The following is a 72,089-nucleotide window of genomic DNA, read 5'->3' on the forward strand; positions in this document are numbered from 1 at the left end:
TTTTTTTTTAAGGGATCACACGAAAATATATTTAGCTTCAAATATGCTTACTTCTAAAGTATATTTTATAATAAGACTTGTTATTTATGATGATCATTGTACTTCTATATTTTTCGCCTACCACATCAGCGAATTGTGATTTTTTCCATTGGTTATTTATTTAAGATTTCAACCTTGTAATTATTTGGTGATTTGACACTTTGACACATTGCGTTGACTTTTTTAAATTATTTTTATTCCACATGACTTTATTTATTAATTAACACTTTAAAAAATAAAACAGAAAATGAAATTAAAAGTGTTCCAAACCGGGTCAAGGCCCAAATCTTTTGGACCTAAAGTCCACTATTCAGCTAAGGCCCAATAAGACGTCCACTTATAGTTGAAGAATACTTGCACCGGTGAAGAGCTGCATCGCACCAAATGCTACACTCAGAGCACCTATGAAATATCCACTTGATACAACGGTAGCCCGAGCGAAGCGCTGCAAGGGCAAAACTATCATATCCACGCATAAGGGTCTATAAATAGGGTATGCGTCACCGAAAAGCAAGGTACGCATTCTAAGAAATATCGTAAAATCTCATTGAAACCTCGCTGACTTGAGCGTTGAAGTGTCTTTTATTGATACACCTTCTGCATTAGGGAAGGATTTACTTCAACCATTGTGAACCACCGCGGCAGTTGATTCGCACCACCACCGGGCACCAGCCAACTCTTCTATTCCTTGATAAGAACAGTGGCTATGTCTGTGGGGAGGAATTTCTAAGAACCTCGTTCCCCGAAACCTCTTTACCTTTTGACTACTACAACAATGGGGAGGAATCGACACCAAGAATAAAGCAACCACTCGTTCACAAACCCTAACCAACATTGCGGTACGAGAATCTCCTCCACTGTGCAACATGTCGCCCACAATTATTTCCACTCCACCGATGATCGTCATCGTGAGGGCTCCAACACCTTCCAAACTTGTGAAAGAGTGCATGCCTCCTCATATACATTTAACGATCGTTCCAAATGAAGATGTTAAGGGCTTTGTATGAGTTCATGACAACGACCATTTGGAAGACCTATACAAGCTAATTTGACAACAATCACAGATGCTCGAGGATCAAAATCAAAGATTGGCTTGACTGGAAAACATGCAACTCCAACCAGTCATCGTCACACCTCGAGTCCCTCTATGATGCATCATCATGAGCACACTCCACATTAAGCGGCATATCAATTTGTCCATGGAAAAAGTGTCTCATGAGACTAGAGGCTATGAACACGGTTACCAAATAACAAAAGAGAAGAGAATCAAACATGACCTAATCACTCTTTTATCATTGTCACCTCGTTACTTCTAAACCAAATATTGCCAAGTGAAATCCTCCAATTTACACATCCTAATTATAATTGTAGTTGTTAAGTGGAAATTTCACAATCATTGTAGAGACGAACTTATAAATATTATTGCTCGATGAAAGTCTAGTACACTTGCTAAATTTTTTATTTTTTTTTAACAATACTTGCTAAATATTATTGATCTAACAGTAAGTAATTATCGACATAATTATAGATGGATTTCCCTCTTTTGTGGCTAAAATTTTATCACTATTTCATTTTTTTTTTCTTCTAGTAGTTGATATAATTAACCTTTCTTTTCTAACGTTATGCTTTAGATAAAACTAAGACGATTTGTACTCTTTGCATTGGAAATAAAGAATTTATAAAATAATTAATGATAAAACTAAATATATTTTGATACAAATATACATTAATTAAACGACTTTTAAATTTACCAAGCATTGGAGCAGGTGGAGTAGGCGAGTGAGACTTTTTTCTACAAATTAGATATTCATATTTCATGCAAGTTAATATATTACATAAAAAACAACAAAAATGTAATGTCATGAAAATCACACGAGTACTCATGCCTCCGGTTGTTGATGGTGAAGTCATCATTAGTTAAATCTAAAATTAGTCGTAGTTGATCTCTCGATATGAACGAACAAACATGACAAGAAGAGATACAAAACAACAATACCGAACTTAAACGACGAAACCACAAGATAAAAGGAAAAAAGTGATGTAAATGAGTGATTCCGAATAAAAAAAATATCCAAAACCACCCTCAAAGAAAAAGAAATTAGAAAAAAATATAAAGTTTCTTTCATTAAAAAAACTAGAGGCGGCTCTATTAGAAATGTACGTACAGGTAATATGAATGAGACATTACTTTTTTTTAAGGGAATGTGAATGAGACGTTATTAGCATATGTTTATAGTGTGTCAATGTTTAGTGCTTCCATAAATGGGATGACCGTGCAACCAGGACCACATATATGTTTCCATCAAGAGAAGGTGTTACTTGGTTAAATGACACTGCAAATCTTAGCCATAGATTTGGAGGTTCAAAGTTCATTAAGTGTATGTTTGGTTTCAATTTTCAAAGTGTTAAAATTAATTTATGAGAAGTAGAATTGATTTTACTAGTAGAAAGCTAGAATTTCTAGCTTTTAGCTTCTACTGCAATTGATTTTAATCTTAAATTTCTTGTTAACTCACTTTTATCTAAATATATCAAATCAAAACATAAAAAATTTATATTCAATTCATTTTCAGTTAGAATCAATTTTACAAAATCAATCAACTGAACAATGTGTCAGATGTACATCTTTGTCTTCTGTGTCTTTAACGGGAGCAAACTTATATTAGTTCGCCTCTAAGGATGACCCTGGTTGGATTCATTGCTTGAACAACCTCCATGGTTGTTTATCAACATTGTTTTTAGAGCAGAAGAACTTAGCAAAGCTCTGAATAGCTTTAATAATCTTTGATAATTTTTCATTTTATTCTTATTTCAAACCAATCTGTATTTTAGAAATTCAACATATGATAAGGAAGTATCGCTTATTATGTGACTGAGACATTATTTACTAAGAGCAACTTACCTCTAGTTTATAATTGTAAAACATCACTTACAGCACATAACATGATCTATTTTCTTTGGATTGCTCATAAAGCATGTAGGATCAAGTATGAGATTATTTGACAGAAGGATCAAGTAATTTTGGTAAATCAAAGTATTTTTCAACATATTTTAATATTTATCAATGCATCACACTATTTTGGCACACAAAATGATCAAGATTAAGATAGATAAGTAAAACCGGCATAGGAATATCCCTTAAAACTCTCTTGTCTAAGAATCTCTATGAAAATTATTTTGGAAATACCGACATCCAAAGTATTTGGACAAAGTGCCAACCACCAAAAGACAAGAATTGAAGAGATAGAAAAAAGTAGTGTATAGTGATGGCCAACCAGAGACTATTATTAACAACTCTACATCAAAATACTCCACACACAGACACACTAAAATAACAAATTTTTGAGGCAATAACTTTCGACAAGAGAAATGACACAATACAGAATAAATTAAAACAAAATAAAATAAAAAGAATCAAACTAATGCCAAAGGTTTAGCCACTTGTTTTCTCCATCTTCTGATTCAACACTTCTGTACAATCTCATAAAAGACAATGCCTCCCACATGGACTAAGGTGTTGAATACCACTAGATGCAACCTTTTCTATTTTTTTGTTCTTACCACATGCTCTTGTTGAGCTCAAAAAGATGCTGATCATCATTTTTTTATTCACCCCATGGCCACCACCAACAGTCCTTTTGAAAACCAACTATACGATCTTTTTGGTCGTTTTTTTGTCCTTATGAGAGGCATTGGTCCCTTCTACAAGTTTATTGTTGTGTTGTGTGAGGCCAGCTCACGAGACGATTTTGGACATATCCCTGCTAGATCTGTTATATTTCATGTGACTCTTAACTAGTTGTCCAGCTGCAATTGCAGACATGAGTGATAGCTCGCCGGCAAGTACCGAACCAGCTACGATGGTGGCCAATAGCCTAGCATTTGCACCTGGAGATTCTGTGTTGGCGCCCTTAACACCAAGTAAATTAAGACAAGCTGACTGAGATGCAAGTTGTGTTCCCCCTCCCACAGTACCAACCTAAATTATTAAACAAAATCTAGCTAAGGATATAATAAAATGGAAGAGAATTTAAAAATAAAAGACCCTTATAAATACGCATTAACAATTTTTTTTAAAAAGAAAATCATGCTCGGTGGTTGGTTGTAGTAGTAAACTAAAAATCAAGTTTCCTACTACATGTATGTTTGGCTAAAAATGGAAAAAGTTTAACATTTGCACCAAAGTGTAAATTTCAGATTATGTTTATTTAATTCCAAAGGGACCACTAATTTATGTACCTCAATGGAAGGCATGGTGACAGAAATGTGAAGGTCCTTGCCATCATTCACAGCTTCCATCATGGTAATACAATGAGAACTCTCCACATTCTGAGCAGGATCTTGACCAGTGGCTATGTAGACAGCAGAGACAATGTTGCTAGCATGAGCATTGAACCCACCAAGAGCACCAGCAAGGGCTGATCCAGTTAGGTTCTTAAGCATGTTAAGCTCAACCAGTGCCTCCACACTAGTCTTCAACACTTTCTTCACAACCTCTTCCTTAATAACAGCCTCACACACCACAGACTTACCACGCCCTTCAATCCAGTTTACAGCCGCCGCTTTCTTGTCGGAACAGAAATTTCCTGCCATAACCAAACCAACAGTGTGCATGAAAACATTAGCAACTATTTTCAATTCAACCATAACAAGGAACAGTTTTAGGATTAATGGTATGAAGAAAAAATTATACAAACAAGCTCATGATTTACCTGAGATTCCAATGACATCCATGTCAGGAAAGTCACTCTGAAGAAAATCAAGGACATTTTGAACACCTTTTGACACCATGTTCATCCCCATGGCATCACCAGTACTACAACGGAAACGAATGTACAAATTCTTGCCAGCAATTGTCGGCTGAAGGCTCTGCAATCTAGCAAATCTGCTTGATCTGCACAAACCCATTAAATTGTTAATGAATGAATCAACAATAACACATACCCATTTTAATTGAACAACCCCAGTAATTCTTAAAAACAGAAAGTGATCATAGTTCAAGAAATTGAATTCTATATGACCTCATCCCTCCATAAATTGGATCCTATTGACCTCTCCATCCGCAACAACTCCAACGGCTAAAACCATTCTGTAAACCTTTAGGTTAATCTAAGAACTAAGATTTTACGTGACAAAACAACTGTTTGTCGAAGAGGATTAACAACTAATTATAGATCCTCTCCACATTGGCCCTTGTTATCCCCTCTCTAAGTTTGGACTGGCAGTAAGACTAACAATATCACGCTGAGTCGTCATGATTTTAACAAAAGTTAGACTTTGGAGCTTCACAAAATCATGGAGTCTTCGTGACTTAGCCAAACTCACGATCAATCCAAACATATTTTCTCTTTTCTTCACATGCTATGATCCCTTGCAACATTACTGGACGTTGGATCAAAGACATAAATTTTAAAATTTGAACCAACGGCCCTGCAACCCTTGCAAGGGATCCAATCAATCAACAAATCCCTCAACCTAAAATCCAAAAGTCCCTAAATCACTGCATATCAATTGCATCAAAATTAACATTCATTTTTCACCAAATAACAACTCATAACCCAAAGAAAATACTACTAAAAACAAAGTAAAATGAACAAAAAAAAAGAAAAAAATCCATACTTGTTGAAAGTGACAGCAAGTGTATCAAAATTAAGCGGATCTTCCAAGAAAAACTTCAACTCAGCAGCTCTTTTGGCCGACGAAAACCTAACAACAGGTGCTCTGGTCATTCCATCTCTAAGCAAAACAGAAGAAGCTCCACCAGAAACATGAATAGCTTTACACCCTCTATTAGTACTTGCAACAAGACACCCTTCAGTGGTAGCCATGGGCACAGTGTACTCAACTCCATCTAACAACAGTGGACCCGCAACACCAACCGGAATTTGAACAAACCCTATCGGCATCTCACAACACTGTCCCAATATCGAATCGTAATCAAAACCTTCCAACGGTAAACCTTCTAGAGATTTTCCAGTTATCGTTTGCACCGCTGAACGACGTATCGCCGCCGCTTTACGACAGTCTGCTAGTCTGGATTCTAAGGAATACGACGGAATTGAACCGGTGACAACTGATTTTGCAATTTCTTCGTCTTCCGGTGTGAGATTCACGGGTGCAACAACTTCATAGATCTTCACTGGAGCTACAATTGGAGTTAATGTTGCTGGTGGTGGTTTTACGTCGGTGTCGACAAGTGCTGCTGGACACGGTCCTGGTTTTCGTGAGTCTTCTTTAGCGAGAATCTCTTCATCGGAGAGATCGTCCGGGAAGGAAGTACGTGATCCGATACCGAAGAAACCTAGAAGGTAAACGGCGGAGGCTATGAGAGAAACGATGGCGGCGGTTTCTGAGACTGTGACGACATGAAGAGGAGTTTCCGTACGGATCTTCTCACGCCAACGGTGGAGGAGGAAATACGCGACGGAGAAGAAAACACCGAAGAAAACAGCGTTAGTGACACAGAGAAAAACAGTCTGTGAATTGAGGTTTTCTCCGGTGGTGGTGGTAGGAAGAGATTTAAGCTTCTGGGTTTTGAGGTTTTCGCCGCCGGCGGGAGAACGTGGAGGAAGAGATTTAAGTCTCCGGCGAGCGTCCATATTTTTTCCGACGAGTTTTGAATCTACGAAAATGCAGAAACAAAAAACGAAGGAGAAAAATGGAAAGAAAACCCAGAAGCGAAAAACGAGGGAAAGGGTTTTGAAAGTTTTTGTTTGATTGGTTGGAAAATGAGAGGGAGGGAGGAAAAGATGGAGAATGAACGAAAGAATGAGAGAAAATTAAAAGTGTAACTTGCTTATAATGGAAAGAGAATAATAAAAAAGATTGAATTAAAAAGTTGTTGGCGCGTTCTTTCTTTGCCCACGCGTAAAGCGTGTGTCACCTCGTTTCTCGCGCTTATTTCCTTTTTTTTATTCTTTGAATTTTTTGTCTATGCTTGAGAATTGGAAGTTTATGAGAGTAGCAGAGTGGGTGAGTAAGGTAGCAGACTAACGGTTGAATCAAATGCATCTACGGATGGATCACTATTTTTTTTTAGAACGGATCGATCATTATTATAAACAAAAATTAATTAATTAAATGATTTATGCTGTCTATGTTAAAGATAATATACATCTTTAGTTAAATTAGGTTTAAATATGTATTTGATCTTTGCAATTAGAGGTTGTTTAAAATTGGTTCATGTATTCGCTAATTTTTGCAAACTAACCTTGCAATCATTAATCATTTAAAATTTCGTCCCTGAGCCCAGTTAATTACTGTCACGTCACTGATTAGTTGACGTGGCACAAAATATGACTTGAAAGGACAAAAATACCCCTGAGACTATCAAACAAACAGGAAATTACGAAATTGCCCTTTCAATCATCCATCTTCCTCCTCCTCCAACCTTCCTCCTTCGAAGCTTTATTCTTCTCATCCAACATTCGGCTCCATGAAAACTATTGCAGATATGGAAAGTATGACTTTTGTTCATTTTGATGATTTTAGAGAGAATGGAAAGTATGATTTTTGTTCCTGCATTCATAAACAAACCAATTCATACATAGCCTTAAACCATTTCCCAGATTATGAATTATGTGGTATAGTGCCAACTTAGTCGCACCTCTGTGATCCTCTACGAAGCGGCGAACTTCATCCAACCATTTCCCAGAAAAACCCTTTGATTTTGCATTCGGAGATAGAATATGCCACCTTTCCAACTGGGTATTGACGATAACGATTTGATTCGCCGGCGCCGCCGTGGTAGGTGGTAGGTTTTGTGGCTCCGAATTGAAGGTGGAGCTACGTGATGCGTGTTTAACAACATTTTTGAGGAATTTATTGGAATTGAAGAAACCCTAGAAATTGAATTTGGGGAAAAACGATGAATGAAGATGAAGCATGGAAACGAAAATGCGGAAACTGAGTTGCGTTATGTTTTGTTCTGATTGTTCCTTCTTCCTTTCTTCAGTAACTACATCAATTATCAATTATTAAATTAAAATAAAAATTGATAAATAAGAAAGTGGAAAATTATGAAAAGGGAAAGGGAAACAATTAGATGTTTAGCTGTTTGTATTGTTGTTATAATTGATCAAAAATGATCTTTAGCTGTGTTGGGATGTAAGCAAAGCCTTTGACAGATGGAAAATTAACCATAGATGAATTGTTGGATTGTGGTAGAGATGAAGATGTAAGGGTAAAGGTGTCATTTTGCGTTTGGCTAAGGCCTCAGGGGTATTTTCGTCTGTTCAAGCCAAAATATGTTGAGTCAGACTGCCACGTCAGCTAATCAGTGATGTGGCAGTAATTAACTGGGTTCAGGGACGAAATTTTAAATGATTAATGATTGCAAGGCTAGTTTGCAAGGATTAGCAAATACAGGACCAATTTTTAAACGGCCCCTAATCGCAAGGATCAAATACATATTTAAGCTATTAAATTAATATATCCATTTTCAACTTGTGGTAAGTGTGTACCGGCTGAACTAATGAACTGGTTCTGAGTTTCATTTTGAAGGTACATGTTGAGATTGAACTCACTCTCCACGTGCAATAATCATGTTCAAGTTCAACGGTGTATTCTTTGCTTACGTGTTCGCACTTTCCACGTGATTCATTTTGCATGGTGATTCATGATGATACTAATAATTCATGCACAGTACGTTATTTGAAAATTATTATTGTTACGAACTCGTATTCCATGCAGCTGCTAGAAAAATCATTAAATAATATGTACCAAACAAAAATCATTAAATATAACTCAGGCTGTCTATTTTAGACGTTTGATGAAATATGATTAATTAGGGATGACAATGAAGTGTGTTTACGCCTAATCTTTTTTTTTTTTTTTTTTTTAAGTTGTTAGTCGAGTTCTTGCAGTAGCCAACTAAAAACTATTGGATACGAGTGCAGCATATCTTTCTCGTGTCTATTAAGTCTCACGAAGATCGTAGGAGTGTTAGAATCCGTCATAGATACATTTGTAATTGATAATTTAGCTACAAAGTCTCGTGTTTTATTTAATTGAACTAATGGATAATGATTATTTTTTCCGAATATGATCAAAGATTGAAAAAATGTATCGATCATGAAAGTGGAATGCCCGAAATAGGGAAAAGCCAAATCAAATGTGGGGCGCAATATACACCCATCAACACACACCGACACACATACCATCCACAAGAATAGCTTAAAACGATATTCATCGCAAGATTTCGTAGGCAACGATGTTTGGCTAGTAGAATACAAGCTCTGCCTATAAATATTCATTGTAAACATCATTTTTCACATACACAATCAAATCAATAATTTTTCTCTCAATTTATTTTTTTCTTTATGCTTTACAAATCGATAGATATAGTTTCTTCCTTAGCGTTATTGTTTGAAGAAAAATGAATCATAGATGAGAGTTATTAGTTGAATCATCGACTAACTTTTAAGTTTGATAATAGAGTAAATTATTAATTTTGTTCTTGAAATTATAATCGTTGATCATTTTTGTTTCTGAAATTTGCGAGATAACAAAAGCATCTCTCAAATTGAAGAATGTTCATTAAAATTCAATATTAAATTTTGTCAATACAAAGTATATGAGGTGATGCGTTAACTGTAATGTGATACTCTATGGATGTCATATTAATGCCGCATTCTTTCTTTCTAATAAAAGATCAATTTTAAAATAAGGTAAAATATATTTATGCATGAGTGTACTTCTCTGCCGTTGATGTTCAAAACATGTTTCAATGAGAGAACATCTAAACATTAATCATTTTTATGCCTTCACTTGAAAATATTTCTCAAGAACTAAGGATTAAAGTGAGAAGTATTATATCTCATCAAATCAAAATGAATCTTAAGACTAAACGAGAGATTGGGAATCAACGGTAGTCAAAGTGAAACTACATAGGTGTCTTAAGTTGATTATGAAACAACAGAACTATTCAACTCATATAATAGACATGACAATTTCAAACACTAATCAATGTATCAAAGGTGGTGGAGAAATCGATAAAAGATAGTGGACTAGAGAGCATATGCAAACGAGAAACAACTATGAACATATAATTTCATCGTGTTTTGAGAGTCTACTTCAACAAACAAACAAAGATCACAAACTCCCCAACAAAGTTGAGGTAAATAATAATCCCCAAAGTTTTCAGCAATAACGATAACTAGATTAAATTTTGCAACAGTAAAATAGTAAATGGTCAAATGAATGTGATGTTCGTGATATATATCTTAAAGGTGAAGATAGTTTTCCTCTGGGAATATTAGAGCATCCACAATGGAGACATTCCTTTTTGAGTATTTAAATGAGTTTCATACTTATTTATAATATTTTAATAGTAGTACATAATAAGCACTTAATATTTCCAATCCAACATCTCACACAAATTTTGTAAATGGGACTCACTAATCAACTATCAATAACTTTATATCATTACATTTGTTATGAATACAAGTAAATAGAGATGGTAATAATAGAGAGAATGAGAAGAAGAGAGAATAGGAGCAGTATTCTTATTCACTGATGTGTATATCAATGTTACAAATGAGCTCTATTTATAGGGAAATAGAGTAGCTTATGAATTAAGCCCAATAACCTAGTAGTATGGCCCACTAACACAATTGCTATTTGGACATCCACTATTAATATTTATAACACTCCCCCTTGGATGTCCATTGAGGATATGCCTCATTAAAACCTTACTATAGAGAAAACCTAATAGGAGAAAAATTCTAGTGAAGGAAAAAGAGTACAATATCCCTTTTGTGTATGATAATCTGCCTCGTTAAAAACCTTACCAGAAAAACCCAATGGGACAAAACCATGGTTAAGGGAAAAAGAGTGCATAACACATTTATGTCTCCCCCTCATAAAGACAATCATATATGAGACGAAGAAAGTCAAATAATATTTGTTCTAGTTACTCAAAAGTTTACTTGCAGCGACTTTGTTGAAATATCGGGTTTATCTTCATAGTCTTCTTCAAATTAGTAGTGCTTGAGAAGTTTCTTCATATTGAGTTGTTGCAAGAACCCCTTTAATAAATCCACAATTTTCTTGTATTTGTAAAATCATTATCCTTAATAAAAGAGCATTCTCCACTTTCTTGATTATGTTGTTTCTTTAAGATACAAAACATATGCTTGACTTTGTTCTGATACCTGTATTTACTAATATTGACAAAAACAAAATACCACAATACATATAATTAACAAAATACATTAATGTTCTCGTTTGAACTAAGATATGATACTTTGAGACCAATTCAAGTTGTTTATCGTTTTCTTGAGGACATTTTCTATACTAACATCAAGTGACATCACAATCATTCTAGTACACAATAAACTAGATGTGTTCATATCAAATACATTTGTTATATAAGTTTCTTGATCCACAAAATCTCATTTAAATGATAAATCAGCAAATCCAAACAAACTACGTGCATGCAGCATATTTAATTTCAAATATTTCTATAATTAATAGATGTTAGAATCTCTTCAGGAGTTCAATAATATTTATACCATCATCATTAAGATGATTATAACAAATTCATTTTCAAATATTTAGAATGGACATATGATGTCATTTATTCAATATCTCACGAAAATTAACTCTATCGGAGAGTTTCATATACTCGTCACTATCACGTGAGTCATACAACTATATTGCAACACATCTTTCATATAAATTGAGCCTTTCATGTAATACTAAACTTAATCAAGCAAGAAAAAGTTCTTGAAATCACTTCAGGTGAATATGTCTCTTAAACATAAACGTTAGACATATATCAGCTCACTTCCGGTGAACATATCAAACTCTTTACATATGTATTTTATCAATATAATTCTCTTTCGCGCGAAAAATCTTATATATCTAATTAACTTCACATCTTCAAGTATGCGGACTACAAGTCCAAAAAGTTCGACTTTACAAAGTGAGTTTGATTTCATTTTTTAATTCATGATCCTCATTAACACTCATTACATATAGCGCTATGTTATAAGCAAAAAGATCGTCAACGTTGACTTTTAATTTTGTTCCACCTCATTCCATTCATGACACAATTTATCGAGATCTCTTTATTTTTCATACATCTCAGGTACCTGGTCGGTTCTTCTGGAACTTAAAATCAAATATGTCAGATGACTCTTTTAGAGTTTACACATCCTTATTTGGGTTATCTTTATTTTTAGCTCCTTTTATTGTTTGAGGACTTTGTATGTGGAACTGATTGGTCTACCACGCTTCATGCGCAGTTGAGACTCATTTGCAATAATCGACACGGACATCTATTTCGTTTGGAGCATTAGCAGCTGCTTATTTTATTTGTTTAACTTTGCAAACGAGTTATATTTTGAGGATCAAGATGAGACAATAATATTTTCCCCTAATATTGGGAAAACTAATCAGCCTACTAGGCTGTAAACAAGTTGGCTCAATACAATTTATAATAGATGAAGATTCATATCAAATAGATTTTTCCAATATTCTATCATATTCAATCTAAGTGCATTATATTGGAGCAATTGTGATAGACACAACACATCCAAAAATTTACTTAGATGAGAAATATTAAGTTCTTAACCAAAATATAAATTATAAAATAAGGTGAGGACTTAACAATGGTAACTTGTTGGCTTGATGCGAATCAATATTTCAACATATTGGTTATTCCCAAAGTAGAGTTTTGAAGGTATGGTCTCATAAGTATAAATCATACAATTAACTTTAGACGTCTAAAGAATGGATCTTCAAGTCCATTTTATGAGCATATGCTACAAGTTGTTTAATATCAATTTCAATTGATAATACTCATCAAATGTTTTTTTAAAAAGTTCAGAAAATAAACTCTTTGTCAAATTTGTTGACAAGATAATCACACAAACTTCTGGTTTGTGGGTTAATAATAACCATACATGTCATTTAGTTCATCTACACTTTCGATGTATTGATTCACAAATATCAACTTATACGCATTTACATATATTGAGAGACCAAAATTCTCAAATTTTCTACTTTGAAAAAATAGTTAAGACACAAAAAGTATTTTATTGAAAAATCTTCTGGCTCTTCAATACAAATTCATTAAAATTTATTTATTTTTCGCATCATAACGAATCCGGGTAACCCAACCGGTATTGCCAACTACAAACTTAATATAATTTGTAAACTTCTGGTTTACAATAATATGTGCTTCCGTTGCACTAATATAAGTGTAGTACAGATCAGAGGAAAATAACTTTTCCACAACACTTATTTTCTTCAGAGTATATTTCACCGAATAACAAAAGAAAAAAAATCATGCTCTTCAGAAGCCTTCATTAATCATGTAGTTCTTGAGGAACTACAAGATAAATCATTATTTGAGCAATCCTTCAGGGATTGTTTAATACACTCAAAATGAGCATTCTAAACATGATTTGTAAACTTCTGGTTTACAATATTACGTGTTTCATTTGTTCTTATCTATTTGAAACAATAATAAACAAAAAAAATATATCCGAGTGAAACAATATAATAAATATTCTAAATTTATCTTTTGCATTACCATAGATAGAAATATAGATAAACGCAAAATTTCTCCAATAAACAAGACTTTATAAATCATACCCATTTCTCAGGTGAGTAATAAAGCAACACAAACTGTCAATAAGATATATTTTCAAAGTTTGACATAAGAGAATATGGATATCTCTCATGTAATATTTACAAGATAAAAATCTTGTGGAATAAGGAAGAAGAAAATCTTAATCAAATATATTTGTTCATAGAATAAGATAACAATCTTGCAAGTTTATGAAAGAAAACAAAGCATAGAAGTTTAAAATACTACCTCAAACAAAAATTCTTTGATACTAATTTTCAACTCATCTAAGTTCATACTAGTGGAATTTTATGACTTTGACATGTATCATATCAATAGTAATATGTACTAAATGAACTTCAATAACCACAGTGTTGGATATATAAAACAAATAGCATGAATCATTCACTTCTGGAAATGACGTTCAATGTATGATGTGACATTTCACTATTTTAATCAATAACCACTTATAAATTTAACTAATATTTCAAAAATATTTTTTGAAGATGTTTTCTTAATTGTGCTACTTCAGGAGCATATTTGAGTGGTGTATAAATTAACATATTGTCTTTTTTTTTTCTCTCTCTTTTCCTTTTTTTTTTTTTTTTCCGCATCAATGCGAAGATCAAATAGATCTTTTAAACTTTATCATGATCTAAATGTATAGTTCTTCGAGAACTCATATATTCATAGATGTATATGTGTAGTTCTTCAGAAACTTACAATCAAATTTATACATCAATATAAAAATATCAGATTTGTTATGCAAAAGAATTAGCTACCAAGATTAAGAAAACAACCACTTTTTAGATATGCACTGACGTGCCAAACTGAATCCATAATTTTAGCGAAAAATAACTTAAGTTTTCAAAATAAAACAAAATTCTCTAACAAATCCTTTCAAAATTCTTTTAACACATTAAAAAGACTTAAGATACAATCAAAATATAGCATTACTTGTAATCATAGTTATTCTAAAATAACAGATTTTCCTTAGCAAAATGTATTTCCTTTTGTATTTATCTTCGGCCAATCATGTCATTTAATCAAATTAAACTCTTGGTAATTGAAGGCAATAATGAATCATAAATCGTAACTGAACTGGTTCCATCAAAGTCGCTTATTTTGTTATAAGAACTTGATTGCATCATTATTAGTTTGTTAATAGAAAAGCAAATGGTGCTATTTATGCTATTTAAATGCAAGAAGAAACACATGTATGATGTCATGTCCTTTTAATTTAAAAAATAAAGAGTATAATTAATTATAAGATAATTACTACAAAATAAGTGATGCTATTTCTTAGGTGATAAGTGTAACACATGATGACTAATGACTACATGTTCTTCAATTTAAAAAAAATAGAAGTATACTTCTCATAATTAGTTGAGAAAAATGCTACACGTTAAGGTTATAGTTCCATATTTATCGGATAAAAAAAAACAAGTCTATTACTTATATTAATATTATACGATGAGGATTTTAGTACCTCCATACGATGAGGATTCAATTACTCATGCAACCATAACTTTTAAAATGGTAGCTATTCAAATTTCACGATAAATGCACAAACGTACGATAATAATAATAATAAAAATTGTAGTACTTTTGCGATCCTTCAGGGACGTATATTCATTAAATATTTGAGTTCTACAAGAACTATGTACTAAGTTTGATAAATCATTTATTCAATCCTTCAAGGATGCATCACGATTGAATTCATCAAGAATACATTAATAAAAATTGATTTTTAAGCGATCATTCGGGGATGCACTAGTATTGAATTCTTCATGAATTCATTAAAAAATTAATTTGTATGTGCAATTCTTCAAGGATGCATTAGTATAGTGTTGAATTCTTCAGGAATTCATGAAGAAAATTTTGCATTAGTACTACCGTTGAATTCTTCAGGAATTCATTAAGAAAATTTTATTTGTGCAATCCTTCCGGGATGCATTAGTATTGAATTCTTCAAGAATTCATTAGTCTTTATTTATTTACTTTTAAGCGGTCCTTCAAGGATGCATGCATGTTGAATAAAAATAAACAAACATTATATAATTTGCAAAATAACAATGATGTGTATCTATTAAGTCCTGATTCCAATTGATGGAATTGTAATAGTGACTGAAAATCATCGAGACAAAATTACAATTATTTGATGATAGAATACAAAAAAAATCATGTACGTTCTTAACAAATTAAAGCAACCGATTCAAAAACACAAACGAATATCACCAAGAGTCATGATGTTATATGAATTTATAACAACAATTAAACAGGCACATAGATTTCATAACTATCATGGTCGATTACCAAAAGAAAACCAAAAACCAATTTCTAATGATCATATTTGTATGCAATCACGTATATACACAAGTAAATTATATGCAAGCGAAAAACTATGAATTAGTGAATATATTATATGAATACCTTTTCAGTGATTAGAGCGTGCTGATAACGTGTTATGAATACAAGTAAATAGAGATGGTAATAATAGAGAGAATGAGAAGAAGAGAGAATAGGAGCAGTATTCTTATTCACTGATGTGTATATCAATGTTACAAATGAGCTCTATTTTTAGGAAAATATAGTAGCTTATGAATTAAGCCCAATAACCTAGTAGTATGGCCCACTAACACATTTGCTATTTGGACATCCACTATTAATATTTATAACAACATTTTAATTTTTTAATATTAAAAAAGTGTAGGTCCCACTTAAGTGAGACCTCGGGTCTTATAAGACCTGAACAACTTTTCTCCCCAATAGAATTACCTAATAAATACCAAGTCTTAAAAGTTTAAGACACTCTCATTGAAAATGGCCATATACTTTTTTTACAATTTTTATTTTGAATCTAGCTTCTTAAAAAAAAAAAAAAAAAAAAGAGTTTTTTCATATCAAGAATCAATTACAGATTCATGAATTATGAATCAATATACATTTTTTTGAGGGGTTGAATCAGGACACTTAATACAACAATATCTTATCGAGTAATTAGTCAATTTCCTCCCTGAAATTGTAAGTTTCGTCAATTATTTCCCTGAAATTAACAAAACTTCAATTACCCCCCCCCCCCCCTGAAATTGCATAACGTTAATCAATTTACCCCTCTGTCAAATTTTTCTGTTAACAGTTTACGGTTATGATCAGATATCCCCCCTGAAATTTTACACTTATGTGCAAAATGCCCCTTAAACTTAAAAATTTAGATTTTTTTTCTTACCAAAAATCATACATTTAGTTCTTCAAGTAGTATATTGTACCTATTGTCATAAAAATTCTATTCACAATAAAATGGATGAATATATGCCAAAGAAATCATGGTTTTGTCATGTGCAGCCTTTTCATTCATATTTCATATTTATCAACAAGGAGCAAGATAATTTTTTACAAAGAAAGTAAAACTAAAAACCAAATATTAAAAAGATATCAAGTTGATGAAATAAACCAAGACAATAATGCCATAGCAGCAGAAAATTGATATCTATCACATAACTTTGTAGTACAATGTGATCTACCGGCTTCATGCAGAAGGTCTATGACACAATCTATTTAACATGCTGCAGCTAATAGATACGACATTTCTTGCATTATAAAAATTATATCTTTAATTAAGTTGCAAATTCACAAACCTAAGCCTTGTTTCTTCTTCCTTCTGCAGATATTAACCTATGAATTTTCTTTATGGACACACAATTTTCAAAGACTTGTGTACTTTATGACTGCATTCTCTAACATAATTACCAACTTGCGTAAGAAAAAGTCTTCTATATATGTATATATTTCAAACACATGAGAGTAACATACCTTCCATAAAGATTTATATGACCAATAGCTACATAAACATACATTCCATAAAGATTTATATGATCAATAATTGTTAATTGTTTGCCTTTAATATCTTTTGAATCTAGGATAAAAAAAATATAAATTTTCAAGTTTAGTGGGCATTTTGCACATAAGTGCAAAATTTCATGGGGGTATTTGATCATAACCGTAAACAGTTAACAGAAAAATTTGACGGAGGGGGTAAATTGATTAACGTTATGCAATTTCAGGGGAGTAATTGAAGTTTTGTTAATTTCAGAGGGATAATTGACAAAACCTACAATTTCATGGGGGGAAATTGACTATTTACTCATATCTTATCTTATCTTATCATATTTCATTAAGGAAGGTTATTGTGGGACATATTTTGGTGAATTTACCGTGGGACATATATATGATTGTTTTTCTGAGGGAACATATTTATGATTGTTGTCTTCCATATGTATATCATTCATCTACTTTTATGCTGACCAACAAAACAACAACATGAAAAATTCAGTTTTGGCCCTGCTTCTCGTGTTATCTTCACCATTGAAATTTAAAATCAATATACAAGTTGTAGGGCAAAGATGGGTGTTACCAAAAAAACTGCACTATTTTCACTTCCAATATAATATAAAGGAGTTTGTTGCTCTAGTTGGTGTGCCACTACACATACTTGCATTGCTATCTTTTGTCACAATACAAAAGTTACTACTCAAACTACAACATACCTTGTATATTTATGTAATCATATAGTAGTTTCATAACGGTTCTTAATATTGAAATCATTGAAATTTATCTTCATCTAAAGTTTGGAAAAAAAAAAAAATATTATACACTTATTCACATAGAGAGATTGCAATGTGCAAGCCAATTGATATATTGAAGGATTGTGAACACTAAATTAAAGTTGTTAGTCGAGTAGCCGAATCAGATTTATCTGATTAAAAAATATGTTAACGAAAGATTAGTCAACTAAGAACAATCAGATATGAGTGTAAGATATCTTTCTCGTGTCCATTAAGTATCGCGAAGATTGTGGGAGTGTTAGAATCAGTCAAAAATACACGTGGGATTGATAATTTAGCTATAAAGTCCATCGTTTAGCTGAACTTATGAAGAATGATTTTTTTTTAGCATGATTAGAGACTAAAAGAGTGTATGGATCATGAAAGTTGAATGCCCAACACATGAGAAAGCCAAATTAAATGTGTGGCGTCACGTACATCCATCAACAGACACCGACACACATACCATCTGTAAGAATAGCTTAAAACGACATTCATGGCAAGATTTTGTCACGATGTTTGGCCAGTAGAATACAAGCTTTAAGTATCCATTGTAAACATCACTTTACACATACACAATCAATCAAATTGATAATTTTTCTCTCAATTTATTTTTATATTTATGCTTTACAAATCGATGGATATAGTTTCTTTCTTAGCGTAATCGTTTGAAGAAAAAAATGAATCATACATGAGAGTTATTAGTTGAATCATCGAATGACTTTTAAGTTTGACAATAGAGTAAATTATGAATTTTGTTCTTGGAATTATAATGGTTGATCATTTTTGTTTCTAAAATTTGCGAGATAACAAAAGCATCTCTCAAATTGAAGAATAATCATTAAAATTTAATATTAAATTTTGTCGATACAAGGTATATGAGGTGTTGCGTTAACTGTATATGTGATATTCTATGGATGTCGTATTAATGTTGCGTTCGTTCTTTCTAATAAAAGATAAATTTTAAAATAAGGTAAAATATATTTATTCGTGAGTATACTTCTCTGTCGTTGATATTAAAAACATGTTTGGATGAGGGGACATCTAAATATAAATCATTTTTATGCTTTCACTTGAAAATGTTTCTCAGGAACTAAGGATTAAAGTGAGAAGTATTATTATACCTCATCAAATCAAAATGAATCTTAAGACTAACGAGGGAATGGGGATCAACGATAGTCAAAGTGAAACTACATAGGTGTGTTAAGTTGATTATGAAACAACATAACTATTTGACTCATATAATAGACGTGACAATTTCAAACGCTAATCAATGTATCAAAGGTGATGGAGAAATCGATAAAAGAGAGTGGGTTAGAGATCATATGTAGATGAGAAACAACTATGAATATATAATTTCATCGTGGTTTGAGAGTCTACTTCAACAAACAAAGGTGAAGAGGAGATTTATAATATTGCCTAAAGTTTTCAACAATAATGATAGTGGGGGTTTATAAGTTATTGTGAAAGTCTTGGCGGAGGCTACGATGAGAGGCCAAAACATGTCTTTCACGGTGCAAATTGATTTTTCGCCATTAGATATATTAATAAATTATTGTGTGGTTAGGATGAGAGACCTGCAACTTGTTTCCACCCTTTTCAACCGTAAGTATTATTTTTTAGGCAAATTCTAATATGGAAGAGTGCAACAAATGGTCAATGATAGACAATAACTTTTTCACCATCAGATCAAGTAAGGCAATCTCCCGTACTCTTCCTCTCTTAATTCTGGAAATCCCTTTCTTCCTCACACAGCAATACATAATTTGTTTTTCTACTTTTCTTTTTGTTCTTCCCTCCTCCTCCTCCTCCTCCTCCTGCTGCTGCTGCTTCTTCTTCTTCTTCTTCTTATTCTTCTTCTTCTTCTTCATATTAATATCATATTCATAAACCTTTAAAGAAACCCAGGAAAAAAAATAGCTCCTCTAAAAACCCAATCACATAATTGGTCCAAACAAACAATAAATATTTTGAAACCAGTAGAAGTCTTTAAACTCTAACCCATTAAAATTCATCAATATTTGTTCCTTCCGTCTTTTGTAATTGTGTTTTTTTCTTTCATTAGCAGGAAATTCATTATGTGGGTGTCAATTTATGGCAGTGGCGGAGCCAAGAAATTTATAGAGCCTGGACAAAATAAAATAATGATAAGTTTTACATATCGAAAAAACCGTAGGTAAAGGTGGAAAACATATCGTGATAGCCATTTGGCAATGACAGACGAATTTAGCTACATAAATTTTTCCTATATTGACGGATTTTGGCCGTCACAAAAATTCAAATTTGTTGTAAATTTCTTGTAGCGAACAAAGAAAGTATGGGCAGTGGCGGATCTTGATTAAATCTGTTGGGGGTGCCAAAATTGTATGTAATATATATAGAACCGTTTCAATATGTAATAAGAAGTGGTAAGTAGATAAAATGGTTTGTTTATATTGATTTTAGTGTGGGGGAGCCGGTTCAACTCCCTACGGAGATGCTTTTTTGAATAAACTATTAATATTAAAAATACAGGAGAAATACTAAAAAGCAAAGGTGATATGACTCAAACCAGAGACTTCATTCTAAAAGTATTCTCGCCTTACCACTGCAACTAAGAAACATTTATTGACTATATATGCCCAATGTGATATATATAGCAACCTTGGAGGATGGTATGGCTTCCATAGATCCCCAAAGAGATCCGCCCTGAGTATGGGTTGAGCCCGGACGCGTGCCCAGGCTAGCTGGGTGGTGAATCCGCCCATGATTTATGGTGCCAATATTGTTGAAGTAAAATTGCTTTTGAGTCATGCATTTCTTCTCTAAATATTGCTGAAGTAAATTTATAAACGATTGAGTCATACTTTTGAATCTCACTGTTCTTTTGTGTTGGTTCTAAATCTACTTATTTCATCACTTATGAACAACATGAGATCTTTATCTTGAGATATTAATCACTTATTTTAGGGGTTTGAAAAATAGATTGGTGATTAAAGCTTAAAAAATAACATGGTTTGGGGATTAGAGGGATCTGTGAGTTCGGCATAAATTCAAGTAAAGACATCAATTTTTGGTAAAAATAAGCTCTCCTCCTTTTTCATTTTGCAGAGATCCATGGGATTGAATCGTACCATATGAAATCCTTTAATTATAGAGATAATGTTATTATATAGTTTAATTTTATTTCATTTTAATATAAATAAAAATACAATCTAAAAGCTCTAAAAAAAAACACAATCTGCAAATAAAAGTAAGGATTGAGGTTTGACATTGCACCAAGCGTGAACTAATAAATGGGTGGCCAACTCATTTTCTCTAAGTAAAGCCATCATTTCCAGAGCTAGTTAAAACTTTTATGCACCATCATTTCCAGAGCTAGTTAAAAAAAGAAGAAAAAAACAAAGAGAAATCACTGTTTCAATTTGTTTCTCCACAACTATCCACCAAAATTTAGATTTGTGAAATCCATAACGATTAGAGTATCATCTTCATTGTTATATACAAAAACATTTAAAATTCATTGGAAAATAGAGTAGTGATTGATTTCAGATCTGGATGTTTAGAAATAACATGTTGGTGGAGATGAATGAATTTTTGAAAAAACATTCATTATTTTTCAAGATCTAGATTTAAAAATTCAAGTAGTTGTTACAATGATTTTCTAAAAAAAACAGCAGTTGTTACAATCTGTCAATGACAAACTCGTGTAAGCAAGAAAAGCTTCATCACATATAATGTTGGTTGACTCAAGTAGTTGAATAATAATAATAATTTTTTTATTAAAACTCAAATTTTTGAGAGGTTGAAGATGAAGGTGCAAAGAGAAAAAGATGAAGGTATTTAACGCCAGGACTTTTATTTATTTATTAAAATCAATGTTTTTTATAACAAAAAAAGTAAAGAGAACTTATAACTAAAAAACTAGTTGATTTTTCCACGTCAAAAAGTTCAAACTAAAATACAGGAATTTCTGTTTGGAATGTTTGGTATAAGTCAATTCCACAAACTATCTTTGCAGAAACTTAGTCAACATGGAAGGATGTTCCTCCGACGACTAAAATGGACTCAACTGACTAACGATATCAAATATATCAATTCTGATTGTTGGATATGACCAAATTAGAATAAGGATGAAGTAGGAACTGAAATTTCGGTGATCATAATCTTCTGTATAAGTCAATTTGACAAAGCATCCCTTTAGTCATGGAAGGACATTCCTCCTATGACAAAAAATGACCCAATCGACTAACGATATGAAATATAATCAATCAGATCGTTAAATATAACCTAATTAAACTAATAACGGAGTAGAAACTGGAATTTTGTTGATCAGAATCTTTGATATAAGTAAATCCGACAAATTATCCCTTCAGAAACAAAGTCAATACAAAAGGACGTTCCTCCAAGGACCAAAACATACCTAACCGACTAACAATATCAAATAAAACAATTGTGATCGTTGGATATGACCTAATTGAACTAAGAACAAAGTAGGAATTGGAATTTCGGCGATCATAATCTTCGTAATAAGTCAATCGAAAAAACTATCTCTTTAAAACCTAGTCAACTCGAAAGGACGTTCCTCCGATGAAAACAAACCCAACCAATTAACAGTATCAAATAAAACGATTTCGACCGTTGGATATTACCTGATGGAACTAATAACGAAGTAGGAACTGAAATTTTGGCGATCAGAATCTTTGGTATAAGTCAATCCGACAAACTATACATTTAAAATCTTCGGTATTAATTTTTAATATCACATATATAATTTCAAGTATTTAATGATGATATAATGTATTAATGAATCAAACTTTTATTGTTTTTTTTTAAATACTTGTATTGTTTAATACTCCCTTCGGTCCTTATTATAAGAAACAAATTATTTTTTAGATTCATTGTGTAATTGATGTATCTTGTATACTACATATGTCCCTAATTATAGGGCCATTTTGAAAAAATAATGGGATTTAAGAAAATTGTGTTTTGAACATAGTATTTAATGTTTTTTGAAGAAAAAAATATAAAATAAATAGGGGTGTATTGATAAAGAGTTAATTACTGTACTTGAAAATATCAAATGAGTCTTATAAAAAGTGACAAAAAAAATTATTTCAAAAGAGTCTTATATACTAATGAATTAATATAGAGACCCATCATAAAATGAAGGGTCTTGTTAACATGTGCCATTAAGCCCTAAGGACACAAGTTAAGGAGCTATAAAAGGAAATAAACAATTAATTATGTATTGAAAGTATAAATGTTTAAACTTTTGTGAAGTTGAATACACAATTTCCAAAAAATTATTCTATCTTCAGCTTCTTAACTTATGCCTTAAAGGCACAAATTAAGATTTCCCTAAAATTAAGGGTTAAATATGTTTTTTTGTCCCTATAATACTAACTTTTCATTTAAGTCGATTTAAAAAAAAAATCAACTTAATCCCCAACAAAAAATTCATGAGAAATTATTTATCATCAATATTAATGTTGGGAGTGAATTAGATTTTTGTGAATTAGAATTAATATTGGGAGCGTTGAGACAAATATTGTAAGACACAAATATTGTAAGTTACAAGTGTATGAAGAGTCATAAGACTAAATTTAAATGGTAATGACTAAAGCCATTTACTCATAGGAGTTAGGGAATATAGAAAGCTTAGGAACAATGGACATCCACATCATGCTAATATTATTATTCATAACACCGCAAATATTGATTATTTTTTTTTTTTGATAAAATGTAAAAAAAATTATGGTTCTTATAAACAATAAAATATTTTTTTTAGTATTAAATGATATTTTTTGAAATATAATAATAGAAAAATAACTTTATATTTTATAAAAGTGATCGATAAATTATTGATTTAAGAATGTAATGTGAATTTAATATCTCAAAGTACCTAACTAAGTTTTGAATTTAAAATCGTAAAGCGGAATACATTAAACAAGTAGCTGGAATAGCTCAGATGGTTAGAGCGTGTGGCTGTTAACCACAAGGTCGGAGGTTCGACCCCTCCTTCTAGCGAACTTTTATTTTTATATTTTTTCATAAAATAGTTTAAAACGACAGGCTCACTTGCGGCAAGTGAAGCAAGAAACGGCAACACCAGAATCGCAAGCAGGAAGAGAAGTAAGTAATTGATTTGTGTAAAAAAGATAAGATTCAGATTCCTTCTTCTCCTGTTGTTGTATTCTTGTATTCCTTCTTCTCCTGTTCAAATTTCTGAATTTTCAAGTCTGTAACTGAGTCCGTACCGTCGATTTTCCTGTGATTTTTGTTCTCGACGTGAAAAGGTCCAAAAACGGTCACGGTGGCTGCTGATACCGTTTTGTAACGGCCTCAATCCCGGCACCGGTCCGTTTTTTGAAACCTTGCTATTAAGTATGCTTACCCCTTTAGTCATACGTATTTTGCTACTTTTTGAGTATTTATGTCTCTTGTTGGGATTTATGTTGGCTTGTTTAATTTGCAATAGCACCTATATTAACACATTTTGCCCTTCTTATTTCATGTCTGTATGGTGTTTGATATAAGTTCTGAAATATGATTCACTTGTATAAGAGGTAGATAGTGGATATCAATAGAGTTAATCGTTAGATTGTCTATCCTTAACTTGTATGCCTGTATTGGTTATCTTTATCTTTATTGCTTCAAGTCATGCTGTCTAAGTTCATACATTCCCCCCTTTTAATTCTGCTAAAAGACACTTCTTTGTGCAACGTAAAGGCAACTATATTTGAATCATAAGAACTTGTATCTCACTTTGTTATTGAAGTTATATTGGTCAAAGCCAGAAATACTTTTTCTTATACTTTTATTTCTTCTGGATCTTAGCACTCTAACAGGGTTTAGGACCAATGTTCTATCTCAGTAAGATTGAGCATAAATTTGCCTTGCCTCCTCATCTTCTTGCTCGTCCCATTCGGGAAGCCATACAGTCAGAGCTTGAGAGGCTTTTCTTGGATAAGGTTTTCTGTTGCTAACATTTTCATTTCCTTTACGACCCGTTATATGTAATTTATTTAACTTATTTCGGCTGGCTTCGTTTTGTGTTTCTGTAATCATGCTAGGTTATTCAAAAATTGGGACTTTGCATATCTGTTTATGATATCACATCCATTGAGGGAGGGTCTATCTTCCCCGGTGCTGGTGCTCCGACTTACCAGGTATGAGTTTATGGGTTGGTTTTGTACCTTTTGTCCTATCATTGGACTTGGGTTCTACATAATGGGTATATGAGGATGACTGTTGGCATCTAGGTCTAGTGAACTATTTTGATACTCTTAACTGATTTGTTTAGTGATCTGAAGTGTTCAGAAGAACGGCATCCGGTGAGCTGAAGTGTGGTGTTGAAATGGCGGGGGTACCTACAAAAGGCACTCTGACGCTCAAGTGAGTATGAGAGCAAGACGAGGGAGTTTAGGGTGAATAGAATTGTACCTTGGATTGGAGGACTGTAGAAGTCCTCATTTATATGCTAGGATGTAGAATCCTTAGAGTGATGGCGAAATAGCCGTTAGGTTGACGGTTACAGACGGTGGGGTCTGTAATCGGAGAGCATTGTACTTTGAATGTAAGCGAGGAGACGCTGTGTATTGAGGGAATTTGAATATTTGCTCGGTGGTAGTAGCAGACAAGAGGCATGTAGCATTTGAGCCTTGCAGGACTGGACCTAAATTTTGGACTCCTGTTCGGCAGTTGGGGAGCAGGCCAAACATGTGTCATGGGCCCAAATTGGCTTCGGGGCCTTTGTTCGAAGTGAGTATTGACTAGGACAACCTTTTGGGTAGTCCAGTACATTTAGCTTTACTTTAAACTTCATTAGAAGAAAAGTATCCCACTTGAAATCCATTCCTTACTTATGAAGTGCTCAACCATACAAGTGAATACGGGCAGAAATCATGATACCATACTATTATGTTATTGTTGGGTCACGTGGGGAGCTCTGGGGATCATCTACATTGGGATTAGAGCAACCATACAATTGAGTTGGACACCGCACTTTAACCCAAAACCTTATGACATTGGGTTTATGGGTCCTCTCATTTTTGCTCAACCTCCACTTTCTAAGCAATGTGGGACTTCTGACTCACACTTGCTAGTTGCTACACAACAGTTTTAACGAGATATTTGCTGGAATTTTCATACCTGCAAAATTTTTGTTCTTTCTTGTCTTTCATCATTACAATTTTCTTATGTACTTGGCAATGTTTTGTAGTTTGATGGCAGAGGGTTCTGTGATTGCTTTTGACTATGCAATAACTGTATTCTGGAATTTCTGACAGGTGGTATTTAATTTGATTATGTTTCGTCCATTCCCAGGGGAGATTATTTCTGCAAAAGTTATGTCACTTGATGCTGATGGCGTACGCTGTATGTATTCAATTTTCAGCTGGTTTCTTGATTGTAATTATCTCTTGGCATATGTAGTTTTGCTCCACATATAAGTTAGGTACAATATTTTACACGATCAGTTGATTGAGCCCATCTTGTTGAAACAAAGCATAAGTTTTCTTTCATGCTACTTGTTAGGTATCCGTTTTTAATTTAGTTTCTGATGAGAAGAATAAAATTTGTGGTTTGTACTTGCCCCATACTACTGCTTTTTATCCCACTTTTATTGTAATAGATTCATTCAAAACTCAATGAGTCAAATCAGTCAATGTTGAATCATTTAAACTCATATCCTATCCAGAGTTTCTAGACAAGAATGTGAGTGTGTGACCCTGCACGTTGAATTGTCATCAATCTAATTTTTGTATTTTGTATTCGTGTTCAGACAGTGACAATAACCTACTATATGCATCATATCACAGTGCTATCCAAAATCTGCATCGTCTAAAAATATCACTGGTTATCTAATTTTGATGTATTTTAAGATATTCCCTGCTTAGTAACTATGAATTTGTGATTGGCAGTATCCCTTGGATTCTTTGAAGACATTTATATTCCTACTCATCACATGCCCTACCCAAGCTACTATATATCAAAAAAGTAGGTGACACTGCTTCTATCCAATTTTACTTTTGGGTGAACTACGAACATAATACACAAGCATATCCACATAAATTTTTTTTTTTCTTCATACAAATTCCCTCTCATCATGTATGCTAAAACATCATGATTGTATGTTGGTGAAATTACAGCAACACAAGGAAATGGACTTGGGAGTATGGTGAAGAAACTGATGAGTTTAATATTGAGATTTCTAATGAGGTGGTTAGACTCCTTTTCCTTTTATCTCAATTGTATGCTTGGACAACGAAGATGAAACTAAAATTTGGTTAACAACATTGCAGATCAGATTCCAAGTTCTAAGTGTGAGTTACCCAACGATTCCAGTTGAGCAAGCAAAAGAATCAAAGCCATTTGCCCCAATGGTGGTCAATGTAAGTATATCTTGTTCCCCATTTTTGTCATCTACTTTCTTCATTACATTGATTCATGCATTTCTGTGATTATTTAAAACCCCATAATATATATGGCTTTTTGAACTGTACATACTGAACGTATCTATGTTCATGAATGTCTATGTTGTTCAAGTAAATACTATAGGGGAATTTGTAAATTGTAATCATTTTGAAATCGGATGCTAGGAGTTTATACTGTTTATTTTACTATTAATTAATAATTAATTATTATGGTTTTCCGATCGTGAATTTACTATAATTATAATTTTGGTTCAATCAAAGCTTATAACATTTTTCTTTTGATGTTATATTTAGGATGGTTTATTTCATTTGTGATCTTAATAATTTGATTCAGATGTTATGTTTGCCATTTGTTTTGTTCATCAATTAAAAATTGATGATAAATTGTTGACTTGTTGTTATCTTCCATCTCTCTTTTATTCCCCACTAATCAATCCCTCTATCCTTATTTTTATATACACTCTCTTTTCCTGGTGGATGATCAAAACCCTGATATCAATATTAATTCTTTTCACATCGTTTCCTCTTCTCCTATGTTTTTATGTCTCTCATATTTTAAAGCAGTCATAATTATAATCTTATATGTTGATTATGAACCGAAATCTCATTGATTGCATCATAAAAAAACCAATTCAAGAAATCGTGTATGAATTACTTGCCATATCAATATCTTTTGTTTGGTGATGGAGTATTGAAATCCTATAAACAAGCATTTTTAAAATATTAACAAGCATTGCACAGTGATGGAGGATTGATTCATGTCTATTTTACAGGGATCATTATATCATGAAGGTTTGGGACCTGTTTCTTGGTGGCAATGAATTCATTCCCAGCTTTTATTCATTTTCAAGATTACGCTTAGAAGATATCAGTCTTTTCTATTCTCTGCTTCAGTAGAAGAAAATTGGTTGGTTGTTTAATTATGGTTTGCTCATGTTCTTTTCGACATCTCTTAAAAACATGGAGTATTTAGTTTAATTTTAATGGGATAATTGTTGACAGTTGACACTGTAGATACATTATATGCCATTATTCACAAATAGCTTATTCTATTACTAGTACATGGTTAAACACTTTAAGCTTATCTTATTTCATGATTAAAATCCTATATATTGGATATGACGATATTTCGGCACAATATTGTTCATTAAGGCATGTATGTTCTAATCGACATGAATATGCTTTCAGTTTGTCAAAAAATAAAAATGAATGTGCTTCCAGATAAAGGATTCTGCAATGAAATTTTGGGGTGCATTTAGATTACATTGAGTTTTAGTGACATTGGGGACATAGTCTCTATCTCTCGTCTAACCAATCATTATCTCATGAAAAATATTTATTTTAATGATTCATTGATCATTCTCTCTAATTAAAATACACTAAAGTCATCAATGTCGCAAAAACTCAATGTCGCCCAAGTTGTTTTTCAAAATTTTGTTTTTCTCTCTCTTAAATCTCAAGCAAGCTTGTACAGATTTTATTCACATTCAATTAATTGATGCAAAATTATACAAGCTAGAAATTCTAAAGTTCTAATTCCTTAACTGGCTCCAGCATATCTACGACCACTCACTCCATTATTGACAAACTTACGAACCATAAGCAAAGGAAATTAAAAAGAAAATGAAAAGTTAGTGGTAATTATTTTTCATGCAAATCAACGAAAGGGGAAAAAGTTCCTTGGAAAAAAAGGTACAAAAGTGAAAAGGATTGACCTATCCCTCCATCAGCCTAATGAGCTTTGCAACTCATCAATAGAAAGAGCTTCAATGTCCTTTGACTCTTCAATATAACATACAATATAGATAAACTTCTCGATTAAAGAGCGTACAATCTTTTCCACCACTTTAACGTCCGACATCTCATCTCCATAAATTCGCATTTTGTCGGCGACTGTCATAACCCGAGAGAAGTATTATGTTACTCCTTCACCATACCTCATTTCAAGAGTTTCAAAATCTGTGCAGAGAGCTTGAAGATGAGACCTTTTCACCATTGCATTTCCTTCAAACTTTTTCTTCATAGAATTCCATATTTTCTTAGAAGTATCCTTCTTAAGGATGCTATCAAGCACGGTTCAATCAATCTCTTGAAAGAGGTAGCTTTTTGTTTTGAGATCCTTCAGCTTCATTTGTTCATTCTTTTTTTGCTGTGCATATGTTTGTATCGCTCCGCTTTTTTTTTTTTTTTTTTTTTTTTTGTGGTGGCTAGGATTTGAACCTCGGACCTTGCATACATTATGTATCGCTCCGCTTTCTGACTGAACATAGTCAGGTTCCATCAACTCCCAATATTCCTTAGATTTGAGGAAACTTTCCATTAGGATGCTCCAATTTCATAGTGAGCATCAAAATGTGGAATTGCTGGTTGTACAAAACTCCCTTCTGTAGTCATTTTCTATGCTGCTGCAAGAATGTCAAAGGCTGCTGCTTTGATATATCAGGACCAATGGGGAATCTAATTCCAAATTGTTGAGAACCTTTATAAAAATGTTTGGAAACTCAAAGCAAAGAACACAACAATTAGACTAAATTACTCAGTTTTTATTAATTGCAACGTTGGCTTAAATAACCATTCAACACACGATGAAAAACAATAACAGAATGCAACCCAGTTAGCTAAAATAAAAGCTAGTGGTGAGTAGTAACAGGAAACAAATTAAAAACAAATACAAATTAATTTCCTAAAGACCAAATCTTTTCCTATAAACTAGGATGTTATTCCAATAAAAAAAATACCACCTTAGCTCCTTCAAGAAGGTTAGTAGTAGTGGTAACTATGTTCCGATGAACGTTGCTTTTTTATATTCTCTCCAAATTTCCTGTTAAATCTGTTAAGCGATTTACTTGTGTTTGCAAATTAATTTTGGGTGAGCTTAGTGTGAAGAAATCGGGTTAGACTCTTCGATGTTGGACCTTTGTATTGAATTCATCATCATGTTGGAGAAAGAAGAAGAAGGGCAATATATTCTTTAGAAAACAAGATGATGACTTAGTCTGTTCTAATTGAACTACTGGGTTGATTAAGGAGATTGGTATTAAACTAGAACAATATTCTAGCCAAATGGTAATTCTTCCGTTTGGAGTGTACCTAAAACAAAGGCATGTTGGGACAAAGCAAGCATGTTTTTGGCTAATGAATAAGAATCAATCTCATAAATCATAATTGACATATGTTCCATAGATTAAGACTGATGCATGCATGGACTTGGTGTGTCTGCAACTTGTTTAAAAGTGATGAGATATTCAGTCCACATTTTAAGAGTAGAAAGGACATGTTATACAGTATACTACCTTGTAAGACACTTTCTATAGTGAAAATCAAAGCAGCCTCATTGGCTAATGTGGACCGTTAAACGCAATTCTGTTTAGATTGGCAGGTGATTTTCTCCAATTCTGTTTTAATATTGTGGCATAGTGGTCAGATTATAGGTAAGTTGTGAATATTCATTTTCGGAAACATTGTTATTTTCAAAAATACTATTTATAGGTTGGCATAGTTCCTTTTCAATTTATTGCCTGCATTTTATAAGAACTGATATGCAGTAACCTTTCAATGTCTTAAAATGTATAATTTTGATTATCTTCCTCGGTGGTTGTTAGACATGTGATATATAATCACTCATGCGCCTTAACCTTTCAGCGGAGCTGGTTCATTGAATTATATCACAGCCTCCATGACCAAGTGGTCTAAACCCTAGTTCTAGTTCATTAATGCAGATTAATGAACTTTGGTGTTGTTCATCCTCAACGAGCTAAGCGAAAGAGTGTCAATACTAAATACGATATTTTTCATTTGATGCAGGTTGTTATTTTCGCTGTACTGTATTGTTTAAAAAAATTCTAAGCTCAAATGATGGCGATCAAGAGAAATACGCAGCAAGGATTCTTGATTTTCTGAGCTCTAAGAGAAAAATAAAAACTATATTCATTCATTTACATGGTCCATTAATGTGATGTAACTTTTGAATAGGTAGATGACTCTTGTACAAAATTGCTTGATTATTTGTGCATGTTCAGGCATGAAATTTTCAGCGTGATTCAGAGGCTCTTGAATTGAGTACCCAACATCATGGAGAGAGCTCTTTAAGTAGAGTTGGGATGGTGCAAATAAAAGTAACAATGTAAGGGTATGAGCCGTTGTAGTACGAATTTCACACAAATCAAATAAGAAACGGTTTAGAATCTAGTATATTGTTCTAAGCAGAAATAGTACAAAGAGAAATTGAAGGAAAAATAAGCACTAGTACTATTGATATCAGAGGCAGCAGTAAAAACTTAAGAAGCATAATAATAAAAAAGAGTAAAGATTGTGTTTTAGTTAAATAATTCTTCCCACCGATAATAGTCATTGAACCTATTTTTTATCGATCGCGTTTTAGTGACTTTAGTGCGTCAAAATGAATATTATATAAGTCATATGACTTTGACGCATTAAAGTGACTGAAACACGATTATTTTTTATACCACATATTCAAGTGAATATTTTATGTCAGACTTTGCATTCTCTGTTTCAAGGAGTTTTATCTCCTTGCCTCAATCCCCACAATCTCCATAGCGACCTCATCATCATAAAATAAATATGGCTTAAATACTCTTTTAATGCTTCTATTAATATATAAAAACTAGAATTTTGTCACCTCATAAACATGACAAAAATGAGATGTTGATCAAAATTCGAAGAAAACTTAAATATAAGGAAAAAAAAAACCAATTTTTCAAATAACAAAACTAAACTTTAATTTTTTTTAATTGGAGGACAAAAAAGGCATTTAAGCCGATAAATATTAAATTTATAGTGTTAAATAAATTTTTAGTATGAGTTTTCAAATTTAGTACCTATAAAACTTTAATGTTAATTTTAGTCCTCAATAATATTGTAGTTTGTAAAAATAGTCGCTGTTAAAAATCTGTTTACATAACATGATTATTTGTCAATCCTCCAAAATGAATATTTGTAGGGACTACTTTTTTCTAAGGATTGTAAGGACTAAATTTAAAAGGTTGTAGTTTTATAAAAACTAAACACATATTTAATTCAAAATTATATTTTTTTTGACAAATTAATTCAAAATTATATTATTTTCGATCAAATATTTAAATTCAAATGATTATGAAAAACAATTTTTTTACTAAATTTTACATATATCTCGATCTAATTGGATTAGTCACTTAAACCCAAATGACTATCGAGAACAAGTGTTAAACAAGCTATATTGTTCCAGCAGCAGCAGCAGCAACTGCATTTCATCAACCAAATCCAGATCCAATCTCAAACAATCATCAATGGAAGAATATCCAGAAGAATTACGAACACCACCAATAACCCTAACCTCCCTGGTAGGTTGCCCCGATCTTCATCCCTTAATCTCAACCTATCTATTATCACAACAACCACCAATCAACACGTTAGCACTTCCAGATTTATCCAAAATCAATCTCTTCAATAAGAAGAAACCAGATCCTGATTCAATCGGAAATACTTCTCAACCTCCCTCCATCGTTAACGGTATTTTGAAACGTGATTGGCTTCTTAAACACCGTACTAAGATTCCTTCCGTTGTTGCTTCGCTTTTTGCAACGGATCGTGTTTTTGGTGATCCTTCTCAGTGGCTTCAAGTTTGCTCTGATCTTGATTCCATCAAGTATTAACATTCTCTTCATTTTCAATTTTTTCATATATATATATATTTTTTTTATCATTTTATTAATTTTTTGTTTTGTTTTTGCAGAAGTGTTGTTCGTGCAAGGAATATTAAATTAGTTGTTGTACTTGTTCACACCAATGCAAATGGTTCGTATATTTTATTTTATTAATCTTTACTAATTTTCCATGTAGCACTTATACTTGTGATCGAAGGTGTCTTGGTATCTGACACCGACACCGATGACACAACAATGGCACATGTGATTGCATTGAAATGTCATTTTCTGAAAAATTACCGGTATTGACGTGTATGTGTCTGTGTGTGCTTCATTGCTAATTTTAAATGAAGCATCGACAGTGATTTTCTTGATTGAAGCATGTCCCAATGCCTGACACAGACACATGTGATCGAAGCTTGTCCCAATGCCTGACACAGACACATGTGATCGAAGCTTGTCCCAATGTCTGTGTCGTGTCGGGCGTCCGTGTGTGCTTCATAGCTAATTTTCAATATTTTTTTTTTATTAATTTATGTAGTGTGTGGTTTTTATTGTTTGATTGTAGATGAGGTTAGCGAAGATAGAATAATTGCGTTACGGAAGCGAGCGGAATTAGAAGCAAAATATGTTGTTATATTGAACCCTAATGATGATTCAGAGTTTCAATTGTCTCTCAATAGGTAGGTGATTTTTATTGGAGAGTTTTATTGATGTGTGTTTTTTTTCTTTTTTCTTTTTCAAGTTTATGAATGGGAATGTTATTGATTTTGGTGCAGGTTGGCGAATATATTTTCAGAATTATCGGGTGTGTATTATAGAGAAGAAGGAAGGAGGGTTAAACAGAGGATAGAGAAGAAGAATGTTAGCTCTGTTGAGTTGATTGTTCGCTACTGCTTCAAAGTATGAGTCATTCTTTTTGTCGTTGCTTTTTTTGGTAATTAGGTTGCGCTACTAATATGTTCTATAGCACCGACACTTTATATTGAAGTTACGTCCAACACGCGACACAACATTAAACAATGACTACTATCACGTGCATTTTTTCAAATTATTACTAGTGTTGTATATGTAGCAATGTTTCGTAATATGCCTATCAGCTTAGATCCTGTTTAGTTTATTCAGTTTCTGATTTTTTCTCTGGTCTTGTTAGTTATGGAAACTTAGTCAATTTTAGCAGCAGCAGTAGTAGTATAAAAAATGAAAAACTTAGGGCATGTATGGTTTTGGATAACATTTCTTGATTTTATGTCTTGTTTTTCAAAACCGTCGCATTGTTTACTTTGTCCTTGTTTTCAAATATGTTGACACTTAAAATCATGAAACAGAATAGAAATGAGGTGACACTTTTGCAATCAAAAGTGAAAAAGGACCCTTGAGAAGGAGTAGGGACTGAAATGGTATTTATTGTGGTATATTTTGGTTTGTGCTTTTTGACTTTATTTTTCCATTCTACAATTATTTCTTATAAATGAACCTTTTTCAAGTGTGCATTCTATATATTTTTAACAAAGATAAAAGTTTGCATTATTTATCTAGATGCCATGAATTGCTAGGTTGCTGTATATGCAGAATTTCGAAGTGACTGGACAGAAGCAATGAAATTTTATGAGGAGGCCTATCATACACTGCGAGAGGTGCGTGTAGGTTTGAATTATTTTTGTGGTTTAGTTATCTGATTTTGTTTTACCACTGATGATATTTCTATGCCTAGATTGAGAATGCTATTAATGAAGTTGCATGAACATTTCAATGCCTGTGGTTATTAGTTCTGTCTCCAAAACGCTAAATTTTTGCCACATCCATTTTCTGTTTCCACTACACTACAGATTGTTGGAGTGACAACAAGGTTACCAGCTGTACAACGCTTAGTTGAGATAAAATCTGTTTCTGAACAATTGCATTTCAAGATATCAACATTGTTACTGCATAGTGGGAAGGTTACAGAAGCAGTGACATGGTTCCGCCAGCACAAGAATACATATAAAAGGCTAGTTGGTGCTCCAGACGCAATATTTGTTCACTGGGAGTGGATGAGTAGACAATATTTGGTATTTGGTGAACTGTTGGAGACGAGTTCAAAAATCACTCAAAACTTTCCACCTGTTATTTTAGGCTCTTCATCCAAACCACTGTCAGAGTGGGAATATTATCCTGCTTATTACTATCAGGTTAGCTCCCCTCTTTAACTCTTTAGCTTGCCATACATTACATGTTTAGAAACGCAAACGGGTAGACCATTTTTATTAGTTTTTATAATATAGCTCATGAGCATCGAGATTTCTGTTATATTCTAGACTTTTTTTGTAATAAAGTCCATTAGTAGAATTCTTGCATGGTGGCTCCATTGGAATAGTGATACTAATTACTATATTGCCAGTTTTGATATGGTTGATTCTTTAGCGGTTTTCAAAATGGAAATTGTGACTGTGCGACCTTTTATTTGCAAGCAAAGTAGAAGTAGTGTTAAATGCCTTTGATGGCATCTTTTCATGATTTTGTTTTAATCATCATTGGTTTATTATAATCTACTAAAAGCCCAAACTAATATTTTGATTAAGAAAATTACCTAATAAAATGTAATGTTATATTCGTCATAATATTTGATAATTCTTGTGTGAATATTGAACCGAGTTGAATTATTTTTACTTATGTCTTTGGTCTTTCAACGCCAGCCTTTATTCAAAATGGAAGGAAATATTATAATGAAACCCTCCCAAAATATGGGGAAGGGAAATAAAGGATCATATCTAACCCTCCAAATCATGAGGAATCACTTTTTAGAGCGCCCCCAATTTTGGGGACGTTGGAGGAGAAATTGACTAAGCACCTATTATCGTTTTTAATATTTCTAAGTTTCATTTTTAATATACTATTTCAATATTGGCCTATTAGTACAAAGATAAACTAATGAGAATCCATTATAATTAGTCTTTTAAAAAATCTCTATTTGCTGGCCCTTGTTCATTTTAAACATCAATACAAGAGAAGGAAATTGTCGTTTCCCCCTCACATTTATGTTCATTTAATTTCTTATTTTACTGTTCTCTCCTATCCTTATTCTACAATCTATTCCAAGTTCTTTTTGGTCCGTCTTTGCTAGTAACGTAGTCTTTTTCCCCCTTGTTTATCTGTCAAAATTTATTTATATTGCCCACTGTTAAATTTTCATCTGGCAAGTCTATCCGTGCACTGATTAATCTTTAAAACTAGTTTCCTCTATATCTTCTCATGAGACTCTGATGTATGCCTGTAAGCAAGCTAAATATTGCATATCTAGCTATCACTCATGCCCATCTCCAAACAAAAGCCCCACCATGAAGATTAAAAACCATATGCCATTGCCACCAGACCCAAATATTAGAAGCTTGAACCCATAAATTCAGTAGTTACACCCTATTGTGAGCGACACGGTTGACCACCGTAACTACTTGTTGGTTCCCATCCTCACCCATATGTTGGGTCCATACAAAAAACAGAGAAATAGAAGATGTAAACCATCGAATTCAAGCTAGGTGGTTGAAATGGAGGAGGTATTAACATGTTTTATGTGATACGAAAACTGTAAGACTGTTGCTGTTGTATGACACAATGTTGTGCTATAAGGCACCAACATGATAATAAATTAGGCGTAGCAGATATGAGGATGTTTCGTTGGATGTGTGGTTAGATTAGACATGATAGGATTAGAAATGACAACATTACAGAGAGTTGTGGTCGCACCAGTAGTAGAAAAGATGGTGGAATCAAGGCTTAGGTGGTTTGGGCATGTAGAGAGAAGACCTGTAGATTCTATAGTAAGCAAAGTAGATCAAATATAGGGTAGTCAAATCACTAGAATCAGAGGAAGACCTTGAAAAACCGTAAGAGAAACTATTAAGATTTAAAAAAAGATCTAGATTAATGAGTTGGATAGAAATATGATATATAATTGAACATTATGATGTCATTTGATCCATGTAGCTGACCCCACTAAGCGGGTTAAGACTTAGTTGTTGTTGTTGCTGTTCTGTTGCATGTGTGCGTGTGTATATATGGCTAAGATTAAAACCTCACTTTGAGTGAATCACATGCATCTCTCACCCTCCCTGGTTTCATTTGTGATCTGTTAAGCTGTTATTGTTGATTGTCCATCTTCAACCTTCTGCCAACATCATTTTTCCAGCATCTATCAAGTACCCACCGGCATGAAATATGAACATTGCCATTGTGTAACCCCTCTCACACGTACAAACCAAAGGCATAGTCTATTTGTGAAGCCCCCTCCGTCAAACCCCTTTCACCTCTCATATTTTGGATTTCTTGGTGAATTCAACATGACCTTAAACGAATGGTTTTTCATTCGATTTCATTGGTTTTCTTTTCTTCACACAAAAATTGAAGATCTGATTTTCAGTCTTGAAGACATTTATATTGAAGGAAGTTGGAAAATATGATTTTGTCAAAAAACAAATATGATACTCTCCCAACCTGCAGTATAACCACTAACCAGTGCCGACCCAAATTTTAAAAATAGCCCAATCCATTATTTTATGTCCCTGATTTTGCAGCACTTTATCTTTCTCTGTATTTTTTCTTTGTACCTGAACAAAATAAATCCTCTATATATCCAATTCCATTTTTTGATTGCTTTTTTAGTTGCTAGTGCCTGACTGTACACCTTATTGGAGGTTTAGTTAATGTCGTTTTCGTGGAATAGGTGCTGTCAAATATGATTGATCAGTTTGTATCTATTATTGGAGGGACCAAATGTGATAGTTTTTTAATCTGCAATATTACTTTAGCCAGCTTCCATCATTCAAAAATATAAAATTCCTTTGTGTTCGAAGTTTTATTTTAGGAAAAAGATGAAATAGTTAGCTTTACTTTGGTTTTGTGCGTGAGAGAGTAATATGTTGGCCGTAGATGATGCTGGAGGATCAATGTGTTTGCCAATCCTGGAATTCTTGTGAGAAACAAGAGGATGCAAATGATGCACAGGAGTAGTGGGAATTTGACTAGTTAGACATGCACATGATTCATAAAATTGATTGTTTAATCTAAGCCTTCTATTTTAATCCATGGGTTGAAATTGTTCCTGTCACTCTCACATTAATAATCCATTCACACTAGATATGGTGCCTATATACAAATATGCATGTGTGTGTGTGTGACACACTATTACTGGTCTGACCCCGGTTAGACCTTTGAACCTTGAATCGGACCTACACCGGTTCAATGTGTGGTCCTATTTTGATTACTTTGCCTGTATGTGGGTCGTTCTGCCTTGGCATAACACTTGTAGTCACATTTCTGTTTGCAACATGCATGTTGTTTCTATGAGAACCTAATAATTTGTTATCTTTACATGTTTGTGTGTACAAAGTTGTTTTGTCTATTAGTTCATGTGTTCTAACTTTCAATGGGTGTTCTTGATTTATTCTCTGAAACAGTTAGCAGCTCACTACATGAGTGAAAAGAGGTCAGCACTGGAGCTTGCAATCTCAATGTCAGAAACTCCCAATGAGGTTAATAGCGGTGCTGATTCAGTTGTTCCTTCTGCGTATATCGGTCAGTTTGCTCGGTTACTTGAGGAAGGGGATAATGTTGATATGCTACCGTAAGTCATAATTGAATAGTAATAAAGCTGATATTGTCATGTATTATATTTTAAATTTTAAATCATTGTTTTTCATTTGGATATGCAGTCTCACTGATGAAGAGTACACCCATTATACTGTTTCTGAAGGAAAAAGGTTCCGAGATTCTCTTGAAATTATTGCTCTTCTAAAAAAAGCTTATGAATCTTACAGTGGTATGAAAATTCAGAGGATGAGTTCCTTTTGTGGGTTCCAGATGGCCAAAGAATATTTTGCTGAAGGTGATATTGTCAACGCAATGCAGCTTTTTGATAGTATTGCTAGTCTATACAGAAAAGAGGGATGGGTAACTTTATTGTGGGAGGTCCTGGGTTACTTGCGAGAGTGCTCACGGAAAAATGGTACTATTAAAGATTTTGTGGAGTATTCCCTTGAAATGGCCGCACTCCCAATATCATTCGATACCGGTGTCCAGAGAGACACTGGTCCAGCTGGTCCGGCAAATCTACGGCAAAGAGAAGTTTTACACAAGGAGGTTTTTGAGCTTGTTGGTGACGCTTCAGTGTCTTCAAAGAGTGAAGACTCTAGTAATCTCAAGATTACTGCTGATGAATCAGTTCAGCTTGAGGTTGATCTTGTCAGTCCGCTTAGGTTAGTCATGTTTGTGTCTGTTGCTTTCCATGAACAGACAATCAAGCCTGGAGCCTCAACTTTGATAACAATATCACTTCTTTCACACTTACCACTTACTGTTGAGATCGATCAATTAGAAATCCAGTTCAACCGATCTTCTTGTAATTTCTTCATAACAAATGCCCAAAATCATCAATCTGTAGAAGGCAGTGATACTCAACAGCAGAGAACAGAAAGAGCACCGTCTCTTTTGCTTGTATCTAATAAATGGCTACGGTTGACGTATAATATCCAATCTGGTAAGTCAGATACCCTTGACAGGTTTATCCAGTACATCTTTAAATGTTTCTATAAGCAATTAAACTAGGCACGTACATTTGAAGTTTCTATTCATCTGATGCTCCCCATCCCGATCTTCTATTCTTTAAATTCTGCTGTTCGTGCAATTTTGTTGTATTTCTCTCAAAATTTGTATGGATTTATTTATTAGACTTCTCTCTCAGCATGTTCTGTCTATTATTGTCGTGGTTCAAAAGTATGATCTAACCTAACTTAGTGTCCACATCGACACATGCACATCTATTGCTATTAGAAGTATTGCGTTCACTTTATGCATTTTATTTTGATTGTAATTTGAGTCACTATCATTTTTCAGATCAAAGTGGAAAACTTGAATGCCTGTCTGTTATTGCGAAAATTGGACCACACTTCACAATCTGCTGCAGAGCTGAAAGTCCTGCTTCACTGGATAGCTTACCTCTCTGGACATTGGAGGATTGTATACAAACTGTTCCCATAAAAGATGCAGTGCTTGTGTTCTCTGGCCAGAAGTCTACCCAAGTGGAAGAACCAGATCCACAGGTAGATCTGTGTCTTGGTGCCTCAGGTCCTGCGCTAGTGGGAGAGGTTTTCCTGGTACCTGTAACATTGGTCTCCAAAGGCCATGATGTCTACTCCGGTGAATTGAAGATCAATCTTGTGGATGTGAAGGGAGGTGGCTTGTTTAGTCCAAGAGACTCCGAGCCATATTCTATGGACAGCCATCATGTTCAGCTGCTTGGTATATCTGGACCAGAAGGAGAAGATGATTCTCAATTAGATTCAGATAATATAAAGAAAATACAACAGTCATTTGGATTAATTTCTGTTCCCTTTATTAAAAATGGGGATTCTTGGTCATGCAGATTAGAAATTAAGTGGCACCGACCTAAACCCATCATGCTTTATGTATCTTTGGGTTATACTCCAAATAGTGGTGAATCAAATGCACAGATGGTCCATGTCCATAAGAACTTGCAAATTGAAGGGACCACTGCTATTGTTATTAACCACCATTACTTGATGCCATTCAGACGAGACCCATTGTTACTCACTAAGAACAAGCAGGTCTCGGACTCTGAACAGAACAAGCAAGCCTCAGAGTCTGATCAGCCAGAATCACTGCCCTCGAACCAAAAAACTGTGCTCATTGTTAGTGCGAAGAACTGCACTGAGGTTCCACTAAGGTTGAAGTCCCTTTCTGTAGAGGAAGAGGATGGTGTTGAAAGGACGTGTTCCATACAACATGGAAGTGAAGAGCTTTCAAAACCCACACTTCTAGTTCCAGGGGAAGAGTTCAAGAAAGTATTTTCACTCAGTTCCAATGTGAACATTTCAAAGCTCAGACTAGGAACTGTGTGTTTGAGATGGAGGAGGGACATGGGGGTTCATGAGAAATCTGCCTCTACCACAACATTGTCTTCTTGGGTTGTGACTAAACAAAAACTGCCGGATAAGAATGTGGAGTTACCGCCATTGATTGTGAGTATGGAATGTCCCCCTTATGCAATCTTGGGAGATCCCTTCACATACTGTATCAGAATTTTGAACCAGACGCAATTGCTGCAAGAAATCAAATACTCATTGGCAGATGCACAAAGTTTTGTGTTATGCGGGTATCATAATGACACTGTTTACGTTCTTCCAAAATCTGAACACATTGTCAGTTATAAACTTGTCCCACTTGCCTCAGGCATGCAACAGTTACCTAGATTTTCAATGACATCTGCAAGATACTCAGCATCATATCAGCCTTCAAACTCTTCAAACTCAGTTTTTGTTTTCCCTTCCAAACCTCATTTCAAAACCGCAGGCTCCACAAATTTTAGGGTGGAGGAGTCTGTAGGTAATGAATAAATCTTGTACATTGTCAATTTCTTGATCGTTTATTTTTGCCCCTAGTTTTGTAATCACTTCACCGTACTCCTGTGCGGGGTACAAAATATTTTACATGGAAAAGCTGAGTACATGGTCTGCTTTTGATTCCTTGTAACAAGATAGCGTTTATCATATCTTCTTTTCTATTTTTCTGTATATTCATTGCTACGTCACTAGACATAGAGGAGGAACTAGTCGCCGAAGATGATGAAGTGCTTTGAGACAGTTGCACTGAAGAGTCTACAATTTCAACTGTGGGAGGAGCCTGGGTTTGCTCAGTGGGATACCCGATCTGCAGGGGTTGAGATGTCAGATAATGCCATGATATGTTTATTGTTAACCGACAAATGTACACTGGTTTAGTGCAATGGGATGCAATTCCTTGCACTTTGAATTGAGAATTGTGAGCAAGTCTCAGGAGTGGACAATTTTATTTATTTTGATCTATGATTTTCAGTTGAATATGTTTTCGACGTTCTGCCTATGTGTAAAACTCATACCTTTTGTAATAGGACGAGAGGCGTCTCTCGTACATCTAACTCCTCACTTAGTGATTTGGATTAGCATGAGATAGTTTGCATTGTATTCACAATTTCACATGCACACAAATTGTTCGTTATTCTATTTTTAAGAACACATTTGCCTTATTCTTCTATATTGTAATCTCAAGAGGCGAGAATAGTTGACTGTATACTTAGGGAGGTAAAATAATATACTCAATACGCTAAAGAGGTTAGAATTATGATTGTGGTCGATATTGTTGAGTCAACAATGGAAAAGGCGCTATGAACTGTACTTCTCAAACTTTTTACAGGCACTCACTATTCATTAAATTATAAAAATATTCTTGGCAATGTAGTTGCTATACTAGTTTTGCTAATCCAACAGTTATATTATATATACATCATAAAAAGTTACAAATAAGCAACACTTGAAAAGAGTCCTACCACACCATGTACCAAGAGTGACTAAACCGTTTAAGATCAACAATGGTGGAATGACCATCAAGTGGCAGGACCATTGAGAATACCCCAGCAACTATGTCCCGTCGCTACATAACAGCCTTTCACCCCAGGAATCTCTCCTATAATCGGCACGCCATCATCTGTGCACGGCAAAAAGCACGCTTGCTCCACCTTCACTCCTTCCCCGAGATGGCTTGATACGGTCTTAGCTACCCTTTTCAGCATCGCAATTGATTCACTGTTACCCCTTATCTCCTCTGGATCATCAGGTACCTCTTCCTCCTTGAAGAAAGAAAAAAAAACATTAGTATTTATTAATGGCTTAGTTATGTCTTGAGACTTCATTATTTTTAGATTTCATTTCACTTCTGTGTCAATGGCAAACTTGGAATATGTAACTCAAGGCATCAAATAGAAAATGATATTCTGAATCATAGACCAATAAGGAAACACACAATCAACCAACATTTCTCAAATTTGAAGAGTCCAAAGAAATGGTTCGATCCGTTTTATGGAACCAAGAAATCTATGCATAAGGACCATTTCATTTTAGGTATAACTTTTTTCTTTCTATTTTGATTCTTTGTAGACACTTTGGGCCCTTAAATTTTTATTCTCTTTTATATACAAATGTTAGTTCCCAGACTTTTCCAATTTCTCATCAATTTCCAATTCCACATCAATTTCTTACATGTTACTAGCATTGATTGTTTATTTGAGTAGAGCAAATTATCTCATGCGACCATAGAAGCTAATCTTTTAAAAGTTTATTTCTTTCAATATTCTTTTTTATATGTACTGCCAGAATAGTTAAAAAAAATAAATTAAAAGATCAGTATCTGATCAAAAAGTTGATTAATCTAAAGGATCAGTCTCATTGTTTATTAGACTCTAATTAAAGTCGGAGAAAACCATTTTAGTATAGTATAATTTGTTGAACTAGTGATGTAGTTGTACTTCAGTTCATAAATAATGTATGAGTATTAACACATCATGTATGTTTGGCTGAGAGACACGAGTAAAATACTAAAATACTCTTCGATAATTAATTACCGAGTAAGACAAAAATCCAGAATTATCATCATCATCTTCGTTGCCAATGGGGGTGATAATAAACCCCAATTCAAAGCTCAAATCGATAAAACTTCCTGCCTCCCCTCAACCGATTTCGTCGCAGAAGCAGATCCATATCTACTTTCAACCATTAAGTCTACATTTTCCGTTAAACAGCAAAAGGAAATAATTCACAAGGAAACAATAAAGCTTCTAATTATTGTGTTTCCATTTGAAACTGCTTATTGGTGGCATAAACAAGATTTAAATCAATTCATAGAAATTGCTTCTAATTATTGCGTTTCCATTTGAAACTGCTTCTAATTGATTCTTTGTACTTCCTGTTCACTTCATAGAAAGATTTAAATCTACATTAAATCTTGATTTCGACTCAGAACAGGAAAAAAATCAATTCAAATCCCAATTCACAGTTAAATCAACAATCAAATTCAAAAATTTCATGAACATGAACATGATGATAATTCTGGATTTTTGTTTTACTCGGTAGTTAACAGCTGAGGTTTTCCTCGGCAGTTAACTGCAACCGGTTTTATTTTTCCTCGGCAGTTAACTGCAGAAGAGGTATTTTATTGGTGTTTCTCAGCTAAACATGATGTGTCAACAACAATACTCATAATGTATGAGTAGTAGTATATTGTACCGTGGAGTAAAAGATAATTAAAAGAAGTATATCTTCCAACCAATCTCTGATTTGACCCACACAAGTCTGAAGGTGTTACTCTTTTCTTTCTATTTTTGATATAAGAAGGGGTCTACCCTTAATTTTTAGTATTTTTATTTTGATTAATTATTCCCATCCATATTATTGTTACTTGCAAGATTAGTTCTTGGTAATGGTTAAATAAGCACAAAATAAACCGTTAGAATTTACAATGTTTCTTCTTGTATAGTTTGAATTTACAATTTGGTTTCACTGCCATAAAGTAACGTTATGAACTTATGACGAAAAGCTAATCTAAAATCTAAATAGTGTTATTTTGTTACAATTATACAAGTTTTTTTATAATGACAAATATTGGTAATTAGTTGTTAGATTAATATTTACCTATTTATTCAAATTTGAATCCAAATCCTCAAACTTCTTATCTATTAGCACAAATCAGTTGAACTTCCAAACCTCACATCTTCTTGATCATGTACCCAAAATGGCGGATTTTTTTACCATTTGGTTCACGATATTTTTTGTTGTGGCTATAACATTTATGTTTTTTAGCGTGTTATTCGTATTACATTGTTGTTGGTGTTTATGTATCTGGACATTGGTGGAAGCTAATATCAGATGATAAGCAACTCGCATATTCGAACGATCCCAAACTCGATCTTCTTCGAGTTTTGTAGTCTTCGTTTTAATTTAGTCATATTTGTTATTTTAGCTTAATAATATTCTAATTTTGATTTTATTATTCGATCTGATTTTAGATAACTTTTTTTAGTATCATTTTTAGTTATTTTCTCAGATCTCAATTTGTTTTACTCTGAAATTAGAGTTTGATTCTTTTTTGTTTTTTATTTGGAAATTTTTGTTGTACTTGTTTTTTGAATTTATTTTTAGTTTTGATTGAATTGATGAATTAAGTTATTTCTATCAACTAATTGTTTTGGTAATTTTTGTTGCACTTGTTTTTGAATTTATTTTTTAGGTGATGAATTATGTTAGTTCTTTCGATTAATGATTTTATGTGTTCATCAAGAAAGGGGATGAAATCCCATATCAGTTTAAGTTGACCCTTAGGAAAGGAGAATGAGAGGTGTTTGGACAAGCTTGGAAGACAATTTTGTAGATGAAGGTTAATGTTGTTGTAGGTGAAGCTTGGGAGAGTTTGGTAAGAATCAAAACACTGATTTTTTTTTTTTAATAAACTTTGTATGTCATAAATGAATACTCATAAATTAAATAGATACAAATAAATTAAAAACTAAACATAAAAATATATGAAACTAGAATTTACAAGCTTTAATGAGTAACAACACATCTACAAAATTCTACGAGATATAATACTGCAAAGTAATGGTTTAACTGTATAAATATATTATTTCCCAAAATTAATTGTGAGGGTAAGTACTATATTGCCTCATTGTCATCTCTTGTAATGACTTGTTCTACATTTTAAGTTTATAAATTAAAATGCATGTAGTGATTATTATTATAGTGTCAAAAGATGATTCACAATCTTCTAACAATAACAACCATTAATTTGGTTGAAATTTTTGTCTCATCAAAAAATAATAATTATAACTACAAAATATATCAATGTTAGTTTTTAAACCTATCACTTTTAAGAAGTTTGGTGTGGATTAGTGAAATAAGCACAAAAGCCTCATTTTTCCTGATACGTTCAATGCATAATTGTCATAACTAGGTCATGGTTCAATTTTAATTAAGGTGTATGTGAATGTATTTATAGTTTAATTAATATATTAACAAGTAGTATAATTTTTTTACACGCACATTTAAGGATGTGCTGCCACATCAATTAATCAAGTTGAAATTTGGATAAAATAAAGTTGTTAGAAAACTTTCTCTTGGTAAACAACGTTTTTTTATTTCAAAATGAAACTTGATTTAGGTTAAATCAAAGTGTTTTACGTTATTAATGAAAACGTAAAAGCAATGAGCTAAGTAAAGGATGTATGCTTCTTTTGGCTAGTTCCGGCTTAACCGATATCTTTTTAGTTTTTCTCTTATTATTGCTTATATTTTTATCTTATGGTTGCTTATCATCACAGTGACAACGACTTTAGATGAAATATCTTTGGATTTCAAAAGATCACGACACCTCTCTAAAGTTTAAGTGACGTTATCCTCCTTCTCATGCATCACACAAGCAAATGCAGTAGAGAACGTTAACTCGGTAGAAGTAACACCAACAAACCCAAGCACAAAAGACAATATATGTTGGTCTTATAAGTCGAATCTAACGCAAACGCATGAGAGAACGTGTTAAACAACTTGATGGATTCGGAATGCATTACAAAAATACCTTTGATATCATCGAAATATGCATACATCCTATAATGATACACATGCTTATTCTTAACACATGATTGCAAGAGATGTTGTATTTATGATCTCGGACCCCTAATAGATTGCCTATACTTATAACATGCATTCTAAATATGTTTGATAGTAGTTGCAATTCAACCGTTCCTATTCCTTAAATAGGTAAAAATATGTCTTGGAGGAACCAAGCAGTCTGTCAAGTCACAAAGGTGACTACTGTCATTTGGGTTTAGACTTCTGACGGATTTTTTATCTTTCAACTCAAGTGTCGTCTCATGGTTGTTTTTTTCGTTAGCAATTGAATTTAATCACCAGCAATCAACAAATAACCTCTCAAATAAAACAGACACTCATAGTTCACCGAACTAGCTATCTCACGCTTAGACAAATTCTTGTACTCTGTATGTGAACATCCTCTTTCACATATTAGTGTAACAAATGCATTTCAGCTATTTCCACCATTATATAGTTTACCGATAACAACAGTAAATCATAGCTTCCTTGCTTATTCTCAAACCCACTCTAACAACTTGTTCAGTGATGCAAACTTTGTTTTAGTGGTAAATTATTCTCGATGATCAATAGAAAAAACAACATGCTCAATGGCTGGAGCACCATTAGGTGCATGTACAACAAGTGGAGGAACACCATCCACTTTCACATCGCTGGAAGGAATATCAACTAAAGGTGGGGGATCCTCGAATTGAGCATCGCCAAAACCATCCAAAACTTTAGGTGAAACAGTCGGTAACACAATAAGAGGTTCAAATGTGGCAAAACTCTATCAAGTTCTGGACAAACCTATATACATGAAGGTTTCAAATTATATAAACCAAAACATTTCCTGCCTTCAGGTTCAATTTTTATAATTTGAACAGTATATTTACATACATTCGAATTCATGAAAAATTAAAGAGAAGTTTAGAAGATACAATACGAAATGTGTTTTTGAATGTATTTATCGAGCAAAGGGTAATTTTGAAAAGAAAATAGGGCGCGTGAGTAACACATAGAGTGGAAAAAGTAATCGCCTTGAATTTGAGTTTTGTAATTTCATGAAGCCCATTTAGTGTGTGTTTGGTTTGGCGATGGGAAGAATTGATTTTAATATAATTGAGTTTGAGAGAATTGATTTTGGTTAAAAGTGAGTTGGATGTGAATTGATTTATGTCACTTTACTAAAAGTGATTTGTATGAGTTGATGGCGTGGCGTAAACCCTAAACCATTTCAACCAATCATATCACTTCACGCGGATCGATGACGTCGCGTAAACCCTAAACTTCAAATTTTCATTCATTCCTTTTTTCTTTGCGTTTTCTCTCATATACCCTTCACTCACTACCCTTCTTCTTCTTCTTATACCCTCTCTCTCGTTCTCCAAAACCTCACAACACCGCAACACGTTCTCTCTCCCTAAACCCGTCATCACATTTTTCATTCATTTCTCGCTCCAGAACCTCACAACAACTCAACAACGCAATACATCAACACAACGTATCTAACCCTTCACTCACTACCCTTCTTATACCCTCTCACTCGCAACGTATCTAACGCAATATGTCAACACAACATAAAGCTTCTCACCGTTCGATTTTTTCTTCTCCAATTTTTTTAGATCTGATTAGTTCGATCTAGTTTTTGTTCATATTTTTTTTTTGCTATTTTTGTTCATTTTCCGTTTTTTTTTTGTTGATTTTAAGTATGGATCAAAATCAAGAACAACAACAAGAAACTCTTACTAATTTAATCAAAGCCTGTTATGTATACTTAAAATATTGACTACTCTATTGGATACACTTAATTTTCACCTTTTACGAATTCGAAAGAACGGAGAATTAGGAACATGTGAATTTAGAAACAAAAAAAATCACTGTTTATTTTTCTATGAAAACATCATATAGCTTATATAAAACCAATCTAATATCATTTTATCTTTCGTCGTAAAAACTTATGCTTTATAAGCTATTATCCAAGTTGTTTATCCAAGTAGGACTCAATAAACATCAAATCACTTGGAACATAACATCAAATCAATTTTTTTCTTCAAAAAAAATATTACCATCAATTTTTTGGAGGATCTGAAGGAGAGGAGTTCTGATGTGTGGGTCGTTTACGGAGGATTTGAAGGAGAGAAGACGTCGCCTTCTTCACCCACTTACTTGCATTAGCAACCCGCAAGAACACCTTATCCCAGACACATTTATACACGTAAAGGATTGAGTAGAGAACTACTAAGGATCCGAACACACTAATGATGACAATTATTTGAACACCGAGAGCCATGGTGATTTGTCAGAAAGCGGCGGAGACCTGAAAAAGGAGTGTTGGCAGGAAGCGATGGTGAATGGAGGCATGATTTGTATGACGTTTGGCGAACATATATGCATGGTACTGAGAGTTTAATTCTCAAACCTTTCTTTTATTTTGCTATTTTGTCAATTTTTTTATTAAAAAATTGACAGAGAAAAGAAATTATAGTCCAATGATTCCAATACTTGTGAGGATACAAGTCTGACAGGCCTTTTTGTCCTCAAGTCGTTAAGCTAAGTAGATGTTGAATGTGTTTATGAACGGAAACTCACCCATTTTAGAATGGCTAGCTGTACAAAGTCAGGACCACTGAAAAATAAATCATTTTTACTCTCTCAATGCAAATTATTTTGAGAATTGCTCTTGACACATTTGGTTAGGCTGAGACATACGAGTATTTTATCAATATTTGATCAATAATATTATACAAACCAATGTCATCAAAAGTAAAATATCCAATGAAATCAAAAGTAATGTTATCAAAATTTGAATATTATACAAACCAATGTCATCAAAAAACCAAAACTAAAAAACAAGTCCTAAAAAACAAAATACTGGTCCTGGTCCTGGTCCTACTGATGCTGCTGGTGCCTCCTCCTCGGCCTCTGGCCTCGCCTCCTGGCCAATATCGGCGCGATCTGCTCCCTAACATGGCTCATGGCCTGAAACCACTGTTGAGGGCTCATGACCTCCTCCTGGCACATCTGTGCATCAGCGTAGGCAACAGCGGCACTAACCATGTCATAGGTATCAGGCGAGCTTCTCACCTCATACCGCTTCCACTGCTGTGTAATGATCTGCTTTTTATTTGCTGGCCTCGGAAGATCTCTTGGAAGAGGTGGAAAAATTTGAGGGTGAGACACCCTAGTGTACCATAACACATAGTCATCCGCCATCCGCCATCTGCCATCCACCATGTCTGCTCTCCTGCATGCTCACCCCAATCGGCCACCTTAAGCGTGTGAGTGCGGAAGTCGACGAATGCTTGCACAATCTGTGTGTTTGTGTTTGTGTGTGTGTAGTGTAGTGTTTGCAGACGCGCGTGCGTGCGAGCACGCATGTGTGTTACATATAAAAAAATTTAGTGCACTTTATTCATTTCAACTTAACGCAATACAACACAACAAGAAATACAACACAACAACTCTCTCCATCATCTCTCTCCGTCATCCAAACCTCACAACAACTCTCAACAACGCAATACAACACAACAACTCTCTCCGTCATCTCTCTCCAGAACAACGCAATACAACTCAAACTTCTCACCGGTATTCTTTTTTTTTTTTTGCTATTTTTTATTGATTTTAAGTATGGTGGACCTAAATGAAGAACAACGACAAGAAATTCTTTGTAATTTAATTACAATCTGTAAATATTTCACTTTTTTGTTGGGGCTTGTTGCCTCCTTGTCGACAGCCGCAACATATAAAGATGATAGCAAAAGTCTTCGTGATGATTATAATAATTTGGCAAAATTTACCTTTTTAGCTGGTGGTTGTTATATGGGTACATTTTGTTGTTGTATGACAACAAAATTTCTTATAAACAAACACTATAACAAAAAAATTGTATCCACTTTTTATTATTTTTGTGGATTATTATTTATCGCCTCTTGTGGGTTGTTAACGGTCACCGTTAACTACTTCACAAGATCAAAATTCCCCGAAACAGACTATTCATGGTATTCCTATGTATTTTGTGCCATTTTTGCCATCACGTGGCATTTCAATGCATGTCTTTTCTTGGGTACATGTGAAGAGATCTACCGGCTGAAGAATTAGGAGTTTTTATAATTATCAGTTTTTATAATTATGTATTAGTTATCTATTTATTATTTATCTAATGTAAGTCCTTTTGGATGTGTTGTTCCATTAATCTAATGTCAGTTTTTATAGATATTTTCTTATTTCTGGTGTAATTTTTTATTTATGTTACTCTCAAAAGTCTGTTATGTATACTTAAAATATTGACTACTCTATTGGATACACTTAATTTTCACCTTTTACGGATTCGAAAGAACGGAGAATTAGGATCATGTGAATTTAGAAACAAAAAAAATCAGTGTTATAGAACCATTTGAATGAATCAATGTTACAGAAAAAATCAGTGTTATAAGAAAAAAAGATAGAAATATAGAATAATGCTTATAAATAATAAACTTAATTTCTTAAATTACAAAAGATTACAAATAGCTATTTGATTCAGAAAATTGATTATTAATTGTGTGAGTAGTTGCACTTTGTAGCCAAAAAAAGAAAGCAATTGTTCTTAAAAAATTTTAATCTGTCAATGTATCGACGAATGCCTGCACAATCTGTGTGTTTGTGTTTGTGTGTGTGTAGTGTAGTGTTTGCAAACGCGTGTGCGTGCGAGCACGCATTTGTGTTACGTATAAAAAATTTAGTGCACTTCATTCATTTCAACTTAACGCAATACAACACAACAAGAAATACAACACAACAACTCTCTCCATCATCTCTCTCCGTCATCCAAACCTCACAACAACTCTCAACAACGTAATACAACAAAACAACTCTCTCCGTCATCTCTCTCCAGAACAACGCAATACAACTCAAACTTCTCACCGGTATTCTTTTTTTTTTGTTGCTATTTTTTATTGATTTTAAGTATGGTGGACCTAAATGAAGCGACAAGAAATTCTTTGTAATTTAATTACAATCTGTAAATATTTCACTTTTTTGTTGGGGCTTGTTGCCTCCTTGTCGACAGCCGCAACATATAAAGATGATAGCAAAAGTCTTCGTGATGATTATAATAATTTGGCAAAATTTACCTTTTTAGCTGGTGGTTGTTATATGGGTACATTTTGTTGTTGTATGACAACAAAATTTCTTATAAACAAACACTATAACAAAAAAATTGTATCCACTTTTTATTATTTTTGTGGATTATTATTTATCGCCTCTTGTGGGTTGTTAACGGTCACCGTTAACTACTTCACAAGATCAAAATTCCCCGAAACAGACTATTCATGGTATTCCTATGTATTTTGTGCCATTTTTGCCATCACGTGGCATTTCAATGCATGTCTTTTCTTGGGTACATGTGAAGAGATCTACCGGCTGAAGAATTAGGAGTTTTTATAATTATCAGTTTTTATAATTATGTATTAGTTATCTATTTATTATTTATCTAATGTAAGTCCTTTTGGATGTGTTGTTCCATTAATCTAATGTCAGTTTTTATAGATATTTTCTTATTTCTGGTGTAATTTTTTATTTATGTTACTCTCAAAAGTCTGTTATGTATACTTAAAATATTGACTACTCTATTGGATACACTTAATTTTCACCTTTTACGGATTCGAAAGAACGGAGAATTAGGATCATGTGAATTTAGAAACAAAAAAAATCAGTGTTATAGAACCATTTGAATGAATCAATGTTACAGAAAAAATCAGTGTTATAAGAAAAAAAGATAGAAATATAGAATAATGCTTATAAATAATAAACTTAATTTCTTAAATTACAAAAGATTACAAATAGCTATTTGATTCAGAAAATTGATTATTAATTGTGTGAGTAGTTGCACTTTGTAGCCAAAAAAAGAAAGCAATTGTTCTTAAAAAATTTTAATCTGTCAATGTATCGACGAATGCCTGCACAATCTGTGTGTTTGTGTTTGTGTGTGTGTAGTGTAGTGTTTGCAAACGCGTGTGCGTGCGAGCACGCATTTGTGTTACGTATAAAAAATTTAGTGCACTTCATTCATTTCAACTTAACGCAATACAACACAACAAGAAATACAACACAACAACTCTCTCCATCATCTCTCTCCGTCATCCAAACCTCACAACAACTCTCAACAACGTAATACAACAAAACAACTCTCTCCGTCATCTCTCTCCAGAACAACGCAATACAACTCAAACTTCTCACCGGTATTCTTTTTTTTTTTGTTGCTATTTTTTATTGATTTTAAGTATGGTGGACCTAAATGAAGCGACAAGAAATTCTTTGTAATTTAATTACAATCTGTAAATATTTAACTTTTTTGTTGGGGCTTGTTGCCTCCTTGTCGACAGCCGCAACATATAAAGATGATAGCAAAAGTCTTCGTGATGATTATAATAATTTGGCAAAATTTACCTTTTTAGCTGGTGGTTGTTATATGGGTACATTTTGTTGTTGTATGACAACAAAATTTCTTATAAACAAACACTATAACAAAAAAATTGTATCCACTTTTTATTATTTTTGTGGATTATTATTTATCGCCTCTTGTGGGTTGTTAACGGTCACCGTTAACTACTTCACAAGATCAAAATTCCCCGAAACAGACAATTCATGGTATTCCTATGTATTTTGTGCCATTTTTGCCATCACGTGGCATTTCAATGCATGTCTTTTCTTGGATACATGTGAAGAGATCTACCGGCTGAAGAATTAGGAGTTTTTATAATTATCAGTTTTTATAATTATGTATTAGTTATCTATTTATTATTTATCTAATGTAAGTCCTTTTGGATGTGTTGTTCCATTAATCTAATGTCAGTTTTTATAGATATTTTCTTATTTCTGGTGTAATTTTTTATTTATGTTACTCTCAAAAGTCTGTTATGTATACTTAAAATATTGACTACTCTATTGGATACACTTAATTTTCACCTTTTACGGATTCGAAAGAACGGAGAATTAGGATCATGTGAATTTAGAAACAAAAAAAATCAGTGTTATAGAACCATTTGAATGAATCAATGTTACAGAAAAAATCAGTGTTATAAGAAAAAAAGATAGAAATATAGAATAATGCTTATAAATAATAAACTTAATTTCTTAAATTACAAAAGATTACAAATAGCTATTTGATTCAGAAAATTGATTATTAATTGTGTGAGTAGTTGCACTTTGTAGCCAAAAAAAGAAAGCAATTGTTCTTAAAAAATTTTAATCTGTCAATGTATCGACGAATGCCTGCACAATCTGTGTGTTTGTGTTTGTGTGTGTGTAGTGTAGTGTTTGCAAACGCGTGTGCGTGCGAGCACGCATTTGTGTTACGTATAAAAAATTTAGTGCACTTCATTCATTTCAACTTAACGCAATACAACACAACAAGAAATACAACACAACAACTCTCTCCATCATCTCTCTCCGTCATCCAAACCTCACAACAACTCTCAACAACGTAATACAACAAAACAACTCTCTCCGTCATCTCTCTCCAGAACAACGCAATACAACTCAAACTTCTCACCGGTATTCTTTTTTTTTTGTTGCTATTTTTTATTGATTTTAAGTATGGTGGACCTAAATGAAGCGACAAGAAATTCTTTGTAATTTAATTACAATCTGTAAATATTTCACTTTTTTGTTGGGGCTTGTTGCCTCCTTGTCGACAGCCGCAACATATAAAGATGATAGCAAAAGTCTTCGTGATGATTATAATAATTTGGCAAAATTTACCTTTTTAGCTGGTGGTTGTTATATGGGTACATTTTGTTGTTGTATGACAACAAAATTTCTTATAAACAAACACTATAACAAAAAAATTGTATCCACTTTTTATTATTTTTGTGGATTATTATTTATCGCCTCTTGTGGGTTGTTAACGGTCACCGTTAACTACTTCACAAGATCAAAATTCCCCGAAACAGACTATTCATGGTATTCCTATGTATTTTGTGCCATTTTTGCCATCACGTGGCATTTCAATGCATGTCTTTTCTTGGATACATGTGAAGAGATCTACCGGCTGAAGAATTAGGAGTTTTTATAATTATCAGTTTTTATAATTATGTATTAGTTATCTATTTATTATTTATCTAATGTAAGTCCTTTTGGATGTGTTGTTCCATTAATCTAATGTCAGTTTTTATAGATATTTTCTTATTTCTGGTGTAATTTTTTATTTATGTTACTCTCAAAAGTCTGTTATGTATACTCAAAATATTGACTACTCTATTGGATACACTTAATTTTCACCTTTTACGGATTCGAAAGAACGGAGAATTAGGATCATGTGAATTTAGAAACAAAAAAAATCAGTGTTATAGAACCATTTGAATGAATCAATGTTACAGAAAAAATCAGTGTTATAAGAAAAAAAAGATAGAAATATAGAATAATGCTTATAAATAATAAACTTAATTTCTTAAATTACAAAAGATTACAAATAGCTATTTGATTCAGAAAATTGATTATTAATTGTGTGAGTAGTTGCACTTTGTAGCCAAAAAAAGAAAGCAATTGTTCTTAAAAAAATTTAATCTGTCAATGTATCGACGAATGCCTGCACAATCTGTGTGTTTGTGTTTGTGTGTGTGTAGTGTAGTGTTTGCAAACGCGTGTGCGTGCGAGCACGCATTTGTGTTACGTATAAAAAATTTAGTGCACTTCATTTGTAACGCCCTAGTTGTTATTTATTTTATTTTGAATTATTTGGAGTCTCATATGTGATTTTATATGATTTTTGATGATTTTTGTGGTGTGTGCATTTTAATATATGGTTTAATAAAATAATAATTAAAATTAGTGGGAATTATTATTATTTTAGAAATTAGGGAGTTAATTAGGATTTAATAGAATTAAGGGGAGTTAATGAAATAAAGGGGAGTTATGTATTGGGGAGTTAGGAAAAGAAATAGTCAGAAAAGCAGTTTCACGTACAACAGACAAGTTTTTGGGAAAAGGGAGAAGAAGAGCAAGAACAAGAGAGGAAGGCTTAGGAACCGATTGTGCTGTTTTATCTTTCTGCAAAACTAAGGTAAGGGTGAGATTTGCTTCAGTAATATAGTTATTGAATTCTGAATTTGTGATTTAACATGTTGTTGTTCTTAGGTTCGGTAATTGGGAATTAGGGTTGGAGAATCGTCATTAGTTGTTAATTAAATAGAAAATCCATAGTATTTGTGTACAGAGGGTGCTCTGATTATAGGTTGTTCATAGTCTAATGTTCCAATCAGTTTTGGGGTTGGGTTAATGAAAATTGGGATTTTATGTTTGAAAAGTTAGTGTCCAACATTCTACAAATAAGAGGTCATGTGGGTTTTGGGAAAAGCGATTTTTGGTAGTTGAAACTTTAGTTTTTCGGTAGATTATGATAGAGCTATGTCTCATGAGCGTGTAGGCGAAAACGGCATTGAAAACGGGTTAACGGTTGGGTTTTTACGCGCGAAAACGTGAAGGTCGAAAATCTGATGCTGTCTGTCAAACCAGGATCGTGCCACGATTCGGGACCAACGTGCCACGATTTTGATCAGAATTTTAGTTCATTTGACACTGGAAAAATCGTGCCACGATGGGATACTAACGTGCCACGATGTTGTCATCCAATATACTCTAAAAATGCAATTTTCTTCACTCCAAATGCTTCCAAACTTCTTCCTAAGTGTAGGGACCTTATCCTAAACATATAGGGATGTTTTTAGGAAAGATATAACGTTGTATAAGGGTCTAACAAGTTCATGAGTGGTCCTTGGGGTAGGGATGGAAGTTGTCTATAGGGGTATAGCCTCTCATTGTATCTAAGCTAATATAATTGATGTTGTTGATTACTAATATCTTTGAGTTGTTGAATCCTGATTGAACGTTTTGAATGGAGCTTGATGTATGAACATGATTAAGATCAATTGTGCATTTTTCTGGATTGTTGGATTGATTAATGATGAACTATTGATGACTGTGTTGTATGTTTACATTTATTAAATCATACAAGTGTGAAGTTAGGGAGAGTGGAGTCATATACATATATATATATATATGCATTTGTTGAGTTGTATGTAGATATACACAGGTTGAGTAGTTGCATAGCATCAAAGTGGGAGAGCTTCGGCTCTGGAACGCCTTGTCGTTCAAAGTGGTGGAACACTAGTTGTTCAAAAGCGGTGTTGAGCGGTGAGGACTTAGGTCCTTATGAGAATGCTTTAACCATTCGACAGCGGTGTGGGTCACGGCCCTGATTATGGTACCACATGCATATTTGCATTTATTGAGGAGACTAGGGTGTTGTCTTAGCGGTGTTGTTATGTCATTTGCATGAGTCGGTGTTGTTGGTTGTAGTTGCCATATTGACGATGATGATGTTGTTTGATGAAGTATATATTTATACCTATATGATGATGATTTGATTTGATGATGATGATGTTGTTTTATGAAGTATATATACATATGCATGTAAGATGATGAACTGATTATATTTAGGGTGTTAGATTCAATTGACGAATTTTAATATCTATATCTTATTGTTGTGAATCTCACCCCTTCTGCTTGAAAATGTTGCCCTTCCTATGGGTAACTTGCAGGTGATCCTGAGTAGTTGGTGGTGGCTCAAGTGTCTAGGGCTCTGATACATTTGGGATGGGTTTACCTTATTTATGTTTCATTCCTTATGTATCATATTTTGAAACTTGATGTTGTAGCCCTTTTTAGTGGTTGAATTTATGTTGTTGAGGCTTTTATGCCAAGGATTATCATGGAGAATTAAACAGTTAATGTTGTTGCTTTTAATGCAAATATTCCGCTGCAGATTATTGAGGTTTAATTAAATAGTTTTATATTTCTATTTAAGAAAAATTTGAAAATGTAGTGTGACATGCCCGTTTGGGATTTACTCTGATGTATGTTTAATTATTTAATTACTTTTGGGTAACGGGGTGTTACATCATTCATTTCAACTTAACGCAATACAACACAACAAGAAATACAACACAACAACTCTCTCCATCATCTCTCTCCGTCATCCAAACCTCACAACAACTCTCAACAACGTAATACAACAAAACAACTCTCTCCGTCATCTCTCTCCAGAACAACGCAATACAACTCAAACTTCTCACCGGTATTCTTTTTTTTTTTGTTGCTATTTTTTATTGATTTTAAGTATGGTGGACCTAAATGAAGCGACAAGAAATTCTTTGTAATTTAATTACAATCTGTAAATATTTCACTTTTTTGTTGGGGCTTGTTGCCTCCTTGTCGACAGCCGCAACATATAAAGATGATAGCAAAAGTCTTCGTGATGATTATAATAATTTGGCAAAATTTACCTTTTTAGCTGGTGGTTGTTATATGGGTACATTTTGTTGTTGTATGACAACAAAATTTCTTATAAACAAACACTATAACAAAAAAATTGTATCCACTTTTTATTATTTTTGTGGATTATTATTTATCGCCTCTTGTGGGTTGTTAACGGTCACCGTTAACTACTTCACAAGATCAAAATTCCCCGAAACAGACTATTCATGGTATTCCTATGTATTTTGTGCCATTTTTGCCATCACGTGGCATTTCAATGCATGTCTTTTCTTGGATACATGTGAAGAGATCTACCGGCTGAAGAATTAGGAGTTTTTATAATTATCAGTTTTTATAATTATGTATTAGTTATCTATTTATTATTTATCTAATGTAAGTCCTTTTGGATGTGTTGTTCCATTAATCTAATGTCAGTTTTTATAGATATTTTCTTATTTCTGGTGTAATTTTTTATTTATGTTACTCTCAAAAGTCTGTTATGTATACTCAAAATATTGACTACTCTATTGGATACACTTAATTTTCACCTTTTACGGATTCGAAAGAACGGAGAATTAGGATCATGTGAATTTAGAAACAAAAAAAATCAGTGTTATAGAACCATTTGAATGAATCAATGTTACAGAAAAAATCAGTGTTATAAGAAAAAAAGGATAGAAATATAGAATAATGCTTATAAATAATAAACTTAATTTCTTAAATTACAAAAGATTACAAATAGCTATTTGATTCAGAAAATTGATTATTAATTGTGTGAGTAGTTGCACTTTGTAGCCAAAAAAAGAAAGCAATTGTTCTTAAAAAAATTTAATCTGTCAATGTATCGACGAATGCCTGCACAATCTGTGTGTTTGTGTTTGTGTGTGTGTAGTGTAGTGTTTGCAAACGCGTGTGCGTGCGAGCACGCATTTGTGTTACGTATAAAAAATTTAGTGCACTTCATTCATTTCAACTTAACGCAATACAACACAACAAGAAATACAACACAACAACTCTCTCCATCATCTCTCTCCGTCATCCAAACCTCACAACAACTCTCAACAACGCAATACAACAAAACAACTCTCTCCGTCATCTTTCTCCAGAACAACGCAATACAACTCAAACTTCTCACCGGTATTCTTTTTTTTTTGTTGCTATTTTTTATTGATTTTAAGTATGGTGGACCTAAATGAAGAACAACGACAAGAAATTCTTTGAAATTTAATTACAATCTGTAAATATTTCACTTTTTTGTTGGGGCTTGTTGCCTCCTTGTCGACAGCCGCAACATATAAAGATGATAGCAAAAGTCTTCGTGATGATTATAATAATTTGGCAAAATTTACCTTTTTAGCTGGTGGTTGTTATATGGGTACATTTTGTTGTTGTATGACAACAAAATTTCTAATAAACAAACACTATAACAAAAAAATTGTATCCAATTTTTATTATTTTTGTGGATTATTATTTATCGCCTCTTGTGGGTTGTTAACGGTCACCGTTAACTACTTCACAAGATCAAAATTCCCCGAAACAGACTCTTCATGGTATTCCTATGTCTTTTGTGCCATTTTTGCCATCACGTGGCATTTCAATGCATGTCTTTTCTTGGGTACATGTGAAGAGATCTACCGGCTGAAGAATTAGGAGTTTTTATAATTATCAGTTTTTATAATTATGTATTAGTTATCTATTTATTATTTATCTAATGTAAGTCCTTTTGGATGTGTTGTTCCATTTATCTAATGTCAGTTTTTATAGATATTTTCTTATTTCTGGTGTAATTTTTTATTTATGTTACTCTCAAAAGCCTGTAATGTATACTTAAAATATTGACTACTCTATTGGATACACTTAATTTTCACATTTTATAGATTCGAAAGAACGGAGAATTAGGATCATGTGAATTTAGAAACAAAAAAAATCAGTGTTATAGGACCATTTGAATGAATCAATGTTACAGAAAAAAAATCAGTGTTATAAGAAAAAAATATAGAAATATAGAATAATGCTTATAAATAATAAACTTAATTTCTTAAATTACAAAAGATTACAAATAGCTATTTGATTCACAAAATTGATTATTAATTGAGTGAGTAGTTGCACTTTGTAGCCGAAAAAATAAAGCAATTGTTCTTAAAAACTTTTAATCTGTCAATGTATCGACGAATGCCTGCACAATCTGTGTGTTTGTGTTTGTGTGTGTGTAGTGTAGTGTTTGCAGACGCGTGTGCGTACGAGCACGCATGTGTGTTACGTATAAAAATTTTAGTGCACTTCATTCATTTTAACTTAACGCAATACAACACAACAACTCTCAACAACGCAATACAACACAACAACTATCTCCGTCATCTCTCTCCAGAACAACGCAATACAACTCAAACTTCTCACCGGTATTCTTTTTTTTTTTTTTTTTTTTGCTATTATTTATTGATTTTAAGTATGGTGGACCTAAATGAAGAACAACGACAATAAATTCTTTGTAATTTAATTACAATCTGTAAATATTTCACTTTTTTGTTGGGGCTTGTTGCCTCCTTGTCGACAGCCGCAGCATATAAAGATGATAACAAAAGTGTTCGTGATGATTATAATAATTTGACAAAATTTACCTTTTTAGTTGGTGGTTGTTATATGGGTACATTTTGTTGTTGTATGACAACAAAATTTCTTATAAACAAACACTATAACAAAAAAATTGTATCCACTTTTTATTATTTTTGTGGATTATTATTTATCGCCTCTTGTGGGTTGTTAACGGTCACCGTTAACTACTTCACAAGATCAAAATTCCCCGAAATAGACTCTTCATGGTATTCCTATGTCTTTTGTGCCATTTTTGCCATCACTGTGGCGTTTCAATACATGTCTTTTCTTGGGTACATGTGAAGAGATCTACCGGCTCAAGAATTAGGAGTTTTTATAATTATCAGTTTTTATAATTATGTATTAGTTATTTATTTATTATTTATCTAATGTAAGTCCTTTTGGATGTGTTGTTCCATTTATCTAATGTCAGTTTTTATAGATATTTTCTTATTTCTGGTGTAATTTTTTATTTATGTTACTCTCAAAAGCCTGTTATGTATACTTAAAATATTGACTAATCTATTGGATACACTTAATTTTCACATTTTATGGATTCGAAAGAACGGAGAATTAGGATCATGTGAATTTAGAAACAAAAAAAATCAGTGTTATAGGACCATTTGAATGAATCAATGTTACAGAAAAAATCAGTGTTATAAGAAAAAAATATAGAAATATAGAATAATGCTTATAAATAATAAACTTAATTTCTTAAATTACAAAAGATTAAAAATAGCTATTTGATTCACAAAATTGATTATTAATTGAGTGAGTAGTTGCACTTTGTAGCCAAAAAAAGAAAGCAATTGTTCTTAAAAACTTTTAATCTGTCAATGTATCGACGAATGCCTGCACAATCTGTGTGTTTGTGTTTGTGTGTGTGTAGTGTAGTGTTTGCAGACGCGTGTGCGTACGAGCACGCATGTGTGTTACGTATAAAATTTTTAGTGCACTTCATTCATTTCAACTTAACGCAATACAACACAACAACTCTCAACAACGCAATACAACACAACAACTCTCTCGGTCATCTCTCTCCAGAACAACGCAATACAACTCAAACTTCTCACCGGTATTCTTTTTTTTTTTGCTATTATTTATTGATTTTAAGTATGGTGGACCTAAATGAAGAACAACGACAATAAATTCTTTGTAATTTAATTACAATCTGTAAATATTTCACTTTTTTGTTGGGGCTTGTTGCCTCCTTGTCGACAGCCGCAGCATATAAAGATGATAACAAAAGTCTTCGTGATGATTATAATAATTTGGCAAAATTTACCTTTTTAGTTGGTGGTTGTTATATGGGTACATTTTGTTGTTGTATGACAACAAAATTTCTTATATATAAACAAACACTATAACAAAAAAATTGTATCCACTTTTTATTATTTTTGTGGATTATTATTTATCGCCTCTTGTGGGTTGTTAACGGTCACCGTTAACTACTTCACAAGATCAAAATTCCCCGAAATAGACTCTTCATGGTATTCCTATGTCATTTGTGCCATTTTTGCCATCACTGTGGCGTTTCAATGCATGTCTTTTCTTGGGTACATGTGAAGAGATCTACCGGCTCAAGAATTAGGAGTTTTTATAATTATCAGTTTTTATAATTATGTATTAGTTATGTATTTATTATTTATCTAATGTAAGTCCTTTTGGATGTGTTGTTCCATTTATCTAATGTCAGTTTTTATAGATATTTTCTTATTTCTGGTGTAATTTTTTATTTATGTTACTCTCAAAAGCCTGTTATGTATACTTAAAATATTGACTACTCTGTTAGATACACCTAATTTTCACCTTTTACGGATTCGAAAGAACGGAGAATTAGGAACATGTGAATTTAGAAAGAAAAAAAATCAGTGTTATAGGACCATTTGAATGAATCAATGTTACAGAAAAAAATCAGTGTTATAAGAAAAAAAATATAGAAATATAGAATAATGCTTATAAATAATAAACTTAATTTCTTAAATTACAAAAGATTACAAATAGCTATTTGATGCACAAAATTGATTATTAATTGAGTGAGTAGTTGCACTTTGTAGCCAAAAAAAAAAAAGCAATTGTTCTTAAAAACTTTTAATCTGTCAATGTATTTTAGAAATTCCATAATGCTTATTGTTTACTACAAAAAAAAAAAAAAAAGAGGTAAAATAGTTTTGATAAAAAGATAATCAATTCAATTGAAAAGTTGAATAAAGCTTATAAAAAAAAAAGAATAAAAGTTGAATGAAGCTTATAAAAAAAGAATAAAGAAGATTTTTGAACAGATCCTATATTTAAAGACATAGTAATTCATGACTCTGATATCCTTTCCTAAGTACGTCTTATGTTCGGAAAGACTCTTTTGAGGTGGTATTATAATTCATTTTAACTTCTTCAAAAAAAAGATATAGTAATTCATATGACAAATCCCAGCCTAACAAACAACCACATCCATCCAATTAAAAAATTTAAACAACAAATTAAGGCTAGTAGATGCTAACACCAATCCGCTCCATAATATTACAAAAAAGGGATATACAATAAAGGAAAACACTTTTTAGAAAGGAATAAAAAAGGACATTCCAATTTGGTCCAATAAAAAAGGACATTCAAATAATCATTTTTTTTACAAGACAAATTACATTTTTAGTAGTGGTGAATTTAGTGATGTCTATGTCATTTCTTAATTCCTTCAATTAAGACCTTTTGTAGGGGATGTAATCCCAAAGTTTGTGACACTTTACTCATTGGAGTTTAGCTATGGGAATTGAACCACCGTTTTCTATGGTGGTCTCAGGACAATAAATCATTAGACTAATTCATAATTTTGTTTATATCAATCTTAAAACAGATTTATATATATTCTAAAAATATTTGGCACCAAAAAAAAAAAGTTCAAGATCCGCAACTGACCACCACCATATAAGGACTACATGTTGAAAGTTGTATTTGGATTAGAAGGGGTAGATGGTAAATTTTGTAGGGTGACGAGAGTTAGAGAGAAGGCATAAGATAATTTGAGAGAGAGAAAACCCTTAGATGATCGATTCAATGTGAGATAATTATTATTCAAAATTATGTAGAGTTTATTTGTTAAAACTTAAGGACGATTCCTTAAAATCTTTTCAAAAAATTCTTAATTGAAAAGTTCAAAGTTAAAAAAAAAAACAAAAAAGCTCAAATATCATTTATGTAAAGAATGATCATGAGAAAATATGAAAAACCGTTTTTTTAAATTATTTTTTACATGATCTATCTTGTTCAGAAATCTTCTATAAAAAAATAGAGTTTTTGAGAAGTTTTGAAAATACTTTTGGAGAAAAGTCATGCACCATGCGCGTGCGCATATATATATATATATATATATGGGTTTTGCTAGAAGACACCTTTTATGAAGGTGTTTTTTAGCAAGTTATTCTATGAGCATTTGCTAAAAGATACCAACTAATTTTTATGAAGGTATCCTTTAACAAAGGTATAACTAAAAAGTGGAAATCACACCTTAAGGTGTGGGTTGCTAAAAGACACCTTCGTGAGTGGCTTCTAGCAAAACCCTATATATATATATATTTTTTTTTATTTTTTTTTTTGTTCTCTCTACTTTAGCCAAAACATATTAAGGAAGTCATAATTTATTGAATGAGCAAATTCTCAAAAATATATTTAAAACCATCTGCATAGAAAAGAGAACAAAAATTATTTCTCTACAAATTACTATGACATGAGAAGGTTATGTAGTCCTCCATCTTTTCAATGTTCCACAAATTAGAAAAATCCATAAAAGGTAAACTTTGTGTTAAAAATAACGTATTTTTTAACATTTGAAAGTAGATTATATAAATTTTCAATGTACATTATCCATCCCTAATTACAAGTATTTATTAGAAAAAAAATTGTCCCAGAAGATAATCCATCTTTCAATTTCCTAAATGCATTTTTTTAAGAAGCTAAATTAGCTCACTTAAATTGGCATCGGAGAAAATCGAATCTGAGACCTCGAGGAGGAACACACTTCCAGATCCCAAACCAATACCACCAGATCAATTTCCTAATTGCATTTATTACTTTTTTTTTCAAAACAAAACCATAATTAAATTTGCCTTAAAAATATTAAAAGTCAATATAATACGCTACAAATAAATTACAATTTAATAATATTGCCACACAAAATAAACATTTTCAATACACAACCAATTTTTTATATTCATTGAAGAAAATGATGTATCTGATATACTAGATAATACATCAATTGTTCAATATATTTAAGGCTTAAATGCACTTTTGGTCATCCTATTTTAACTTAACACAAATATTAGTTCTTCGATTGGGGGACTAGACCATTTCCAATGGGGAATTCCTCCCTTTTAAGACTTGATACCAATTAGGTAACTTCATTACGGAAGAATTATTTTGAGTACCTAATAGGAACAAGATCTCAATTATGAGACCTCCAATCTTAAATGTGATCCATAGTTTTTTAATATTAGAATAATAAAGTGTAATGATATAAAGTTATTGATAAAAGATTAATGAGTCCCACTTAAGACATTTGTCTGGATGCTGGATTGGGGGATTTGTGTGGATCACACGCATTGCAGCGGTTTAATTTAAGTTATTTTGAACTATTTTATGGTCGCGAGTTCGATCCCTCAACTATTTTTATTTCACCATAAAAAAAAATAGTACTATTAAAAAATTATAAATAAATGACGAGTATATATGAGACCCATTTAAATATAAAAAAAATTGTTGGAGTAATAAAGTTCTCACAATCATATGTGTACCTATCACAATTATATGTGTACCTACTATAAATAGTTCCCATGTAGAAAAAGCGGTACCCTAAATATAAGCAATGGAGCTATGTTGAAACAACTCAAATTACCTAAAGCATACACTAAATTTTCAAGCTTTTGTCAACTATAATGGCTTTCAAGGTACTTTACTAAACCTATTTTTTTTAGGAAATGTACTTTGCTAAACTAAAAGGTTTTTCTGTTTTGATGAACAACATTCAATTTTTGGTTCATGAATTGGATTTAAATCTGATTTTTTTTTTAATTTTTTAATATGCCTAATTCCAAAAATGTAGTTGCATAAAAATATTTTTGACTTTTGATAAATATCATTATGTTTTTGTTCATGTTTTTAAATATATCTTTGACCTGTAATTGTGATTTTAATTTCCCTTCTCGCAAAACAGTTGCAATTGATGGTGAGCATGAGTACAACAAGTCTTTGCTCTCAAACCTGTTGAAATTTCGAACTTATTTCATGGAATTCTATCCCGTGTGTTTTTCTCACCTTCACACTTTGCAAAATTGCGACATGTATTTTAAAACAAATGGAGTATATGACGTGAAAGTCATTACGTTTTCTTTGTAAGAAGATCCATAATAGAATTTTTTTTTTAAAAAATTCATACACAAAAAACATTTTTTTTATAAAGGTAAATGAAATAAAAAGAACCAGGAGAGGTTTGAACCTTATACAAAGTCAATCCATAATAATGCGAGTAAAAGGTAAACCTAAACTATCTCTCAAAAGAAAAGCAGAGAGAAAAGAGGGAGGGGTAGCCACCACTGAGATGAGAACATGGCTAATCCCTGACCATTCTTAGCACGAGCATCAGCATCCATATTGCCTTCCCTAATGCATACAATTATGCCAGCGGCTTCTCATTTTCCAAGGGATACCTATGGCTTTGTGGAAAGCATTAACCACTGTCATTGAATCAGTTGCTATCCAAAACCCATGCAAACACGACTCTTTGGCTTTTTCCACAGCCAACAAGAAAGCGCAAAATTTAGATTCAAGAGAAGAGGCATGACCAATATTGCTAGCTAAAGCCCCCAGGAAAGTAGAGGAGGAATCCCTAATAAGAAAACCAGCAGAACCACAAGGATCAACACCAAAAGATGATTCATCACAATTTATCTTCACCGTTGCACCTGTAGGAGATGTCCATGTCACCACCTTATCAATGCGGGCCCTCTTAACCTTAAAAGGAAGATTGAAAAAATTAGAAACTTTGTAATCAACCATGTCACCCACTTGATCCACCAAAAAGTGGATCTTAGTAATCATAACTATGAATTACTATTCAATCAGGTTAGTGTGCAAAGCAATGTTTAATCTGTTCTTACATTTTGTCGTTTTCTTTTAATCGAAGTATTTTTTATAGCTTTTTATCCTTGTTGTAGTTACAAGCAACAAACCAAAGCTAGTCATTTCTTCGGTAGATATGACATAATGAAGCGTCTTAAAATTGTTGGAATAATAGTCAAAATAAGTTAAAAATATTTTTTGTCATCGAAGAAATTATTAGGTTGAGTCACAGACTAGGTCACTCTCTTTAAGACGTTTCGTAATATTATCAAAAAATTGTGCAAGTAGATTATCAACTATCACTACCAAAAAAAGCGGCTTGTAGCCACACTAAAATTGCCACGCTTTTATTTTAGCCGTGGATAACAACTTAAATCCATAAATGGGGCCACTTGCCACACTAAATTGAGAACTTCTACGGTACACCTCATAAATTGAGGTGTACCGATACTCCTGCTTTATAAATTTATGAATTAACGATCATTTTATGAAATAAGTAGTTATTGTTAATATTTATATTTTAGAAAACATCATCTCATAAGAAAAAAACATCATTTCATTGTTTATAAGAATTATATTAAATTTTTAATATTTTCTCATAAAAAATAATTAATATTCTTCGTTATGAGCAATAAAAATTCAAAAAAAGTAAATTTTATTTCATCAACGCTTTTAGTCAATAAGATTTAATTATTATAACTGTCAATAATAGAAAATAATTCTTTTTTCTTCCAAAAAAACAACTAATTTAATTATTAATTTAAAATTTTGGTGTACCGGTACACTCAAAATGTTGAATGTACCATAGAATTTGCCCACTAAATTTCCCACGGTTTTGTTTTGACCGTGGATAACTATGTGTTCACTTGACATGCGCTGGACAAAAAGAATTGAAAGCGCGTATCAATCTTTTTATTTCCCACACACTTTTTTTTGGCCAAAAATTTCATTCCACTTTCATTCATTTGTCGCGACAAAAAACCCCAATCCTTCTTAATTTCAATCTTTCATTCGAAAACCTCAAAATCAGTTCTTTCATCTTCCCAAAGTCATGTATTTCTTCCCTAAAACATAATCCCCAAATTTATTTGTTACCATCCTCTCTCACCGTGCACCAGCTCTCTCAATCAGTTTGATTTTGCTCTGCAACAGTTCCAATTCGCCGTACACCAGTTCTATTGTAAGCTTTCTCTCTATGTTTTTCTATATATTTTTTTTAATAACCATGATTATTACTCTTATTTATGACTTTATGGATTTGATTTTGATATTAGGGGTTGATTAAAAGCTTTCTCGCTTTCTCCTTTTGGTTTTGGTAAGCTTTCTTATTTCTCCTTTAATTTGTTTTCTCTTGATTATTGTTTTTTTAGTCTACAAGTCTATTGAATTTATGAATTTAGGGGTTGGTTTTGATATTTCATGCTATTTGTTTATCATGCTGATTTGTGTGTTTTATGCCCTTTTCTCGTTGTTTGGATGTTGAGAAATTTGTAGAAAATTTCATATCTTTAAAATTAAATGTTTTGTTTTTTGTTTAAACTTAAACCTGTTTCAGAAATTTGAAACATGTTACTGCCTTATTTTTTCCAATTTATGGTGTAGAGCTAATTTCAGCTCTAAAATTAATTTGAATTTTTATAAAGAGTGCTAGATTCATTTATTGTTATGAACTAATATAAGAACTCAATTCATGTTACTTTTTATTTTTATTTTTATACATACATACATTTGTCTCAGGATTAATCTACGAATAATTAGATATTTAAGTAGTATGCGTCTTTAACGAATTTTAAAAGTAACCATTCATTTAAAAGAAAGGGTGTCGAGAGTTTTTTGCATTTTTAATCGGTTGCAACATTTTGATTAGAGCTTAGAGTTGGAGTGTTTTCAGGTGTAGGTGTTCTTATCGATTAGTATTCTAGTTGTTTTTATGCGATTATAAAATTGCTTTGCCTTTCTGCGTTTTCGGTGCTGTCTAATATTGGGATTTGAGACTTTGAGCTGTAACTTTTTTAAGCTCAGTGGTTGTTGCGTCAAATTGCTTTGTTTGCATCTGGTTTGTGTGCAATCACATGATTTAGAGAGTCCAGATAAAACAGCTTAGCTACAACTGTATCAGAGTCATATTACACTATAGGATCTGTTCTAGAAATACACTTTCAAAAATGGTGCTAAGACCACTTCAATATGGTACTGATACCACTCTATTATGGTACCAAGACTATTCTAATATGGTACTAAGACAACTCTAATATGGTGTTTCCACCACTCTAACCTCTAACTTCTCCAAGGGCATAAAACATTGAAAGAGACTATATTATTAAGATCGTTCTTATATTTTAAAGGGAAAATATATCAAAAGAGACACTGATCTTAATAATACTATTATTTACGAAGAAGAAAAATTTACTAAAAGGACTTTATTCTTAAATCTGAAGGGACATTATAAACCGAAGGGACTACGACCTAAAGAACATTATTTGAATCCGAAGGGACAAAAAATAGGGAGAAGAAAATAATATCTCGTCAACACAAGTTAAAGGGGGGAGTAGAGAGAAAAGTTTTTTAACAACTCAAAAAAACTTTTTGTGTGTTTAGAAGTGAGGGAAATGAATTTATAGGCGAGGAGCCAAAGATAAGTTACAAATCCAATGACTATGATTGGTTGACCGTTAGAAAATTTGCCTCATAAATGAGCACTAATGTTGAAAGTTGATTATAGGGAGGGTGCACGCAGACGTATGTTCAACATGCACTGGCATGTGCCAATCCTATGTTGACGCATGTAAATCGTTTACGTGACGATGACGTGTACCGAAATTGTTAGGCCGGACATCATAACCGCGTTTCGAACCCCGATACCTCCACTTTGTGTGTTTGAGTTTATGATAACTTAGCTATCTAGTCTATCAAAAAAAAAATGTAGATATAGATGTAACACACACAGATATATATATATATATATATATATATATATGAAAGGAAATAAAACAAATTATTTTTTGGATTAATAGTGTTTTTGGCCCTGTAATATGGTGTACTTTTGGTTTTAGCCCTTGTAATTTTTTTTAGATTCCACCTTTGAAAAATAAAGATTCTTTCGGATTGACCTCTGACCTCAATGTGTCAGCAGAATCTCCTACGTGGCAGTGATGTGTCAATATTTTTTTTTTCATGCCACGTGTAAATTTAAGGCCACATCATTTATATTTAAAAAAAAAAACTGAAAATTTTAAAAATAAATAAAATGGTTTTTTTGTAATTAACTATTTTAAGGAACATATTATTTATTTAAGAAACAAAATCAGAAATCCGTAAATACAAAAACAACAAATCAAATTATTCTCTTCTCCTATTGAACCAGATCGATTTCTTCCCTTCTTCATTTTCTTTCTCTTCCTCTTTGTTCGTCTGTTCCTTTCTCTTCCTCTTTCCATAAATTGAATTCTTGTCCAGAATTCGAATTGGTTAGTGCTTGTCCAGAATTTAGGCTTTGTGAAATGGGTTTCAGCAAAGCATCTTCTGTTAGGGTATGGAATGGAAGAAACTCACTCAAATGTTGGTGCAATGAGTTCATGAAAGTTTGGGTATCAAAACACAGTTGAAGAGAAAGGAACGAAGAAGAGGAAGACAGAATTATTTTACCTTAGGACATACACAATTTGAGAAGCAATTGCTTGGAACATATTTACGCATTGTATGAATTACTGGAATGGAAGCAGTGTAGTTAATGACTTAGAAAATGTTTTGGTGAACAAATGATAATGGAGGGATGAGGCTAAGTGTTGTAGTAGTATGTTGAAAATGGTGAACAATGAATGATGTAGTGATCTGGGTACTAAACGTGAAAATGGTGCTCCTAGTTGAAAATGGTGAACAATTAATAGTATTGAAGGATTTCTGATTTTGTTTCTTAAATAAATAATGTTTTTTAAAATAGTTAATTACAAAAAAAACAATTTTATTTATTTTTTAAATTTTTAGTTTTTTTTAATCATAAGTGACGTGGCCTTTAATTTACACGCGTGGCATGAGAGAAAAAATTAAAAAAGAAAAGAAATTGACATGTCACTGCCACGTAGGAGATTCTGCTGACACATTGAGGTCAGGGGCCAATCCTAAAGAATCTTCATTTTTCAAGGGGCTAAAACCAAAAGTGCACCATATTACAAGGGCCAAAAACACTATTAACCCTTATTTTTTAAATCATACGTCTATCCTCGAGAATTACGAGATGATGACTTCAAAATATTTTTCGTCTTCTTGTTGGGTGCTTCATTCACCTCTTGTGGTGTTTTCAGTGATGATGGTGCAACAACAATTCATCTGTCACACGTCGAACCTTCTTTGGTCGGACTTGTTTCCTCTGCTTGACAGATGAATAAAGAGAAGGGGTTATAATCGCAACGATGACTTTGGTTGTTAGATTCATCAATAACCAATTTGTATGAGTCTTTGTTGTCACCATCATTGGTGTTTTGTGGTTGGTTTGGCATGAGAGTTCTGATGATAAGAGTGGCATAGTAGGGTTGAAAAAATAGGAGATAATATCATCACAAATAGGTGCTTTGATATTTTCAAACAACTCATCTCATTCAGTAGCGTAACAATTTGGATAAGAGGAAAGTGATTCTGTTAGGTAAATGTATTCATAATCATCAACATTGTCCACCATTGGTGTTGGCGGATGGGAAGTTACACAAGATTTTGAGTGTGTCATCTATTCTATCTTTGTTGTTCAACATTTTCCCCTTCAACTAGTATGTTTGTCTGAATGAATTGAAATGAGTATGTTCATGTCTTATATAATATGGAACTCCTCAATCCCATAACCAGCGTCTATTTAAAAAATTCTATCATTGTAAACTTTTTTTAGTCAAAAAAAGTAAAAAGTATTGACAATTATTCATTGTCAGAAATGGCTGATAAAATAATTAAGAAATAGTATAATAATTATACTTTTGTCATTAATATAGGTAATATTTAATACAAATTAAAAAAATTATGACAAAAGTATGTTAATTTATACTTTTGCCCTAGATAATTATATTTTTGTCATTGATTTTAAATATGTTAATTTGTATTAAATATTATCTATATTAATTAATGACAAAAGTATAATTATTATATTATTTCTTAATTATTTTATCAGTCATTTCTAACAATGAATAATGGTCAATAGTTTTTACTTTTTTGACTAAAAAAAGTTTATAATGATAGAATTTTTTAAATAAGACGTTGGTTATGGGATTGAGGAGTTCCATATTATATAAGACATGAGCATACTCATTTCAATTCATTCAGACAAACATACACTATTGAATGGGATAAGTTGTTTGAAAATATCAAAGCACCAGTTTGTGATGATATTTTCTCCTATT

General features: G+C 32.7%; 3 protein-coding genes, 1 long non-coding RNA gene and 1 other non-coding gene across 11 annotated transcripts in view; 4 read left to right on the plus strand and 1 right to left on the minus strand.

The window, feature by feature from the left end:
* Positions 1-3,173: 3,173 nt before the first annotated feature.
* On the minus strand, positions 3,174-6,824 carry LOC11441531 (3-hydroxy-3-methylglutaryl-coenzyme A reductase 1). The gene is made up of 4 exons (XM_003629008.4): positions 5,659-6,824; positions 4,752-4,933; positions 4,279-4,625; positions 3,174-4,018 (listed from the first exon to the last, which is right to left on the minus strand). Exons 1-4 carry the CDS (start codon positions 6,636-6,638, stop codon positions 3,776-3,778), a joined length of 1,752 nt encoding a protein of 583 aa, XP_003629056.1. The 5' UTR covers positions 6,639-6,824; the 3' UTR covers positions 3,174-3,775.
* Positions 6,825-24,154: 17,330 nt separating this feature from the next.
* TRNAN-GUU (transfer RNA asparagine (anticodon GUU)) lies at positions 24,155-24,228 on the plus strand. The gene has a single exon. It is a non-coding gene; the product is annotated as a tRNA-Asn (tRNA).
* On the plus strand, positions 24,193-28,706 carry LOC11417037 (DNA-directed RNA polymerase III subunit RPC8). 5 transcript variants are annotated; one of them, XM_024771974.2, is made up of 8 exons: positions 24,193-24,333; positions 25,039-25,172; positions 25,275-25,370; positions 26,490-26,577; positions 27,123-27,198; positions 27,351-27,423; positions 27,504-27,593; positions 28,409-28,706. In XM_024771974.2, exons 2-8 carry the CDS (start codon positions 25,062-25,064, stop codon positions 28,454-28,456), a joined length of 582 nt encoding a protein of 193 aa, XP_024627742.1. In that variant the 5' UTR covers positions 24,193-24,333; positions 25,039-25,061; the 3' UTR covers positions 28,457-28,706. The 5 variants fall into 5 exon arrangements, with proteins under 5 accessions (XP_024627742.1, XP_003629059.2, XP_003629061.2 ...); XM_003629011.4 differs by having other exon boundaries at positions 27,351-27,420; XM_003629013.4 differs by having other exon boundaries at positions 27,351-27,420; positions 27,509-27,593; positions 28,409-28,550.
* A 4,089-nt stretch (positions 28,707-32,795) lies between these two features.
* Positions 32,796-42,284, plus strand: LOC11443543 (trafficking protein particle complex subunit 11). Of its 2 annotated transcripts, XM_003629016.4 has the most exons (9): positions 32,796-33,279; positions 33,367-33,428; positions 33,846-33,960; positions 34,057-34,180; positions 34,834-34,914; positions 35,107-35,448; positions 38,710-38,876; positions 38,965-39,788; positions 40,145-42,284. In XM_003629016.4, the coding sequence occupies exons 1-9, from the start codon at positions 32,921-32,923 to the stop codon at positions 41,662-41,664; spliced, it is 3,594 nt and encodes a 1,197-aa protein (XP_003629064.2). In that variant the 5' UTR covers positions 32,796-32,920; the 3' UTR covers positions 41,665-42,284. The 2 variants fall into 2 exon arrangements, with proteins under 2 accessions (XP_003629064.2, XP_024627681.1); XM_024771913.2 differs by lacking the exons at positions 32,796-33,279; positions 33,367-33,428; positions 33,846-33,960 and having other exon boundaries at positions 34,850-34,914.
* A 25,330-nt stretch (positions 42,285-67,614) lies between these two features.
* The window catches only part of LOC112417190 (uncharacterized), a 13,207-nt gene continuing 8,732 nt past the window's right edge, over positions 67,615-72,089 (plus strand). For both annotated transcript variants that reach the window (XR_005643513.1, XR_005643514.1), the window contains exons 1-2: positions 67,615-67,888; positions 67,983-68,023. This is a non-coding gene — a long non-coding RNA (uncharacterized lncRNA). The remainder of the gene's footprint in view (positions 67,889-67,982; positions 68,024-72,089) is intronic.

This window comes from Medicago truncatula, chromosome 8 (assembly GCF_003473485.1).
Source record: "Medicago truncatula cultivar Jemalong A17 chromosome 8, MtrunA17r5.0-ANR, whole genome shotgun sequence".
Taxonomy (NCBI): Eukaryota; Viridiplantae; Streptophyta; class Magnoliopsida; order Fabales; family Fabaceae; genus Medicago; species Medicago truncatula.

Coding starts and splice junctions, on each gene's coding strand:
- LOC11441531 (XM_003629008.4), bottom strand. CDS start 6,638: ATGGACGCTCGCCGGAGACTTAAATCTCTTCCTCCACGTTCTCCCGCC. Junction 4,934..5,658: donor CTTGCTGTCACTTTCAACAA/GTATGGATTTTT, acceptor GGGTTTGTGCAG/ATCAAGCAGATTTGCTAGAT. Junction 4,019..4,278: donor TCACCATGCCTTCCATTGAG/GTACATAAATTA, acceptor TTAATAATTTAG/GTTGGTACTGTGGGAGGGGG.
- LOC11417037 (XM_024771974.2), top strand. CDS start 25,062: ATGTTCTATCTCAGTAAGATTGAGCATAAATTTGCCTTGCCTCCTCAT. Junction 27,199..27,350: donor AGCTACTATATATCAAAAAA/GTAGGTGACACT, acceptor GTGAAATTACAG/CAACACAAGGAAATGGACTT. Junction 27,424..27,503: donor TTGAGATTTCTAATGAGGTG/GTTAGACTCCTT, acceptor ACAACATTGCAG/ATCAGATTCCAAGTTCTAAG.
- LOC11443543 (XM_003629016.4), top strand. CDS start 32,921: ATGGAAGAATATCCAGAAGAATTACGAACACCACCAATAACCCTAACC. Junction 34,915..35,106: donor CCTATCATACACTGCGAGAG/GTGCGTGTAGGT, acceptor ACTACACTACAG/ATTGTTGGAGTGACAACAAG. Junction 38,877..38,964: donor GATAATGTTGATATGCTACC/GTAAGTCATAAT, acceptor TTGGATATGCAG/TCTCACTGATGAAGAGTACA.